The sequence below is a fragment of the Macaca nemestrina genome, chromosome 2 (genome assembly GCF_043159975.1).
Source record: "Macaca nemestrina isolate mMacNem1 chromosome 2, mMacNem.hap1, whole genome shotgun sequence".
NCBI lineage: Eukaryota > Metazoa > Chordata > Mammalia > Primates > Cercopithecidae > Macaca > Macaca nemestrina.
In genome coordinates, this window is record NC_092126.1 from 130250027 (window position 1) to 130308524 (window position 58498).

Consider the following 58498-nt stretch of genomic DNA (forward strand, 5'->3'; position numbering starts at 1 on the left):
GATGGATTCCTCACCCTCGGAAGCTGTGCAAGACAATAAGTGGCCACTGGTTTATGCTGGGGTAATTTGTTATGTAGCAATAAAAAAATAATATAGTAACTTAAGGAATGGCAGAAAGTGGGATACATGTGAGGACATCAGGCTTGGGTGGCTACATGGAGAGTTATATCAACAACTGAATCAGGCCCATGCCTTAATCTGAACTCAGGTTTTCCCCTCAGATGGACTCTTCTTCCTGACTTCCCCATCCTGTTAATGGCACCACAGTTCTTCTGCTGACCCAGACTCAAAACTACAGGGCCACCAATGCCTGTTATAGAACTGATGTCAAGGTGTGTCGATATTTTCAGATCTTTTCCCCTTCTGTCTCTCCCATTTTCTACCACTCCAACTGTACTCGTCATTATATCTCATTGCATCTTAGCTATAAAACTGCAAAAGCTTCTTTAATGAATCTTTTTGCCCTTAGTTTCTCCTTGCTTTGCACTGACAAAAGGTAATCTTCCTAAAGTACTGTCTACCACTGCCTTATCAAATAAAGTCCAACTCCCTCAAGCTTGTGTTCAAACCTCGCCATTCTTTTCCCAGTCTCTCAGCTCAGCCTAATTCCCCATTCTTCCCTGCACCTGCACCTTATGCAAACTGCAATTGACCAAACCTTTACTTATATTCTGCCTCTTTCTTTCCTTTGGCCAAATGTTTAGTTCTCTGTCATAACTCAATTTGAAATTTACCTCTTTTATGCAAACTTTTTGTATCTCAGCGACTAAATGAGACTTAACTTTCCTTTGAGCTCTCACAGGACTTTTATGCCTCTCCTGTGGCATGTGTGTTGCTTATCTAGTCCTTGCCACTTCTCTCTTACTAGGTTTCAAACTCTTCTAGGTTGGGGCTACATCTTATTCATCTTTGCCTGTCACGTAAAAGGGTGCTCAATCTGGGTACAGTGGTACACGTCTGTAGTTCCGGCTACTCTGGAGGATGAGACAGGAGAATCGTTTGAGTCCAACCTATGCACCATAGCAAGACCTTGTCTCCAAAAACAAAAACAAACAAACAAACAAACCCAAAAGACCAAAACAAAACAAGAGTGCTCAATATATCTTTGCTAAGTAAATTTTCTTTCATGGCTGAGCCCCTCTAAACTAAGTCAATTTACCATAGTTTGCTATGTTACTTCTCACCCTCTTGTCAAAATTTTATTATCTGGCTATATAAACAAACTAAGTGAATACAATAATCAAGTGAATGCAACTCACTGTATTTGCGTCAAACTCAGTGCCACGGTGATCTCTATCAAATAGAAACATAATACTCGGGAGGCAGAGGCAGGAGAATTGCTTGAACCCGGGAGGTGGAGCTTGCAGTGAGCCGAGATCGCATCACTGCACTCCAGCCTGGGCAACAGAGCGAGACTCCTCTCAAAAAACAAACAAACAAACAAATAAAGCATAAAATCAGTTTAACACTTACTGGTCTAGAAAAATCAGATCTGTTCATATATATGGGCAAAATGGTTTTTAGCTATCCAAAGCTACCATTTATATTCCTGGCATGTGTGGGTGCTGCACAATTCACATAAATCCTATATTTGATTCTCACAAGAAACATAAGACACAAGGACTGCTATCATTTCCACTTTATGCATGGTGACATTGAAACAGAGACGTTTAGTAACTTGCCTAAAGTTGCACAGCTAGGAAAAGATGTAGCTGGAATTTGAACTAAGGATTTATGTTGTTAAATTTACCCTCTCTACTTTTCTTACCATAGAGCTGTATTTAGCTTCATAAGTGTTTGTTTTGGGGGAAGGTTGCATGCTTCTGATTTATCTTTCAAGAATATTTGCCCAAATCAGTGACTGAACCCACAAAAAGAGCTGGGTTTATGTCTTTGTGAGCTCACTGGATACATAAGAATGCTCTTGATCAACAGCAGGCACATTGCAATCTCTATTTGACCACCTTAATGTGATTCTCCCTAGACAAACTCTTTCCTCTTTCTTTTTGTTTCTGTCTCCCACACACATTTTCTCAGGGAACAACCACAAGCCTGAATGTTGGTGCAAGAGCATATCGAGAGAGACCCATATTTGAGAGACTTCATTCTACTTTCCCATCTGTATGTAAGATACCAGGATGTCAATGTCATGGTGGAGACGGATGTGAATAGGGGGGTGGTCCCTGTCTGCACCTCCAGTAAGTTATATAATCAATCACGACCCCCAAGATTTGTGACCTTCTTAAGGAAATGATGATGCCCTTCTCATCATTGTACCTTCTAGCACGGTGCCTAGTAGAGAACCCTCAAAAACTATTGGACGGAAACTTAGGCCAGTGTTGGTCACTAGAACTTCTGCAGTGATGGAAACATTTATTATTTGCGTTGTCCAATATGGTAACCTCTAGTCGCAGGTGACTACTGAGTGCTTGAATGAACTACTGCTAAGGAACTTATTTTAAATTTTTATTTTAATTTAATCAATTTAAATTTGAATAAACCCAAGTGACTAGTGGCTAGTGTATTGGACAGCCCAGTCCTAGGCTATAAAATTAGGAAAATAATTCCCCATCTGTTTATCTTACAGTTTGTGGTGAGGAATAAATGAAATAATGAATAAATTAAAGATAGGATCATATGAGAAAATCAGATGATTTGGTTTAAATCCCAGCTCCATTACCTTCTATCTCTGTGACCCTTGGCAACTTTATTTAACTTCCCTGAGCCTCAGTTTTCCTATGTGAAAAATGGATTTAATGATAACTACCTTTTACAGGTAGTCAAGCGGATTAAATAATAGGTATGAACAGCCTAACACATCACTTGACACATAGAAAGTGCTCAACAAATAACTATTTAAAAAAATGAGGGTATTTTGGAATGCACAGAGCTCTGTATAGGGGCAATATAGGATTATTAGCAGAAAATGACATGACCCATGTTTGCTCCCCTAAATTGTGTCTTCTTCTCTGGAGATGACATGGCTGTGTTGGCTTCTCCCTTTTCATAGCCACTTTTTGGTCATATACTAGATAGCTCACAAATATCTGATGCTTCAGATGCATCCCTGAAAGAATCCTCTGCTGCTGGAACTAGCTTGGCTTTCCTGGAGTGACACGCATGCTGTCCCTTTGCTACCGAGGAGGTTGGGATGAGGTCTGCTCCTAAGTCTCCTCTGCCTGCCTCCTGACACTGAAACTTTGCAGAGGAGAACAACTTCGTCTAGACAAGCAGTGGCTCGTCTGGCTGCTGCAGCAGCTAGCATCCTCATTGTTTCTCTCTGTGTTGGCTGCAAATTCCTTTTTCTGTTTATCCCCTCAGGAGCCTAGGTCTGGGAGTGTAGCATGGGGGCTGGAGAGAGAAAAAGCAGATGTTCCCAAAACTGTCATTGCCATGGGCACCAGCCATGTTTGTGGTGCCGTTATTGATATGGCCCTGAGATGGCATGAGCATCAGGTTGTCAAGGACAGCCTACTGGTTCTAGTTACTGAAGCTGCCACCAACGTTTTACAGTGGATTCCCTGCCAGCTACCAGCCTGGGAAACTTCAAATTGTTTAAAGAAGCACCTCCTATCCTCCAGCCTGGTGCTGGAGCAAGAGAGCTACTCACAGTGCCTGAAATATATCCTGGTTCTCATTGTTCCCCTGGTCTTAACTTTACCCGGAGACCATTGTGCAGATCTATTCTGCAGGTGGGAAATGGAGGCAGAGCAGGACAGACTCACAGACTTCAATCACTTCTTCAACAAATAGTTGCTGAGGGCAACAATGGCAAATGCTGACTGTTGCAGAGCGAGTCTAGAAGCCAATCCCTTGGCATCTTAATGTATATTGATTTATTAATTTACAATCTGCCGCTGCCAATGGAATGTGAGCTCCACGAGCCCAGGGATTTTGCTCACCACTGTAACCCTAAAGCATGGCACACAGATAATCCTTAATCAATATTTGTTGAATAAATGAATGAAGGACTACTCTTTCCTCATTGATGAGTCTTGTGAACAAAACATGTACTTAGAAAGCCCATGACTATAGATCTGCTTCCAAAAGTACCAGCTCTATTGATATGACAAACACATTGACTCACTGATTCAACGTTCGATAATCATTTCCCTCCTTCCTTCCATCCCTTCCTTTCTTTCCTCCCTTCTTCTCTTGCTCACTTTTTTATTTATCTAATATTTATGAAACATCTATGAGTGACAAGGCACTCTGTAGTGTACATAAATAACACAGAGCCTTCAACACATTTGTCTTTACTTATCCAGTGTGTTTGGAAAACAGAAAAAAACAGACACAGGGACCTCTCTATTGTGTGAAGGATGAAGGTTTATTGGTGCTTGGAGAATTTGTTGAAAGATGGAATTAAAACTAGAGATACAAGTTGAACTAGGCAGTTTACAGCAATATCCTGAAAATCACCTGAGGGAAAAATTGTAAGGCTAGAAGGGAAGATACAATCTTACTGTGATGTTTTCATGGTAGGAATAGTTTCTGGACTAAATCACAGGTTTAAAACACACACCACAAATCCATTCTACTGCAATGACAAACTTAAGTTCATATGATGTCAGCTGGCAGTATAAACAGCCTGGAATCTGGGGTGACAAAGTTACAGAGTACATTGATCTAAAGCAAGGGTCAGCAAACTATGACTCACGGACCAAGACTGGCCCACAACATATTTTTGTAAATAAAGTTTTATCGGAAGGCAGTCATGCTCTTTTGTTTACAAATTGTCTATGGCTGCTTTTGTGCTGCCACAGCAGACTTGAATAATTGTGACAGAGATCGTATGACCTGCAGAGCCAAAAACATTTACTCTCTGAACTTCTATAGAAGTTTACTGATTTTGGTCCAAAGGAAAGATGCTCTCATGCCAAATGAGATTCTTTAAAAGAAAACAAGTCTGGGCACGGTGGCTCATGCCTGCAATACCGGAATTTTGGGAGGCCAAGGTGGGTGGGTCACCTGAGATCAGTGAGTCTCTCACTGAGGTCAGGAGTTCGAGACCAGCCTGACCAACATGGTGAAACCCAATCTCTACTAAATACAAAAAATTAACCAGGCATGGTGGTGCATGCCTGTAATCCCAGCTACTTGGGAGGCTGAGGCAGGAGAATCGCTTGAACTTGGGAGGCAGAGGTTGAAGTGAGCCGAGATTGCGCCACTGTACTCCAGCCTGGGTGACAGAGCAAGACTGTCTCAAAAATAAATAAAATAAAATAAAATAAAATAAAATAAAATAAAATAAAACAGTCCTCACATTTAGCTTGGTACATTGATGTTTATACACCTGCTTTCCCTACCAACGAAGAGCAGCCCACAGTTCATATCATTACATCATCAACCCCAATATGTTATTGTTCTCTCTTTCTGCAATACGGCCACTAAGTTAATGATCTGAGATAATTTTCCATAAGTGAAATACCGAACGGTCAAATTATTTTTACTCTAGGCTTCCCAGACCACTGTCCTTTTGCTATCTCATGCCAGAGCTGGATAAATAATCAGATCAACTCATCTTTGCACTAAGGCTTGACTTGGCATACGGCAGTCTTATAACTGAAGATTTCTTCACCTGTGCTTGCTTTGTGGCTACAGATCTCAAAATGCCCATAAACTTGATTAAACTTGTCCCTTGTATGCCTCCTCATTTCACATGCAGATTGTTTGTGATTCCGAGTTACATAATTCTCAGTTTCTCAATAAAGCAACCAGCAGGTGGTATGCCTTTTTGTTTGAAGAGTTACCTCCCTGTGTAAAAATGTGGAGCCAGGTGTCTCTCAGTGAGTTCAACAGATCCAAGCATTCAGACCTCCTAGGCCTTTCTTAAAACCCAGCCCCGATTTTTTTTTTTTTGATGTAAAATAAATATTTTGAAAGAGGGTTCAAAGCATTCGACCATTCTCTCTTCAGTTACTGCAATGCAAAAACTGAAAAATGGGATCCTTTTCGCTGTTCTGGTGATGAAACCTTGGTAGAAAGATAATCATTTAAACAGTAGTTTCCAGATACACATTTACTATAATCCTCACAATCCAACAGAGTTATTTTTATGCTTTTACAAATGAGTAAACTGATGCTAGGAGAGTTCCAGTAATTTACCTAAGGACACACAGCGATTAAGAGAGAGAGGGTGTAAACCTATACTTTCTACTCTGCTATTCTTCCCAACAAAAGCATGGGAATAAGGACTACAGAGGTCTCTGTAATCATAACCTACAGATAATGGTGGATTTCTCTACATTTCTTGTAGTCTGATAGGTACAGTATCCTATTACTAATGAAAGTTGGTTTACATAATCTTAACTAGTGTGCAATCACAAATTATTTTTGTTATTTATTTCAGATGAAAATGAACATGGTGGGCATTTGGAAGGTGATGGTAGAATATGGAAGAAAGAATACATTAAATTTCATTTTCACTGGAAAAGCACTATAAAGGAATAAGCTAGATCTGAATGAGAAGGTGAGGCATAGTCAAAGTTACCTTTAAGAACACAAACATATTTAGGGAGGCTGAGGCAGGAGGATTGCTTCATCTCAGGAATTGGAGACTAGCCTGGGCAACATAGTGAGATCCTGTCTCTACAAAAAACTGAAAAATTAGCCAGATGTGGTGGTATGTGCCTGTAGTCCTAGCTACTCAGGAAACTTAGGTGGGAGGATTGCTTCAGCTCAGGAGTTTGAGACCAGCCTAGGCTACACAGGGAGAACCTGTTGCTAAAAATAATAATAATAACAATAAGCCATGCATGGTGGAGAGCATCTGTAGTCCCAGCTACTTGGGAGGCTGAGGCAGGAGGATCACTTGAACCCAGAAATTCAAGGCTGCAGTGAGCCATGATCATGCCCCTGCACTCTAGGCTGGGCTAAAGAGCAAGACCTTATTTCGAAACACACACACACACACACACACACACACACACACACACACACACAAACATTTTTTAAGGCAAGGAAAGTTTATTAATTGGATCTTACCTAAAGCTTGTTGATAGTGGTTCTATAAAGCCCCTCCTGTCCTGTTATCCCTGTTGCCTGTTTTCTCATTCATTCACCCATTTATTGAGTGCTGACTAAAGGCCAGGCTTTTTGTGAGATTTTGGGACTATCAGGACAATATGGCCTGTATTTACTCTCTGGAATCTTGAATTTAGGGCCTCCTTGTTGAAACCATCCTCCTCATTTCCCCACTGACGAGGACAAAGAAAGCTAGATGAAGAACTACTGAAGTACAGACACAAACAGCATGGCACATGGAGAGAAGCTTGTCCCTCACTTTTAAGTTTTTTCCCACAGGACATCTCTTTCTGTCTCATCATGGGCTCTTTCTTATCTCCTGAGCTCTTAAAACCACAACCCCAAGTTCAGCTTCTTTTGATCCATGGGGATATAGGTTAAGAAAGTGGTGGGGAGTAGCTGCTTATTTCAGCTTCCCAAGCAACTCAAAGGCAGGGAGAAGACACAGACGTAAAATATTACTACAGCGAGTTAAACCTCCCCTCTAGGAAGTCATCCTCATTTAGGGGTCCTAGGGAGATTGGGGTCAGTGAAGATGATATCCTAAACATCCAATTCCCATCAATAAGTGAGACCATTTTATTAATCCATTCTTTAAAACCTTTAAAATATATATATTCAAAAAAATAATACATTCTGATAGAATGCACAACACCAAGAGTGGACCCTGATGTAGACTATGGACTTTAAGTGATAATGATGTGTCAATGTATGTTCATTGATTGGAACAGATGTACCACTCCGATGGGAATATTTGTGGTGGGGAAGGCTGTGCATGGGGCAGTTGGGTAGAGGGTATATGGGAACTCTCTGTACCCTCTGCTTAATCTTTTTGTGAACTTAAAACGGCTCTTTAAAAAGTATATTTTTCAAAAGTCATACACATTCATAGGCTCATTATAAGAACTTTAAAAAGTTGTAGGAAAATACAAAGAGAAAGGTAAAAATCACCCAGCATTCTTCCATCCCTAATGTGAGATGAGTAGGATTAATGATTTAGTAAACATCAACCAGGCGCGGTGGCTCACGCCTGTAATCCCAGCACTTTGGGAGGCCGAGACAGGCAGATAACAAGATCAGGAGATTTTGAGACCATCCTGGCTAACACGGTGAAACCCTATCTCTACTAAAAAATACAAGAAATTAGCCAGGCATGGTGGTGGGAGCCTGTAGTCCCAGCTACTCGGGAGGCTGAGGCAGGAGAAAAGTGTGAACCTGGGAGGTGGAGCTTGCAGTGTGCCGAGATCACGCCACTGCACTCCAGCCTGGGCGACAGATCGAGACTCTGCCCCCCAAAATATAATAAAATAAAATAAAATAAAATAAAATGATTTAGTAAACATCTCCCAAGGTTTCTCTGACCTTACCCATATGTGTACAAATTTCCATAAGCAGAGATGGGTGCATGCATGTGTTATGTCTATTTGTGTTTCACTCAGCATGTTTTCCTGTCTATCAGTATTGATCCACATGATTTTTAATAAGTTCATAGTATTGCAGACACAAATGTGCCATAATGTACCAAATCATTCTCTTATTTGATAGCCACTTTGGATTTTTGCTCATACAAATAATGCGACATGAATGTTTCGGAACATAAAGCTTTTGTCTATTACAATCTTCTTTGAATCTGTGTATCTTCCCAGTCCCTAGCACGTCTTGGAGAATGTTTTGAATGATGTATTCTTAATACGAATGTGAGGTGGTTCTTTACACAAAGTACCCATCTAGGCAGAGGATCTTTATTAATTCTACTTCTGACACTCCTATTAGAGAAAAAAGAGGAAGAAGATTTGACTGTGAGATCACATCTCTAATGTCTTTAGTCAGGGCCTTGCACATAGTATGTACTCAATAAATAATAGTTGTGACTATTATCATTGTTGTTGTTATTTCTTTTGCTTGGTCCAAGTGTCCTTCCTGAAAAAGACCTGAACATGGCGCAGGGCGACCTGAACGACAGAAAATGTGAAGAAAACTACATTTCTAGTCACTAAAAGTTTCTGACTCCGGCTGTAATTGTCAGTTTTAGAAACAACGGATCATCCTGAGCATGCAGTTCACTCAAGCATCCTCTTTAGACATACAGTGCAATGACTGTGAAACAGAGACGCAGACCACATGTTCCGTGGAGGTCATGATAATGATCAGATGTGTTTACTCATTTGTGATGAAGAAAGGCAGTACAATTTTTCTGGCTTTTGACACATTATTATCTTGGTTCTTTTTCCTTTTTTTTTTTTGAGAGGGAGTCTCACTCTGTCACCCAGGCTGGAGTGCAGTGATGCGATCTCGGCTCACTGCAAGCTCTGCCTCCTGGGTTCACGCCATTCTCCTGCCTCAGCCTCCTGAGTAGCTGGGACCACAGGCACCTGCCACCACGCCCAGCTAATTTTTTGTATTTTTAGTAGAGACAGAGTTTCATCTTGTTAGCCAGGATGGTCTCGATCTCCTGACCTCGTGATCTGCCCACCTCGGCCTCCCAAAGTGCTGGGATTACAGGTGTGAGCCACCGCACCCGGCCATCTAAGTTTTAACTTTCTTATCCCAAGGAAATGGTAAGACATGTTGGACTTTTATCAGTGGCATTCTCTGTCAGATCCTGTGGGCTACCACTCCATGTTGGATCACTCCCAGAGCTTTCCACAAAAGCCTCTAAAACTGTCTACTTTAACCCCTTCAATTATAAAGTAGTTAAAAGAAAAAAAAAAAACCCTCACACATAACTGCTTCTGCCTAAATCTACCATGCTGTTTGTAAGAGTGTATGTTTATGATATGATTTTGAACAGCATCTTCAAGAAAAAATTCTTACTGGTTTATGCTCAGATTTATGGGTCTATTATTTGCTCCAAGGTGAGATGAAAGCAAAATCAATAAGGTTAGTTTTGGGTTGCTCGCAGTAAGTAACACAAGCCAATTTTCAGTAACCTCAGATCACTAAAGCAGGAGAAAAGTTAGATGAAGAGAGAGAAATCAAGAGGGCACGCTTGTGTCTCTGGACACATCATTTGTGTCGATGACAGAATTCATTTAAAAATTATAAGCAATCATGTTTTAATAGCATTAGAGAAAACAGCATAGGTTGTATTAAATTTGATACTAGAAGTATTAGAAATAACAACAAAAACATTTTGCCCTGGCACCGCCCTGGCCCCCAGTCAGTAACCAGCCTCATTAGTCATGGCATCTCTCACATGAAGCCCCTATCATCATTTTCATAAATACAGTAAGATTCTCCAAATCAAAATCCTGTGGTCATCTCAAAAAATTATAATTATGATTATCATTTATTGAGCACCTATTGAGTACCTGGCACCGTACTAGGTCCTTTGCACATATGAGTCAATAAAAATTTACTGAGAGCCTACTATGTGCCAGGCATTATTCTCCGTGCTAAAGATACAGCAGTGAACAAGATACACAGAGTTCCTGCTTTCTGAAGGCTTCCAGTCTGAGACAATCAATGAGTTTATGAACAAAGATAGTAAGTGCTATGCAGAGAATTAAAATGGGGCAACATGACAGAAAGCGATTGGGTGGTCTCTGAAGGGAGTACATTTAAGCTGAAATCTTAATAAAAAGAGGAGCTACCCCACTGAGGATAAGTGGGGAGAATTTAATCCTCTCTTGACAACCCTATCAGTCCTATTCCACAGAGGAGGAAAATGAAACTCAGAGGGGCTAGATAACTTCTCCATGGCAGGCCTGCGATTCAGACTGCTCCCGGTTTACAAACGCCTCTCTAAAGAACTCAGACTGAGTGTGGGCTGCCACAAGGCGGGAGGGAAATAGAAAGGACAGGTGATTTGGGACATGTAACCTCAGAGTTTATTATTTCAGGTGCAATAAGCCTGAGTGAAATAAATTTGGAGAGGGAGAGGGAGCTGACTTTTTGGTGAGCATCCAAAGAGCTGGTCCCGTTGGAGAACAGGGAATGCCCAGTGTCCACGTGAGCAGGGCCAGGCCAGTGTTTGCTCCTGGCTCTCCTGGGGCTGCTACCTTTCATTTCCATCACTGGAGGTAACTGCTGAACATCACATTTAAAATCAATCTAAAGAGAAGCAAACTCTGAAAAGCTTTTTTGGGGTGCCATGACCTGCTTACTTTAGCTCATTAGCTTATCGTTGCAAAGAGCAAAATACGAAAAAAAAATTTCATTGGACTCCAACTCTCACATATTCTGGACTTGTTGGCCATCCCTGCCTTCTTTCTGTGGTGTCTCTGTTTTCTTCAAGCTTCTGCTCAGGGATTTGTGATGACTTAGATGACCTGTTCAGAGCAGGAACTTGTGTTTTTAAAATAATCTTTGTATCATCCATGTCTGCTTGAGGACTGGGTATAGAATGGTTTCTTCCTACATGCTGAATACATGGATGAGTGAATCCAGGTTCCAGCAGGAATGAGAGTCACATACCCCTTCAGTCTCCACATGCATGTCTCATGACTGGCCACACCACAATTCCCAAGGTGATGATTTAGTTCCTTTTGAGGGTGACTGCTTCCTATTAAGACACAAGGAATGGCCTCCATTTGTTGTCTGTATATTAAAAATAAATACATAGGTAGGAAAATTATCCTTTATAGACCACAGTTACACATTCTTACCTAATCCTCATTTCTTGATTTGGGGAATCATCTTACTTTAAGGATCTGGGACTCCCCCATAATGGACTCTAGGCTTCTTCATCGCCTTCTCCTGGAGTCAATCTGCTTTCATAAGGAGAGGTCATTCCTATTTTCATTATAGGTAATACCCAAGTACTGTAACCTAGTAGTCCTCAAAATGGCTCTGTAGCTGATGTATGTACATGCGTATGTCTATGGGGATGTCTGTGAGTATACGTGACAGTGTATGGTTATAAGCTTGTTAAAAATGAAGATATCTGGATGCCATCTCAGTACCACTTAACCTCAGTTCCCAGCAGGGATTGGGGGACAGATATCTATATTTTAATAAGCACTGCATGTAATTCTTAAACACATTCCAGTTTGAGAATCTGATCTAGGATAGCGGTTTTCAATGCCGGAAACGTACTAGAGTCTCCCAGCGAGATTTAGGAAATCTTGTTGCCCACACCATACCCCGGTTGAATCAAATCAGATTTTCTGGGAGGTAGAGTTCAGGCATCCATAATTTTCAAAGTTCCTTGAGTGATTCTAATATGTAGTCAGGATGGAGAACCTCCTTTCAGCATAGCTTGACATAAAAAAAATTCAATAAAGGGAAGTCAGGCCTGAATCAAATCTACAGGAGTACCTTACTTCACGTTCCCAAGAGCCTCCCTTAAAGCATTAGTGATACTCTGTTCTTTGATCAGAAAGACAACTTTACCAAACAGGTAAAACTCATATGTCTGCAGCCAGTTTTACTGCTATGCTCACTTGAGAAACTTGCTAAAAGCCAGACTTCTGGGACCTACTTATAGATATGGATTGATTCATCAGGGGCGGGGGGCAGGGGAAGCCAAGGACTGGGACCTACGCATAGATATGGGTTGATTCATCGGGGTGGGAGGGAAGCCTAGGAAATGGTGTTTTTAACAAGCCCCTAGGTGATTCTGATGCAATTCACCCTTGGTCTAACTCTCAGAAACAATACCTTAGACTAGCCCTTCTCAATAAGGGGTGACTATTCCCATTTGGGGGACATTTGGCAATGTCTGCAGACACTTTTGATTGTCGTCACAACGAGAGTCTGTGTGCTACAGGAATCTGATGAGTCGAGGCCAGGGATGTTGTTCAATGTCTTCCAACCCAAAGGACAGCACCCCCAAACAAATAATAATTATCCAGTCCAAAATATCAAGAGTGCCAAGGTTGAGAAACTCTAATCTCTCTTCTCAATCAACTTCCTTTCTGCTATCCTCAAAGAAAGGCATCACCCTCTTTAGAACTTCCACAGCTCTTTCTGGTGTTGAAAATCACCCGTGTGTGATTCACCTCCCTGACAGAAGAAAACCTTCCTTAGGCCAGGATCCCTGCTTCATTCATTTCTGAGTGTGGCCTCATTCCTCCTCCAGCACACAGTCCTTACTCCACAAATATTCCAGCCATTTCAAAATGAAAATACCCTTCAGGACCAATCACGAGGTGGCTTTGTGATTGGTAACCATGCATACCCAGTATCTACAAGGAGAAGGAGAGCCCACGGCCGGAGCTCATTTTCAGTCTAAAAGTTGAATACAAATCTACCAGCCTTCACCTAAGAAAATGGCTCTCCATATATATTTTTTTCAACATTCGCCAAAAATTTCAGAGGCTTCTGGAGCTGCCTGGGGTCTCTACGGGGCAAGTCAGTTGTGTGAACACGAGGACCACCCACGGAGCTCAGCCATCATGCAAAGAACCTCGCTGGTTGTGTCTGCTATAGTGTCTGGCCACCAGTTGGCAACTATAAGTGGCTCACTTTGTCCCTGAGCCAACCCTGAATTCCAGAAAGTCAAATCCAGCAAATAACTTTACACAGATCTGTGAGGGAAATGCACAAGGGAACAGTGCTCCCCATGGCTCTAAAAATAACCAGGTAATTACCTCTGAAGATCTCTCAAGAAGATGCACTTAACTGCACAGAGTGAAGCAGCAAAGGCCTCATTTGTTTGTTGATAGGAGCTGTCTCTAAGTAGTCAGCCGACTTCAGAGGTTGGAAACCCAATCAATATTTGGGTACTATGGAGTTACTATGCTACTGGGCTGACCATAGTTAAAAACAAGAAACTGCCCTTAGTGAGGCTGACCTGACCACATTTTTTACTAAATTGATCATGCTAGTTTTCTTGACTTTGATTTTTGTTCCGATTTTAATGCTTGGCATGAATGTTGCGGTGAAAGGTATCCACTAATTTTTACTTTATGTGTTGGAGCAATCTATCAGCACCATCAATTCTTTAAATGCTACTTTAAAGATATTCCACCTCCAGCAAGATTGTTGAATGAAGAAATGAAATATATCACAGATTGGTGGTGAGGTTCCACCAATTTAGCAGTTTTCCTCCCGTGGTTAATCACCCACACAATACACTGCTCTTTTTCTTCTTCGTGTTTTAATTTGTAGTCTTGGCAATATATGCTAAAATGACTTGGAGTTATGAAAAGTATGAAAATGTGTTTGTTTCAAATAGTTGGCTAGGTGCTTCATCAGCCGGAGGCCTAACACAGGTGTGAATATTTGTTTGTAATCCAAACACAGCAAAGTAAACAGTCCAATTTTGCACCCCCTTTTTTCCATGCAATGCTTTAAATATTTTCTTTGTGATGGTCAGTGACTTTGTTTAACTTTTAAAAAGGCTGAATGGAAAGAAAGGGCCTGGAGACTGGAAACTGTTTGTACAAGGGTCTGCAGTGAGTGATGCTAAGCTGAGCTGGGCATGGAGCCCTGACATTTTGTCAGCTCCCTCAGGAGGCAGATGTGATGTCCACGACTCACCTGTCAAGTGCTGATAGAAAAACAACTCTGTCCTAGGTAGCCGTTAAGGCTACACACACGACCTCTAACCCCAGAATCCCTTCCGGAGTTTTCCACTGGGTGTCAAAATCCTTTCAAATACTTCCAGCTGGGCATCTCCTTGAAGTATAATTGCAGCTCAGCATTTTAACACTGGGTCCTTGTGGAGGGAATTTTTCTGTCTTTTTTTCCCCCTCCCCCACGGTAAGGACCAGTTCTGACATCTCACTGGTAGCAAAAGAGAAATGTTGCCCTCATTGTTTAAAACAGCCTTTGCCTCCCAGTTGAATCCAAGTGTCCTGAAAGTAGAGTATTTTTGAGGCCACTCGAATTCCTGTTCTCATCTCAAACTTCTGAAACCCTTCATGGATCCCTCAAGACAATAAACTTTTCCATGCTCTGGGGTCCAGTGTCTTCCAAGGGCTTGTTTTCATTTCTCTTTTGCAAAACAGGCAACAACAAAGAGGAACTCAGACGCCCTGATTCCAAGGTTTGGTGTTTAAAAAGAAAACACAAAAAACCTAGTAACTGAATTTCAAGACAATGTGCAAGTCTTTTGATCTCCATTTTCTACTAACAGGATAGAAACCCCCAACATTATTTTTTTAAAAAGAAAAAAAAAATTGGGGGAAAACCAACATACAATGTAGCTCAGAGAAAATAATTCATGGCTAAAGCAATACATTTCTTACAAATGGAAAGGTGCCTCTTCAGTCAGCACAGCAAAAACAGGTCAGTAGATTAGGCCATTCAGAGTAATAAATAATGAATTTCATGGCAGAAGGCAAAATCACCTTAAAATTGTATCAGTTGAGCTCCAACAAGGTCTAAGAGTTCTTGGATTGAGCATTTCTCATGATGAACCAAAACGGCCTTGGACTGTGTCCACAAGGTACCAGATCTATAGCAGTCTTGTTGAAGCCACAATATTTCCACTGTTCCTTCAAGACATGGTTTTTTTTCCTCTCATTTCTCAGTCAGACTAAAGGACCTCAGCATTTGCTAAGCATATGGATGTTCATAACTCCCCTATAGAAATTTTGATTTAAATGAGCTAAAAATAACCAAATGAAAGGAAAATCACAAACTGTAATTTTAGAAAGTATTAACATCATTTTCTCCATTTTATGAATGAGGAAATTGAGATTCAGAGAGGTAAAGTGGCCTTTCCCCAGGTTATCCAGCTAGTAAATGACAAACTCTCAATGAGGGCTTGAATTTCCTTCTCTTCTCTTCTCTTCTCTTCTCTTCTCTTCTCTTCTCTTCTCTTCTCTTCTCTTCTCTTCTTTCTTTCTCTCCTCCTCCTCTTCTCCTTCTTCCTTCTTCTTTCTTCTTCCCTCCTCCCTCCTTCTCTTCCTCCTCCTCCTCCTCTTCTTCCTCTTCCTCTTTTTTAGAGTTGGGGTCTCAGTATGTTGCCCAGGCTGGTCTTGTACTCCTGGACTCAAGGGATCCTCCCACCTCAGCCTCCCAATGTGTTGGGATTACAAGTATGAACCACCAAGCCCAGCCTCCTCTATTTCTTTAAAGCCCGGGGCTTAAAAGTGGTTCATAGATTTCTGGGAAAAATAAACTGACAGATGATTATTGTCCCCATGATAGGCAGGTAGATAAATAGATGGGACCACTCATGATAACATATCATTAGGATGGGAATACTAACTCGGCTAGTTTAGCTGCTCAAATTAGCTGAAGTCATTGTACAACCTGATACCTGGATGTCATATTTGCCTGACTCTTCTAGAACAACTCCATACAAATTGTGCCAAGTGAGGTTAGCCCTTCTACCCTCCCTGTGGGATCCGAAGCTTAGTTTTCAGGCATTTCCTCCCATTTTCTTTAAAGAGACTCTGTGCCATCAGCCTGAGTCAGTTCAGCTTCCTCAGTCACCAGAAAGCCCCTAGACAGCCCAGCCTAGTTCTCAGCCTAGCCCAGGCACCAGCTGTCTCCTGTCAAAGCAATGGCCTCCGACCTTGTTATTCACATGCCTGGGTGTTTAGTCTGATGACCTGGGGAACTGGAAGAAGGAAAAAAGTATAAATCTCTGGAAGAAACTAGAAATGTTCTGGGTCAAACAATATTTTTGTAGATCTGTTGTTTGTGAATACTCTTTTTGAAACCATTTAGCTTATTGTGAAATGCACTGTTGAAGGATGCAAAGGATGGTGCACTATCTTCATAGGCTCTGCACCATCAGAATCAGCATCGCTTGGGAGCTTGTTAAGAATGCAGTATCTTGGGTCCCAGACCCATTGAATTAGAATATGAATTTTAATGTTAGGAATGCAGTGCCTTGGGCCTCAGACCTACTGAATTAGAATATGAATTTTAATAAGATCCCTAGGTGATTCACATGTACATTTAAGTTTGCAAAGAGCCCAGGGGCTGAAGAGAGCTACAACAGTTCCCTCTTCCACTTTGCCTCCCTTTGCTACTGGGATCCATGATCACTGGCCGGGAAGTGAGCCCTTATAACCACTTCCTTTTCTTCTCCATCTCTGCCTTACTCATCCTTTCTCTTTCATTCCTTGTCCTGCTTGTCCACTACCAACCCCCTTCTACTGAAGTCTCTAGAATTCTCTTTGCTTGACATGAAATATCACTATATAATGCAGTCTTTTCCCTAGAAAACTTCATAGCAATCTCTTTTCTATGTAGAGGCCATTCACTCTTTCTTACTTTCTATAACTCAGGACAAAAAGTAAAAGACAGATTTTCCCTAACTTATCATGGATGCTTCCAGATCACACTCATTCTAGAACTTTTCCTTTGAGGATTTCTTAAATACAGCACAGAAAACCCTGATACATTTTTCAATGTTAAAATTAAGAAAATAGGCTCAACAAAAGATAGCAAAAATTTTAAAAAAGTTAAAAATGGATTTGCCACTCAGAATTAGTGTCTAGAATATATAATGAGGCTCTATATACTAATTAAAAAATAACACCTATTTACAGAAAATGGGTAATAGATACATTGAAGCAATCCACAGAACAAGAAACATGAATACCCACAAAAATATGAAAAGATTCTCAACCACACTAGTAATTAGGGAAGTAGATGCCAAAACCATAGTAAATATCATTTCACACCCTATTAAGAAGTTGGATCATATCAAGTGGAGATGACGATATGGAGTAATGGAAACTTAGACTCCTGGAGAGAATATAAATGTCTATGACTACACGAAAGAGCAATTTGGCAGTATCTAGTCATGTTAAAGAAGCCCTCATACTATGACCAACAGTTTCACAGCTAGCTAAGTCCAGAGCAGCTCTTACCCAGACACATATGAAGATACGTACAAAGATGTTCACTGGAGCAGTGTTTGAAATGAGACACATTAGAAATGACTTCATGTTCTCCAAGAGGAAGAAGGATAAATTGCATATTCATACGATAAAAAACTATGCAGCAGTGAATGTGAACTCTCCCTCTCTGTATATGTATGCATATATACCTTACATATATTTTATATATTTTATATATGATAGATTTTATATATCACATATTTTATATATGATATATATGTATTATATATTATATACTTGATACATGTATACCATACTTTATGTATAATTAATATACATTTATACTTACATATACTTAATATATATTACATACTTAATATATGTATACTATAAAATATATATACAATAAGCATAATTTGTAATATATAAATATTATAATTAATGTATACATATATACATATATTTATATATGAAATATATACCTATAACATATAACATATTTATATACATATTATATAATACATATATAATATATACATATTCCATAATATGTATACATATTTTATACATTATATATACTCTATATATTAGGGAAAATAATATGTACATATATTCAGGAAAATAATGTATATATTTTATACATTATATGATACATATATACTATATAATGTATAAAAATACATATTATATAATATGTATATACTATACATTACATTATAAAATATATTATAAAATATATTTTTAAAAAATATATTTTAAAAATATTTTTAAAATATATAAAATATTATAAAATATATATTATAAAATATAATATATCTATTATATAATATGTATTTTTATATCTAGTATATATTTATATAGTATATAGTATACCATATAGTATATGGTATACTGTATATATTTTGTTATATATATACAGGTATACTGTATATAGTATACTATGTGTATACTATATATACTATATATACTATATAGTATGTAGTATATACATGTTATAGTAAATATTTTATACATTATAGAATATATATTATACATATTTATAATATATAATATATATTGCATTTTATGTTCATTATATATAATGTATATTACATTGTATATTATATATATTCAACTTGGATGAATCTCACAATTTACTGTTTAATGATAAAAGCATATTGTGGGCCAGGTGCAGTGACTCAGGCCTGTAATCCCAGCACTTTGGGAAGCCAAGGTGGGCGGATCACCTGAGGCTGGGAGTTCAAGACTAGCCTGACCAACATGGAGAAACTCTGTCTACTAAATATACAAAATTAGCTGGGCATGGTGGCGTATGCCTATAATCCCAGCTACTCGGGAGGCTGAGGCAGGAGAATTGCTTGAACCCAGGAGGCAGAGGTTGTGGTGAGGCGAGATCACACCATTGCACTCCAGCCTGGGCAATAAGAATGAAATTCCAACTAAAAAAACAGCATATTGTGAACAAATACATAGTATATCATGGAAAACAAAGCTTTATTTAAGGAAACTTTATATGTAGTAAAAAAGTAAAGCAATGCTTGGAAATAAGCATCATATTGGAACAGTGGTTATATTGGTGAGAGTAGAAAGGAGAACAAATGCATGAGGATTTACACAGGGGGCTGCAACAGTGTTGGTATAAAGCTTTCTTAAGCTGAGTGACAGTTACAAAGGATAATAAATACCTTTTTAAATACACTTTTGGGTGTCTGAAATACTGATTAAATTAAAACAAATAAGCTTTACTCTTTAAGACTCCATAACTCAGCTCTTTCACCCTCTTCCCACTGTTGTCACCGTGATACATTGATGAATTCTCATCCATACCCACCCTACAGTTCTGTCCATCCTTCCTACCGTCTCCTGCGTGACATCAGCACTCCTACTGCTCAGTCAGCCAATGACTTCACATTTCCTGGGTCTCTTACATTCCACCAACCTTTAACTGCACTTGTCTTAGTAATGCACAAGCTACGATTTGTTTTTTCTTTTTCTTTCTTTTTTTTGAGATTCTCGCTCTTTTGCCCAGGCTGGAGTGCAGTGGCGTGATCTTGGCTCACTACAGCTTCTGTGATTCAAGTGATTCTCATACCTCAGACTCTCAAGTAGCTGGGACTACAGGCACACGCCACCATGCCCATCTAATTTTTGTATTTTCGGTAGAGATGGCATTTCACCATGTTGGCCAGGCTGGTCTCGAACTCCTGGCTTCAAATGATCCACCCACCTTGGCCTCCCAAAGTGCTGGAATTATAGGCATGAGCCACTGTGCCCAGCCTGTTTTTTTTTCTTCTCTCTCTTGTTTAGTTATTTATTTTTAAAATTATTATTTTTTGAGACCAGGTCTTGTTCTGTTGCCCAGGCTGGAGTGGAGTGGTACTCCATAGCTCACTGCAGCCTCGATCTCCTGGGCTCAAGTCATCCTCTTGCCTTAGCATCCTGAGTAGCTGGGATTACAGGCATGTATCACCACATCCAGCTATTTAAAAAAATTTTTTTTATAGAGATGGGGTCTTGCTATGTTACCCAAGCTGGTCTGAAACTCTTGGCCTCAAGTGATCCTCCTGCCTTCGGCTCCCAAAGCTCTGCAATGACAGGTGTGAGCCACCACTCCCAGTCACAAGCTGCATTTTGGATCTTGTCACCCAAAACATCTCTACCCAATACCCCTGGCACTCTCTTCTTCTGCTTTTTCCTTGTACTTGCCCAACTAATCTTCCCTTTGATCTCCTAGGGCCTCTATTTCCTTGACTTCCTTTCTCCCTCCAATCCTCCCCTGAGTTATTTTCTTCTTTCCTAGCAAACTAGGACCTATAACCAACATCTTAGAGCTCTGTTGCAACTGTCTTACCCAACTCCAGCCGTCCACTTCCTCAAATCCTGGCTTGGGATGCTGAACAATGCTAACAGAAATCATGTGACTGCCCTGATCATCATCATTTCAAATCTGTTTTCTGCAGAGCAGGGTGACTCTAGGTCCCGATGCCAGTCTTTTCACTCACCCCTAGTTGAAATCATTATCTGCCTTACATATCAGCTCTGGCTCCCCTTTGCCTAGAATGGTGAGCTAACTGTGGCCTGCAGAGCTAAGGGCTCAGGGAGGTGCCTCAAGAGTGAGCCTGGGAGGAGAACACCTCTTTGGCAGGCTCTGCGTCACCATCCTTGCTTCAATCTGAGTTAGTCTGCTTTAATCATTTAAAATATTGGTCTTACAAGTAAGATTTCATGTAATAAAAAAGGGAGGAGTCCTGCTCTGCAAAATCTTTGAGTGGCTTTCTATTATACACACAAACCCGTTACTTACATGGAGTTTGTGGGATGTGGCTCTGTCCTCTTCTCCAACCTCATCTAGTGCTACTTATCCCCGGCTTCCCACACTGCAGGTTCAACTCTGCTCTCACCTCTAGGCTCATGTGCCTTCTACATGCTCACAGACCTGTTCCTCTGTTCTTTGTATGCCTGATGCTTCATTTTCAAAATTCTCCTTATATGTCACCTGCCCTGGTCTTCCTCATTATTCTCTATCACACTACCTTATTCATCTCCTTAATAACACTTCTCACCATCTTTATTCAATTTTTTGTTTGCTTCCTCATTCATTGTCTGTTTCTTCCCTCACTAGACTATAAGCCCTGTGATGGGAGGCATCATGTGTGTTTTGTTTAACTATCAGTAGCAGAGCCAAGGAGTAGCTTCAGACCCTCTTCTAAGGCTCATAGTAGGAAAATGGAGTTGAAATGATGCTGGTCAGGACCTTCACCCCAAATTGCCTCAAATAAGTAACTAAAGGAGAAACAGCACCTTTTGGTGCACACCCTTGCTGTACACATGAGGCTTTGTGGAAGGTGCCACGGCTCTCTCAGTTCCAGTCAGATGCTGCCCATGGACCTTCGTACAGAGAAATCCTGGAGGTGCGCTGGGATCAGTATATCCCCAGCGTATCCTATTCACATGCATAGGAGGCTCACAGGAACATTTTTTGGAATGAATCTTTGAAAGTTTGAAAAATGCCAGCTTAGGAAGTAAAGTTCACCTCTCCTAAATCACTAGGAGGAAGAAAACTAATTGGAAGTCAGTTTTCTCTCTTCTTCTGATAATCCATTACTTACCCATTGTCCTATTCCAGGAGAAAAGACAACATGCTGCACAAAGAAAAAATTCTCCTTTCCAACACATGTGCTACATTGAATCTCCAGATATGATGAATTGAGACACTTACAGAGTTAAGTGTGGAAGGGCGAACTGATTTCACAATAAATTGGTTAACTATTTAAGTGTTTCGAGATTCAGCTTAAGTGTCCTCAGTCCATCTTGATATAAGTGGCAAACTTGCAAAAGGTTGGAATGCCTGTCATTGTGGCAATATGCAAGTGCACTGCAGGACACAGAGTGGTAGTTAGCTAATTACTTCAACTATATGAGACAGATTAGATGTGATCAGTAGTTACGCAAGCCAAATCCTAAACAGAAAAATCTCAGTGGTATCCACGTGTGTACACAGGTTGTCACGGCCACACCTTGGCTTGGCAAGTGCATCGAGGAATATTTTCTCCCAGGCTGCCTTTTCCCTCGCCTGTTGTGATTGTCTATAAGGCTTATAATAAAACATGGTGAGATAGCAAACGTGGCTTATGTGTGTATATTTGTCCTTCTCTGCAAACAAGATTGAGTCTTTTAGAAGCAATACACAAGCAGAAAAATGGCTTCAGACAAAAAACAAACAAACAAACAAACAAACAAAAAAAACAGGGTAGTACCTATGGGTAATAGAAGGCACTGTGAAGGTGAATGGATGTAGGGTGTTCGGGTATGTGAACTGGGCATCTGGGTCAGTACAGGGATTGGAACTGAAATGGAGGTGATGGTGGAGGTTATACAGTAGGGAGAGTGAGTCTGATTATGATGATAGCTACAACTTTTTTTTAAAAAAACTCTGACAACCCAGGTACTGGGGCCTTTACTTAGGTTTGGTTTTTTAACTCTTTCAGAAATACTATGAGATAAGGGCTTTTATTATTCTCATTGTATATGGGAAGACACCGAGGCTCAAAGAGATGAAGTAATTTGCCTAAGGTCACGCAGTTAATTCCAGAGCCAGGATTTTATCTAGGATTGTGTACTCCCAAACTTTGTGCTTATAAACACTGTTCCATTAGTATCCTCTGTTCCACTGTGTATGTTCCATACCGTTTCACTGTATCTCTGTTGGCAGGACAGTCTAGAGATCAGGAGAAAGGTTAAGCTTAGAGCTGTAATTACAGGGGGAATTTCTGAGAACATAACAAAGTCAAAGAGAGAGTCAATCTCTGGCAGCTTCCCCGAGGTGTGGCATACAGGTGAGACCTGGGGAGCACTGAGAATTTGTATTGGAGAAAGTATGTTCTGTTGTTCCTTAATTTGAGGATCCAAAAAAAAAAAAAAAAAAAAAAAAAAAAAGAAGTAAATCTGTGGCTGAGGTGAAGGACAGAAGAGTAAAAGATATAGGAAAATAGATGTAAAACAATAACCACTAAAGTGTACTGGCCAGTTTACTGAATGCTTAGAATTGCTGATATTGGTTTTAGATTGAGTTGCTTTTTCCTCAGGTAACTCCACGTAGCAGGGTCTAGGGTGAGATGCCTAAAGGATATATTTAATGATGGTTAATGATATTCCTGAGTAGAAGGGGAGAGGTCAATTGGTTCTCCATAAGAGAAGTCAAAAAGGTGGCAACAAACTATGTAATTCCTGCCTCACTATCAGAAGAATGGAAACTGGTATGGTTTGGCTGTGTCCCCACCCAAATCTCATCTTGAACGTAGCTCCCATAATTCCCATGTGTCATGGGAGGAACCTGGTGGGAGATAATTGAATCACGGGGACAGGTCTTTCCCGTGCTGTTCTCATGATAATGAATAAGTCTCATGAGATCTGATGGTTTTATAAAGGGGAGTTCCCCTGCCCATGCTCTCTTGCCTGTCACCATGTAAGACTTGACTTTGCTCCTCCTTTGCCTCCTGCCATGATTGTGAGGCCTCCCCAGCCATGTGGAACTCTGAGTCCATTAAACCTCTTTCCTTTAAAAATCACCCAGTCTTGGGTATGTGTTTATTAGCAGCATGAGAACATACTAATACACACTTGTCTGATTCATTATGACTATGCCATTTCTTTCTCTAGAGCTTTGCTACTCAAAATGTGGTCCATGGAACATCAGCACCATCTGGGAGCTTTACCCCAGACTGATTGAAATAAAGCTTGCATTTTAACAGGTTCCCCAGGCAATTCCTATATGCAGTAACGTCTGAGAAATACTTCCCTAAAATATGTACTGTGCCAGCTCGGCAACTTGGTGAACTCTTGTTCAGCCTTCAAAGCCTAGCTCAGATATCACCTGTTCTTTAAAGCTTTCCCTAGCAATGTCTTAAAGAGTTAATCCCTCCTTCCTTTCTGCTGTTTCTCCTCCTACTCATCTCCATTCTGTGCTCATGACACTGTGTTCTTGAGGAGAGGGTACCTGTGTTGCTCCTCTTTGTATTCTAGTGTGTCAGCTCTGTGACTTCAACAAGATAGGTTCTAAAAAGCATCCAGTTATTCAATTTAGTTATTCAATTTAAGTCCCTCTTGGACAATGATTTTTAAATTTTTCTATGCACAAAAATGACCTTGTTAAATTGGAGGCCTGTAGACCTCACCCCTATGAATGCTGATTCTGCATGTTTAATTGGGCCCCAGGAATTTACATTTTAACTAGCAGCTCTAAAGATTTCTGGTGCAGATGACTGAGAGAGATCTCTGGTTTAGAAACAATTCCTGGTGTCTGTAATGTGGAGCTTCTTTCTGGCCTAGTGGATTGCCGCTATCCTGCATATTGTGCTGGTCTTTATGTCCTCTAGGTATCAAGAATGCCTTAATCAATTAGTAAAGGGGATCCCAAATAGGTATGGACTATATATCAGTAAGGATGCCTTTATAGAGAAATGAAAATATGCTGCATTGCAGGCCCTAACAGTCTCAGTTACTCAGTATGGTAGAGACTGTTGTAAAGATCTCTTTCCCTAAGGTGGAGGTTGCAGTGAGCTGATAATCGCGCCACTGCACACCATCCTGGGTGACAGAGTGAGACTCTGTCTCAAAAAGGGGAAAAAAAAGAAAAATCTCTCTCCCTAAATGGACTCAGTGATTCTTAGGACCCATTCCAGTGTGTGGGAAACACGTGAATATTTTCCACAGCTCTGATTGTGTGAGTGCTGCTATGTGCCAGGCAACATATGATAGGTAAGTACATTGATGATTTCATTGAATTCACACCATGATGCTGGACACGATGCAAGGGACACTGTCACCCTTTGAATGATAAGAAAATGAAGTCAGGGGTTCTTGCTTCTTTCCTGTTTGCCAAACTATCTCTCTGTTTCTTCAGCTATACTTTTTACTCATTATCCATGCAAAATTCCACCGGGATCAGCAGAGGGGGTGGTTGTCAGCCTTCCCTAAAGTTCCTTCACTGCACTCCACTTCTAAGCCTTAATCATAACCATTTTTCTCCAGTTGTAGAATATATCTGTACTAGGGGATGTCTGGAAAACACAAAGAAGTGATTTATTTCTTTTCTTAAGAGAATTTTTAACCAGTTTGATTCTTTCCTTAGCTGGTGCTGCCTCTAAATCCACACATATCTTCATGGCTGGAGTAACAGATACACGGATACATATTTTTGAGTTGTTATAGCAACAGAATCAAATCACAAAAGAGTGGAGACAATCAATTTTTGCAGTTGATTGGAAAGACAATTAGAAAATTAGATTGTCAGGGGCATAGCTAATTTAGTTAATGCTGCAGAGTTCACTGAGAATAAAGCAAAGTTGTTTTTTCTCGGGAGGGTTTGTTATTTGGAGGGTTAGGATAAAAGAATGGATTAAATAAATTATGGTACATCTATAAATTGAGACACAGTGGTGCTGATTTCTTTCAATGTCTACTATATGTAGGGCACAAAGACGAATACAGCAGGCCCAGTTCTTGCCCTCGTGGAATTTATTGTCTATTGAATGAAGTAGAACTATGTAGATCTATATATACTATCATCGAAAGCCATCCAAGATATGTTGTAAATAATGCATAATGTAAAAACAGTATACGTTTGTGTACAAATGAATTTGCCAGATGGTTACAACCAATGTTATTAATGGCAGTTATCTCTGAGGACTAGTAAGGGGTTTGGGTTGGGGATTGCAGGAATGGGAGGGAATGATGAACTGTGCAACTTTTTGTGGCAGGGCCTGTGAACTACCTGCCCTCGAATCCCTTCTTCAGTCAAAAAACAACAAAATCAAACCAAAACAGAACAACAACAACAATAACAACAAAAACACATAGAAAACAAACCCCAAATATTTTCCAGACTTCTTATGGCTTGATGTAGTCATAAGACTAAGTTCTAGGCAAGTAGAAGTGTTGTATATGACAGCTAAAAAGGCCTTCTAGAAAGGGAAGGGACTTGCCCTTTTGCCTATGTTACTTTCTGCTGCTTAGAATGTGGATTCGTGGTATGGTCCTGGCAGCCATCTTGGACCATGAGGAGATCTGGAGGGCAGAAGCCATGGACGGGAGAACACTAGGATGAAGGACCATGAGTCTCCTTCATACCAACCTGCTACCACTTTTGCCATTTTCTCTGATGGTAGCAGTAGCCACATATGAATATTTTAAATTAATTAAAATAACATAAAATAAAAAGTTTAATTCTTCAACCCTACTAAGCCACATTTAAAGTACTCAATGGCTACCTGTGACTAGTGGCTACTAAACTGGACAAGACAAATAATAGAACATTTCCATCATCACAGAAAGTTCTATTAGATAGTGCTGCTCTGCCGCCTGGTTCCTGGTTCCAGGCTTTACAAGAGCCGATAAATCCCCATATTTATGTCTTTGTTACTTGTGGTTGAATTAAACATACACTATACAAATTCTATTTTATAATGACCATATATCAATTTTATGATATAAAACCCATATAGTTTTAAATACACAATTAAACATCAAACACAGATTAAAACAGATCAAGATATATTATAAATAACTTGGTTTGATTATTTAAAAAACAGGAATATTGTGTCAAAAATAAAATTTTTAAAACCCTGGGTATAGAAGAGATCTAGAAAATTATAAACATTTAGATGTGTTTCCAAAAGCAAAAGGCTGGGCATCTGAAGTTTATAAAAGCTTCACTTGGAATCGACATAGACCGCACACCAAGTAGGTGTATACATTTCTATAGAGTTGCTGTCTGCACATTCAGCTATGGAGCATATTAAGAATGTTCTGACAGATACAGTGAGCATTCATAGGAGACACTTTTATAAGGATAAGATATGGTCTGGTGCTCTCTAGCTATTTATCAAACTCTCTGCTGTTTGCATTTTGAAAATATACAATGACATTACATTTTAAATACACTAAGTTATATTGTGCTGCCTTTGAACCTGCAGCAAAATTATGATACCATTGTGTATTTTTAAACATTAAATATTTCTCATATTTTTGCACTACAGCAAGCAAACCAAAGGCTTTTAGCATTCCAGGTCATGTAGACTCTTTCAATAAGGTTGTTTATTCTTCGTTCAACGTGTGCGGGATTCAGGAGAATCATTTCCATTCTTATAGGAAGGTGCCACCCAGGTAATTTTTGGCACATAAACATCAATGCATATTCTGATCTGTTTGGAAAATGCAGTACATAAAACCCATTCACCAGGCTGAGGTCACCAAGGGCAGATAAACCAACACTCTGCAGTGGCTACTTGTAACAAAGTAGAAAAACCTTACACTTTCAACAGGGCACCAAATTTAGTAAGTCCCTAAACACCCCCACCTGGTACTCTGCCAGCACAAATGGAGGACATGTGTTGGTTTTTTTCCCCCTTCCTCATGTGTGTGTGTGTGTGTGTGTGTGTGAGAGAGAGAGAGACAGAGAGAGAGAGAATATTTTATTCTTCCAAGTTGCGATGATTTGACATGTGCTGTTTTTACATATTTCCATTTTCTAGTTTCACTGAAAGTCTCAGAGGCTTATGGAGATGAGAATCAAAAATTGGTAAGCGTGTTCCTGGTAGGCAAATGGTGCTGTTATGAAATCCTTTCTAAAAATCACATTGGAAAAAAAGTGGTTTCAATTGTGGACTTTATATGACCACCATGTCATTTTTATATTTGCCTGAGAAACAAAGGGATGAGAGCAAGGAGTGAAGATGGTTGGGAGATACAATTTGGAGAGAGGATCTGTTTCTAATACTCCTAATACTAACTTGGCATTTCAGAGTGTTGTTTATCTCCTTCCAGTTCCATCAGCAGTGGTAATTTTTAGTGCCATCATTAGGAACTTGGTCTACTGTCCCATTCAATACATTACAATTCAGCATGAAGTCTGACATTCAGAAAATATCGAAGAACAATTTAAATTTTTACTGAAGTCTCGAGAAACAATGAGCAAAGGGGATTACATTTTTAACTCACAGAAATGTTATAACGTTCCCTTTTCTGCCTTTTATCCCATTGTCTCTGGAGTGCAGCCAACTCTTGTTAAATCTCCCTAAAATCTCCACGCTTTCCAGACTCCCTCTAGCATGGTTCTTTTTTGACTTCTGACCTTTGACATTTTGGATCTGGTGTTTTCTTTCATGAGGGTCGTAGTCTTTTCTAATGTAAGATTTCAAGATTTTTCTGGATATTTTTTGACATTTTGGATCTGGTATTTTCTTTCATGAGAGTCTTGGTCTTTTATAATGTAAAGATTTCAAGCTTTTCTGGATTTTTAAAATTATCTTTCTGCTGTTCCCAGCATTAACACCACCAAAGGCCCTAGATGGCGAGCAGGCAAACCCAGAAGCCACTCAGCTCAGTAAGCAGTGGGAAGAGAAAAGCCTGAGAAACTTGCATGCTACATTTTTACTTTTGTGTGCTTCAGCTACAAAACCTTTTACCATCCTTCTAGTTCATCTTCCTTTCTTCCAGCCTCCAGGCCCCCTTAACCTTAGCTGCTCTGCAACATTAGCTAGTTTTTATCCAACTACTCCTCCCTACCCCAACGCTGGCCACCTGTTCCTTCTGTCCCCTCTTCCCTCCCTACTGCCTCTGCTATGTGACCTTAAGCTAGTTGCCTCGGTTCCCTCACGTGTAGATCACACACCTGTTCTAGAAGGTCACTGTGGGGCCCTCCTCTTCTGAGATTGTAAGATTCAGGTCATGCCTACTCAAGAACGAACACCTGACTTGGTTAAAAGTGAACACCTGAGCACGGGTTGCTCCTTCTCCTTTGAAGTATTTTTTGATGGCACAAGTAACAGGTATATAAGTATATACTCCTATACAAAACAAAAACCATTAAGAATGAGACTGAAATCATTCCTTCCTCTAACCCCAACCCACACCCCTTCAATTTTTTAAGAGATTAAAGAAACACAAAAAGCCCCACATTTCATCCACTTTTCTTCTTCTTTTTTTTTTTTTTTTTTGAGATGGAGTCTTGCTTTGTCGCCCAGGCTGGAGTGCAGTGGTGCCATCTCAGCTCACTGTAACCTCCGTCTCCTGGGTTCAAGCAATTCTCCTGCCTCAGCCTCCCATGTAGCTGGGACTATGGGTGCACGCCACCATGCCCAGCTAAGTTTTATATTTTTAGTAGAGACAGGGTTTCACCATGTTGGTCAGGCTGGTCTCAGACTCCTGACCTCAAGCGATCCGCCTGCCTCGGCCTCCCAAAGTGCTGGGATTACAGGCGTGAGCCACCGTGCCTGATCTCACTTTACTTCTTTAGGAGTTTGATCTGTATTTTTGCTGAGAGTTTTTTACGTTTTTATACACATATGTATATCCCAAGACTGTACAATTTTGTTTTGTGAAGAATTTTTTAAACATATAAATGCTATTCCCGTACATTTTTAATTTTCAAGTTCCTCTTGAATGTCTGAGAGGCTGGTAAAAATGAGATAAGCTGGGCAAGTGTGTTCTTGGCAGGCAATTGGTGCTGTTTTGAATAAAAATAAAAATGGTATACTGTGCTTACTGTTTTCATTTGCATTCTTTTGCCCTTAATATCATTGTTACTATAGAAGAACATAGATCTTTAAAAAAAAAAAAAAAACAAACAGCTGCACAGTATTCCATGTAGTAGCAAAAAGTAGAATAATCATACTGGTAGCTAAAATTTATAGACTGCTGTTTGCCAAGAACTGTTCTTATTTAATCTTCAAGGAACTCCATGAAATAAGCAGCCAATATTAGTACCATTTTACAAACAAGATATCTCAGGACCAACACAAAATTACCATGCCTTATTTCATCTGTTGCCAGACATTCCAGTTGTTTCAATTGCTTGTGGTGACAAACATGAGACCAAATCCCCTTGTCAAGGTGCAGGTAGGATGATGCCGAGATGGAAACAGATGAGGTGTGGGGCATCTGCATTTTTAGATTCAAGGGATACTTCCAGACTTCCCTCATGATTGTATTAAGAGAGACTGTAAATATTGAGAAGGGTGGGAGTGGAATATAGAATGAGGAGTGAGTTGGTAGGATGGCCAGAAAGGGGATGGGTGGAGGGATGTATGGCAGATACACCTGACGGCAATAACTTGCTTAAGCTTACCCTGAAAATGACCCTGTATGGCACCTGAATGTGTGTCTGGAGTTCCCAGCTAAGGAATCCAGGAGTGGCCAACTGGGAGATTTGTTCCTTGTCTGTGAGGCACATTTGAAGCCCTTGGATCCATCCTGTGGAATGTAAGCTGTACAGGAGATCCGGGCCCTTTGTTTTGGGTTAATTGAAGGTTGTCAGGTGGAAACTGTTAGGCAGACGGTGCTAACTGAAAATGCTATATAAACTGCATGCTTTTTGCAAGTGGTTGTGGTTCTTCTGCCCAGTCTGCCGCCGCTGGACCGTCCCTGCGTGTAAGTTTCCCACTAATAAAACTCTGTGTTTCATCTGCTGGCTCCATGTCTCTTTGGCTTCTTGAACATGATGCCATCATTGTTGAGGTTAACAGGGGTCCAGCACAACAAGGGACAGCTCAAACTCCAACTTCATCCACTTTCCAATTGTGCATAAGGACAATTCTGGGTAAAAGCAGCCTTTTCCCACTGTTTCTTCCAATGTCCCTAAACTCCAAGGCATCGACTCACTTCTGCCTTGTCTCCCCCACCCAAGACCTTCCACCCACCCTGCGGTGCATCTGGGCCCCAGCTGTGCCAACTTTGTTAGGCTTAGGAAAGATGTCAAGCCTTTCAATATTTACTTTATCCCAAGAACATAAGGCAGGCAGACAGGCCTCCATCCCTACGTACCATTTACACAGATGTCAGGCCGTGGATGTGGGTTCATTTTTCATTCTTTAATCCACAGGTAAGAATTAAACCATAACCTGCCTCACCAACACCACAGCATCAATATTTTCTCAGACTGGAACATGGTTTCCCCGTTCTTATCCACCATTTAAAAATAAACTTAACATATGGCATTTGTCTTATGTCAAAGGAATGCAATGTGCTTTTCTTGACATATGACTCAATTCAAACACTGGGAAAAACTTTGATATTTCAGAGGAGTGTGCAGTGGGAGGGAACAGGATTGCTACCTTCCCCCATTACACTGGTTAATCCCTTGAGGCAAATTTCCAGAACCTGAGATGTCCTGAGTTTCTCAGATAATTGAGTTGCTTAAATCAAAATATGTGTCATACAGACCCAAGGGTAATGCTGGATACTCAGTAAGACTTCTTAAAATCACAGTCAAACCAATAGGTAAAATGCATGGAAGTTGGGAGCACCCAAGATTATATTTATGGCGTTTTCTCAAAGGCCCTGCAATGCCGGACCAATCATTCAAACGCACCCCAATGACACCTCATCAATGGAGGTAAAGGAAAGAGGACATGGACACAGAGCAAAAGCTTGCAAGTGGGGAAAACGTTCATATACAAGCAGAGCAACAATGAAAATAACCACCACTTGCTGGATGTTTATAAACCAGGCACAAACGTAGCACTTTGCCTATGTGATGATGCTCAATACTCGCAACCATCTTCCGAGGCTGGTATCGTTATGAGCCCCATTTTACATATGGGGAAATTGAGATTTAGAAAGCACAACATTTTGGACAAAGTTATACAGCTATTGAAGGAATAGGAATCCAAGTCCACTTCTGTTTGATTCTAGAGCTTGGCCTGACTCTGTTCATAACAAAGGCTTATTATTATATGTCATCAGGGAGAGCAGGTTGTAAATCCCATCTCTCAAGACATAACTATGATTCTGTGAATTTTTGCCCCCAAACAACTTCTCAACTTTTTTTTTTTCTTTGAGACGGAGTCTCGCTCTGTCACCCAGGCTAGAGTGCAGTGGCGCGATCTCAGCTCACTGCAAGCTCTGCCTCCCGGGTTCACGCCATTCTCCTGCCTCAGCCTCCTGAGTAGCTGGGACTACAGGTACCCGCCACTACATCCGGCTAATTTTTTTTGTACTTTTAGTAGAGACGACGGGGTTTCTCCGTGTTAGCCAGGATGGTCTCCATCTCCTGACCTCGTGATCCACCTGCCTTGGCCTCCAAAAGTGCTGGGATTACAGGCATGAGCCACTGCACCCGGCCAACAACTTCTCAACTTTCTAACCTGCCTGTTCAGGCACTGAAGTAGCCTGCTAACTGCGTACCCGATATTCTAATCCCTTCACCTAGGTAGAATGATCTTCCAGGGTACTAGAATATCATCATGAGCTCACTTGCTCAGAAATCATCAGTGATTCTTATATATAGCTCTCTGGCTAAGACGGTGCCCTACAGACAGCGAGCGCATGAATATTTACTGAATGACTAAACATGCTCCAGTGACCTTCTTCCTTTCCCTGGCACAGTTTCTGAAATTAGGTGTCCTAGGTCACACCTATAGATCAGGCGATGTTAAACACTGGAAAAACACTCTTCCGAGTCTGAAAGACTTGAGCCCTGTCTTGCTTGGCTCCATGCCCTGAGGCAAATCCCTTCAAGGCTCTGATTCTTTTTCCTTCCGTGTCCCCATTACCTGGTCAGTGTAAACTTAGCAGTGGTATATGCCTAAAGTACACAGGATTCTCACAATATCATCATTAATAAATACTGTTGAAACATTTTATCGGTCATTCACACCTTAGTAAATCAACAGATCTGAGCCAATTTCCCTGTGACTGTGAGGTGGGAGCAGGGTATTTAAGGCAGAAAAGTTTTTGTGGGCCAGAAGAGGAGGCCCTCTTGGAACATGGTGTCCTGCCTCGTAGAAGGTTGGTGGTCACCAGCTACCCCCTTGGTGGCCCTGGAATTTTAGAAGTTGCTGTGGGGACGACAGAAGCTCCTGGGAGGGAAAGGAAGAATGCTTAACAAGAACCAAAAATGGGCCAAAGACATTTTACTAACCTCAGAGTTTTGACTACCTGAGACCCAGATTGAGCTGTGGGCCTAGGAGAAAGAGAAACGGTGAGGAGGACACAGCTGCCTTCTCCACCTGTGTGAGCTATTTTTTGCACAATTTGTTCCTGGGGACATTGGGAGAACTTTTTAGGTACCAATTGCTGAGAAACCAACCACTCCCAAACAGCAATGATTTATTATTGTCTCCTCATTTGCTGGGTTGGCAATCTGGCTGGTTCTTCTGCTGGTCTTGCCTGGGGTCATTCGTGTAGCCACAGTCATTTGACAGTTTGACTGAGGCTGGAGAGCCCAGTGGCTTCATTTATGCGTCTGGTAATTGATGCCTCAGCTTTCCACCACACGCCTTCTCTTCCTCCCATAGGCAACACTGGGCTTCTTGACAGCAGGGACGTCTCAGGGTTCTAGGAGGGTGACAGCAGAAGCTGCAAGGTCTCTTAAGGCCCAGGGTTCAGGAGTTGTACAACATCACTTCTGCCACATCCTATTGGTCAAAACAAGTGGCAAGGGCAGCCCAGATTCAAGAGGGTGGAACAATGGAGCCGCCTATTGTTGAAAAGAGTGATGATGTCATGTTGCAGAAATGCCTGGACATGGGGTGGCATGAGTAGTTGGGTGCCATTATGGTAAAAATCTGTGATGGGATATCCTTTCCCACAGTCAATATTTCCAGAATGTTCTGCCCCTACCAGCCTAAGAATTTTACCTACAGTTTATGTGGTTATTTGGTTTCCTAGGGTCACCATGAAAATTAATGGCTCTTGGTCAATGTGGTTGGTTGGTGACCAAAACCAATCCAGCAACCTGCTTCTAGAGCCTTTCTGGATCTTTGACTCTGCTTCTCCCACCTCCCTTTTCCTTCTTCTCACTGAAAAGCATGGTGTTGACCTAAGGCCTAAATAGTATAAAAAAAAGGAAAATTGTTTTGACGCTTTAAGATGTTTTTCATCATCTTCAGGAAAGGGATCCAATTCTAGGGACTGTTCTGTAACTGTAATATCAGCCAGCATTCCATGGGCCCAGTCCCAGAGCAATATCACATTCAAAGATACTAAAGCATAAGTAATTCCCATCTAAACTTGTGTTTCTTGAGGAATATTAAAGAGGATCCAACTCCTAACCTAAAGCACCATTTCCTCAGTTTCAGACTCCCTCACACCTCGAGGCTGCCCCACCATCTCTGTCTTCCTAATCTCCACTCTTCGTTTCCTCTTCAGAACCTCTTTGACGCTCCCAAATGTTAGGCCCTACTCTTCTCTTCCCTCATTCATTCCCACATGAGTTTTTTTCCCCTCTATAAGTCTCTTTCAGCTCCCTCCAAAACAAATCTCCCAATCTGAGCCCTTCTTCCACTTGCCACTAATGACATTTTGGGCCATATAATTCTTTGTTGTGGGATTGTCCTGTGCATTGTAGATGTGTAGCAGTATCCCTGGCCTCTACTCACTAGATGGCAGTAACACTGCCTCCCAGTCGTGTAACCCCAAAATGTTTCTGGATGTTGCCAAATGTTCTGGGTGGCAAAAACACCCCCAGTTAAGAACCACTGTCTTAGCCAAAGCTGTATATTAAAGGCTCTTGGGAAATGAGGAGGGATGGCAAAATGCATTTCTGTACTGAGAGAGAAGGGAAATAAACCAAAAATATATTTATTATACATTTAATAACTTGTGTCTCTAGTATAGTACCATGATCTAGTAGTGTGGTCAGGAGAGAAGAATGACCCAAAGACAAGTTAAATTATGCATTGTGCACTTCAGCCTGACAAGAGCATGGGATGCCAACACGAGCCGCCGCCTGGTGCTATGGAACGCCAGGGCAGTTGGGTTCAGGTCTGAAATCTGCCACTCGTTTTCAGATTCAGCAGAGCTGTGCTGGGGGTTGAGTGTGAGTCATTGAAAAGGCTCTTCAGATGTTTCTAATGTGAACTTCTGGTTAAGAAATTCATCCTGGCTGGGTGCGGCGGCTCACACCTGTAATCCCAGCACTTTGGGAGGCCAAGGCGGGCGGATCACGAGGTCAGGAGATCGAGACCATCCTGGCTAACACGATGAAACCCTGACTCTACTAAAAATACAAAAAATTAGCCGGGCGTGGTGGCGGGCACCTGTAGTCCCAGCTACTTGGAAGGCTGAGGCAGGAGAATCACTTGAACCCGGGATGCGGAGCTTGCAGTAAGCCGAGATAGTGCCATTGCACTCCAGCCTGGGCGACAGGGCAAGACTCTGTCCTAAAAAAAAAAAAAAAAAAAAAAAAGAAAGAAAAGAAAAAAGAAATTCATCCTAAAGGCTCAATAAACACAAGCAGCTGTGGTGGAGAGCCTGCTGGGATGGGAGATGAGAGATCTGAGGTCTCTATGAGGTGGTTCACTAACTAGCTGTGTGACCTTGAGAAAGGTATTTTACCCTCTGGGACTTATTTTTATCATTTTTCAAACAAGGGAGTTGAACCACATCCATATTTCTTGCCAAGACCACCTTGGATGTTTGTCAAAATGCCTATCTGTGCCCTGATCAACATTTAATAAATTGGAATCTATCAGGGTGGAGGCCCGAAGATCTACATTTTTAAAGTACATTCTAAGTTTTTGCTACAATAAGGCCAGCAAAGATGTAGAAATTATTTCTAGGTACCAAACTGTATGATAAGCTTTCTTTGTTTTCATACCTATAATGTGTTATTATACCCATTTGACAGATGAAGAAACTGAGGCTCACACTGATCGAACAACTTCCTCAAGGTCTTGGGCATAGTAAGTTTGGGAAGCCAGGTTCTATCCCTGGGCTACAGAGCCACAGTGCCACAGCCCCTAACCATGACTCATGGTATAGTCTGCCTCCCTTCTGAATACTAACTTTTGAGTGTATCTGAACTTGAATGGTTTCTAAGCCTCCTGACACCTTGAACATTTTGACTAATTAAAAATTTTCCAAACTATTTGCCTTTACCTGTAATCAGTGATGGCTTTGTGAAGAGGCAGTGTTTTTTGGTGGGGTGGGAATAGGAGGATTCACTGAAATAAATATGTGAAGAACACGCCTTCCAAAGATGAGCCGCTTTCCTCGTTAAGCCTATTTTTCCAGGTTATCATGGCTAATTCATTGCCATATTTCATTATAGAAACTAACTGAAAGTTCATAAGTAAGTACTTTTCCGTCAGAGGTTGCAGTTAATTTCAACTTCAATAATCATTAATGTTTCTGTTTTTATGCTGACTGATCCTGAAATTCTAAGAAGTCACATGGAAGCTGGTTTGCAGTTTTTATCCTCTTTTCTTCTCTCCTAGATAGTCTATTTCCGACAGCCATATTGGAGAGCCTGCTAGAGGCATTTGTTTTGATTTTCTTCATTAATGTTTGATCTGTTCAGGATAAATCACAGAGAATGCGTACCAGGCTGAACATTTGCAAGGAAAATCCGCAAAATAAAGTCAAATTCAGAAATAATTTGGTTACACCAATTCATCATGTCTAGCATTACTGACAATATTTAGACAATGTAATTCCGATTACACCTGCTTTTAGGGAAAAAATCAGTTACCCTAAATTAAATTAACATTTTAGTGTATATAATTTGTAGTTCAGAATGAGCTATAATTATCATTTAGGAGAAACCATGTGGAATGCATTACCAGCCTTCTAGGTCTTGGGTTTTAACCATGATCCATGACTCAAAATGCTTTATCCAAACAGGTTGTAAATTCTGAGACAAGCAAGATGCATTTCAGTCATTTCTACTTTAATTCCAAATGAAGAATTCATTGTCTTTTCAAATTATAATAAATTGAAGAGCAATTTCCCACTAAACAAATCAAGGAAATTGAAAAATTACTTCTCTGGGAGCTATTTTCTGCATCCTTTTTTAAAAAAAAAAAAAACAAAAAAACCCATGGTTTTATTATTCTTAATGTGTATACTAATAGACATCTGCATTGCCAAAACAATTTTCTTCCTCTTCTTTAAAGTAGAAGGTGAACTCTGAAAAATGTTAAATGTTCAATGTAATTTCATTCCAGGGGGAGTCTGGAGCCTGCAATGAGAGCTCACATTTAAGAACCTCAATTAATATTTAGAACATTAGCTCCCAAAGCCTTTCTCTCTCAGTGATGCACTTCCTGGGGAACCACAGAACTATGAGTCATGAATCTAAGGATGCATGTAAGCCATAGCTGTGGGCACTCAAATGTCCTCAAAATTCTTGGAATTGTTAATCTAAGATTTAGATGTACATAACAATCTGGCAGAAAAGAGAGGAAATGGTAATGCATGAAAGACCAAAATGGGGAGCTGAAACCAAAGCCAGGGAATGATTTTTTAAAGTCATGTGTGCTCTGTCTTTTGAATATCTATTTCTCCTGCCCTTGTTTTTCTCCTTTAGGTAGAGACATGGGGAAGAGTCTTTGATGAACAGAGAATAGGGGTATATCTGTATACTGCCATTTCTTTTTCAACCACGCCAGCAAAACACTTTGACTTACTCTAAAGAGTGACTTGGTCTCTGAATAGGTAATCTGGACCCAGGATTCTCTGTGCAAGGCTTATTTTTGTGGCTATTGACACTATTGAGATTTCTGACTTCATTTCACAGTGCTGAGCTCTGGGAAATGAGTTAGGAGCTTTCCATCCTGAGGGCTGCAGCTTCTCCGAAGAGACTGGTTGGCAGGCACTAAGACCAAAGCACCCTCAGTTTGAAGAAGAGTTTGCTCATCTGGGAGGAGCCTGTTGAATATGAAAGGGCTTTTCTGAGGGTACCATGGAGTTTCTAGGAAGGGCACCCTGTTGGCAGGATTTTGGCTGGGTTGGTCACTGAACACTGGAATATTTTAACTTCACGGTTCCCAAGTTGTGACAAATCAATGGACAGATGTAGGACATCAGTCAGTTGAGTAACTATTGTCTCTCATGGAATTGTCCTATTTCTGTAGCACGAAGTCAGTTTCATATCACTTCATTTTTGTACTCTAAAGTTGGATTAAGAAGACAGAAAACCAGAAAGAGTAGTTTTATATGGGAAATCAGTAACTGTCACCATGTGAAAAATTTTCCTCATTGTTTCATTATTCCAATCAGTATTCCTAATTTGTGTCAATACAAATACAGATTTCTTAGATTTAGTGGTGAAAGTCAACTTATATACCAAAGACAACTAACTCCAAAGCCAACTCTAGATTGTCTTGGAGATCAGCTACAGAATAATGATGGTTCCAAAGCTCTGTTTCAGATGAGAACCAAAGAGCCTGCATAAATATGGCTTGATAGTAGCAGACTCTTCCCAGAGGGACTCTAGGCAGTGTGGATAAAGATCATGAGAAAGTTGATTATAGATCTTTACTAAGGTGGAAAAGAGGACATCTTTTTTTCTAAAACTTGACTTTTCTGGGTGATATTTTAATCATAAATTCTCTTTTCCTAAATAAAAAAAATATTTCCAAGTCATAGCAATAAAAATCTATATATTTGGGGATAAATTGAGGGTTAGGCCTGGGAATAAAGATTTTTCTTTTGCCATCACCTGACATCTTTCCCTCTCCCCTTCCATGTACTAACCAGTTAAACATTGTAGAAATATATAAACACTGGGAAAATGCTGACTATTTCTCTCTTGGTGATTCTCAGAATAGTGATCCACAAGGTTGTGAAGAAAAGTCCAGAGATTCATCTCATTTCTTCTTTGTCTATTTATAAAGTGCTTAGGTCAATGCCTGCTGCATAGCAAGTATTAGAAATAAATTTGTTATTAATAATTATTCTGAGAAATAAATAAGACAATGTTTGTAAATCTTTCAGCAGAATGCTGGTCACATAATACATGCTCCGTAAGTGGTATTGAATATAGATAGAAATTACATTCTATAATAAAACATCTAATTATATATTGTTGTCATTATTGTCTTTGCTCGATAAACTCCTAGTCATCCCCTAAAATCCCAACTTGAGTTAACCTTCAGAAAGAAGCCTTCCCTGCCACTCCTAAATATAATTAATTATTCTATCTTCTGTAGCACTTTGGTACTTTGATATCATATGTACATGTTTTATTGCACTATAATGAGTTATTCACTGTTACGGCCCTTTTGATGGGTCACAAACTCTCTGAAGGCAAAGATCATATTCTCTCCAGCATCAGACTTCCTACATCCCATAGTGTAGCGTCTGGCCATGTGGTAGGTGCTCAACAGACATTTGTTAAATTGTGCAAAAATGCTAGGCGTAGAGACAAAGGGAACGCTCCCATTTTTATGCCCAAACAAAGATGGGAATGTAGAGAATGTTATTCTTTGAAAAAAGAAATCTCAGGGGCTTACTTGAAAATAGGCTTGAGTGCTTACAAAAATGAGTGCCAAAAGCAATGGATAAGCAACTCAGGCCTGATGCAGCCCCAATGCGAGAAAATATCCCAGTCTCTTTCTTTGACTCAGCAGCTGCACAACAGATGGGAACGACTGCGGCTCAGTAACGCTGCCATGGGACTAGGGAAAAAGGACCAGGCTGCAACAGGAAGAGAACATTTTCTCCCATGTGTTCATTTGAAAATACAGTGTCCTTTGAAGATCACCAGCACTATACCAACGTAACTTGATGTGAGTTTTGGTGCTCACGGGGGAAAGGGGGTCTACAGTGAAATACATGTACCCCTCATGGCCCTTAGGAGGATGAGATGTGAGCCATCTTGTCTAAAGATGTCCTTTCATCTTCCCCAAGGTCTTGCATTTTTTTCAACCCACAGAGTGACGTGATTGGGACAAATGTAGCCAGAGTGGCGAGAAGGATCTGAGCAGAGAGCTTTGCTCCAGAAAATGTCTGTTGATGGGGCTGAGTTTGCAAAAAGTGCAATACTTTGGCCCAAAGCCACTGCCACACAAGCAAAATTTCAAGCGTCTGTGTTTCCTCCACCACCCCGTCCAACCCCGCGACTGGGAGAATGGTCTCCATCTCTCCTGCCTGGCTGCAAGAGAATTCTCGCAGTTAGCTGGCTTACCCACTTCATCCTGGGTCCTATCCCTGATCCCCCAAACAATAAGCAGCTTTTCTTCTTTTTCTGATAATAAACTCATTGATGCATCCATTTAACATCAACCAGGGTGGGTACCAGGCATGGTGTGAAGTGAGGTGACAAAGTTGCAGAAGTGATTGTCCTCAAAGAGCTCCCAGTCTTGCTGGGGACAGGGACTGTAAACATGCAATTATAACACAATTTTGATAAGTCCTCAAAGAAAAGTATGTTCAAATAATTATCAACAGGGGTACCAGGAAGGTAGTTTTGTTTAACTTTTCTGGGGAAGTGGTAAGATGAGGGTCTTTTGCCTAGCAAGTTAGAAAGATAAGGAGCTAGCACCACCTATGGATTCTAGAAAAGGACCTTGGTATCAGAGTAGAGGCCATTTCTTTATAAATTGAGAGTTCAAAGAGCCCTCAGTTATATAATAGATCTTGGGGAAATAGCTTGTTTGCACTGAGCTTTCCCTTATAAAAAGGGGTGAGAGGTTTGCAGAATTTTAATGCTTTTTGTCTAGAACTATCACAGTCTTAATTGCCTCCAGGTATTAAATCCTTGCACACATGGTTCTAATCCATAAAATTTTTGCCATTATGATAACCATGTGCCTGAGCCTCCCATTCCTTGCATAGCTCAGCAGAAAGCACATCTAAGCTTGATACTACATTTCCATGCATTCTGAATGGCCACTTGTTCTAACTCTGTGAAGGTTAGAACAGGCCCTGTAAAAGATCTATATTCCTTGAGAAACAAGGGGCCAGGGCAGAGCAGATTCAAGGCAATTGATAGGAAGAATGAATTGTTTTGCCCTCCAAGCACAAACCTTGCTGGCATCACACACAGGGAAGGAGGGGAATAGAAGCTGGTCCATGAACAGAAGAGTTTGAGGACCTAGCTTAACCTCTGGGGCAGGTGCTGACTATAATAGGTTTGTGGAAATTGTAGATTCTCGGGCCCACCCAAGATATTCCAGATTCACACCGCTCTGTGTCTTTCAGAGTCTTTAGACTGAGTCTTCTAAGACAGATGTATCTGTGGCCTGTAAGAATCATCTTTTACTTAAACATGCTGATGTATTATGATGTTGCCATGTCTTTATTTTTATTTTCCGTCTTATCAAAAAACCCTTTCTCTTGGCTGGGCACGATGGCTCACACCGGTAAACCCAGCACTTTGGGAGGTTGAGGCTGGAAGATCACTTGAAGTCAGCAGTTCAAGACCAGCCTGGCCAATATGGTGAAACCCTGTCTCTGTTAAAAACACAAAAATTAGCCAAGCATGGTGGTGCGCACCTATAATCACAGCTACTGGGGAGGCTGAGGTGGAAGAATCGCTTGAACCCAGGAGGTGGCAATTGCAGTGATAGATCATGCCACTGCACTCAATCCTGGGTGACAGAGCAAGACGCTGCTTTGGAAAAAAAAAGTTTTCTCGTTACTGGGGATGTAGAGTGGTAGGTAGAAAGGGGTGGGATATTGGAAAAGAGAGAATGAAGTGGGACAAGATAGAGAGGGAGAGGGAAAGAGGGAGGGAGGGAGAGAGGAAGAGAAAGTGGTGAGAGGGGACAAAATTCCACACTGCCACAAGTGTATTACACGAGGAACTTTACCAGCAGCAGATATATCTCAGGAGGTTTTATTCTTTTTTTTTTTTTTTGAGATGGAGTTTCGCTCTTGTTGCCCAGACTGGAGTGCAGTGGCACGATCTCGGCTCACTGCAACCTCTGCCTTCCGGGTTCAAGTGATTCCCCTGCCTTGGCCTCCCGAGTAGCTGGCACTATAGGCTCCTGCCAGCATGCCTGGCTAATTTTTGTATTTTTAGTAGAGACGGGGTTTCACCATGTTGGCCAGACTGGTCTCAAACTCCTGACCTCAGGTGATCTGTCTGCCTTACTCTTTAAGAGTAAAAACTAAAAATGAAGATGACAAAATTCCGACAACTAAACATTAATACAAATTATAGGTAAAATAAAATTTCACAGGATTGTCAAGCGTTCTCTGTACAAGACCAGATATCCACAGACAATACATAAATGAATGAGCATGGATGGATTTGGCCCTCTTGGCAGTAGTTTGCAAACCCATGCTAAAAGATAGGCCAACAACTGCAATCTCACTAGTGCAATGCATCTTTTGATCCAAAGGAGGAAGTAGTCTAGGGATACATTTCCCATCACCTTTCTGCTCTTCGTAGGCCACAATTTTGTGTTACGTCAGAAAATACCATCTTTTCTCTTTGTGATAGACAACTCTGGGGCATGGTTCTTTCACCCAACTTCCCACTGGTTCCATAAATTTGGATCTCTTTTGTCCTTAAAAAAGAAGTGAGTAGTATCCCCAAGGTGTATGTATACCACATAATGGACTTTGGGGAGTCGGGGGGAAGGATGGGAAGAGGGGTGAGGGATAAAAGCCTATACATTGGGTACAGTGTACACTCCTCAGGTGACGGGTGCACCAAAATCTCCGAAATTACCACCTAAAGAACTCATCCATGTAACAAAAAACCACCTGTTTCCCTAAAACAATTAAAATTAACAAAAAGAGACAGCTTTATGCCTCAAGGAAAAAAAAGACCAGATTTTATGCCATCTCCTGGAAGCCCAGAGCAAGACACTGTGGCCACGTTGATGGTTGTTTTCCAGAAACACAGCTAAGAACCTGGGGGACATTAGATATAATGGGTTCAGAACATGTACGGTCTAGTTTCTGTCTCTGCAAGAATAACTTATACTGTGGCTTTTCATCAACTAATCAAAACCGTTAACCTTCCAAGTACATTGGTTCATACATTTCTGTTTATGTACATCTTGGAGCTCATTGAAATCCTGGGTCAGGCACCAAGTTACAGAACCGAGTTTGCAAATGAATAAAATAAAGGGTGGAAAAGTTGAGAGAATTTCCCTTTAGGGAATTCCAGAAAAATAATGTCCCAAGTATATTCCAAACCATTCAGCACCATGTCTTTGGTCTTTGCTTTTCCCTTAGCAGAGATGTTAAAATAGAATGACTTAGATATCAGATAGGTTAAGTTACAATCACCACTTTGCAAAGATAATCCCCAAAGAGCTAAAATGTTTCAAAGTTCCAGCCACTGGTCTATTTATTTAAAAAGATATTAGATAAAGCAAAATTCCTGTACAAGGAAAGAACCCAATGAGGCCCTCAGAGGTCATTTCAATAGGATTTTTGGGCCCTGACAAATTTAAAGGGTCCCAGTGTATCTAGAGAGACATTTCAAAGAAGGATGTGTGTGTGTGTGTGTGTGTGTGTGTGTGTGTGTGTGTGTGTGCAGTCACAGCAATGATTCACTGTGAGAACAGTGGGACAGTAGCAGCCCAAGAACCTGACAGTTACCATAGCAAGGAAGGGGACTTTGACAAACGGAACCCTTTCATGATAATCTCAACAATGTAATCTGTAAATGTGTTTGAAACTCCACCTTAGGGGCTGGCTGCCAAGTTTAGGGGCTGGCCAGAGGACACGCGGGTCCAGAACTTTGTAGATCACATATTTTTATTTTTCCATGACTTTTCTCTCTAAAGATGAGCTGAGAAATTTCTTGTCCAAGCTACATTTTGTAAAATCTTACATAAACTTCAGAAACAGCAACAAGTGTTGAGACATAAACCTGTATTATTGGAAAATGTTGGAATAGTGTACAAATTCTTTTACTAGCACAAACCCTTTGCCCCATCAGCTGTTGAAATTTCTTTTCCCTGTTCTTAGAGCGCTGTTCTTTTTCTTCCAAATAAACTTTATACACACAAAGTGCACAGAATGTAAGTATTTTGTTCAATAAGATTTTAACTAAGTGAAAACACAAAATTAGCTAGCACCAAGATAAAAATGTATTATTAGTAGTCCAGAAATTCCCCTTGAGCCCGCTCCCTGGCACTATCCACTCTTCTGACACCATAGGTTACTTTGTACCGGGGTACTTAACCCAGGGTCATCTCACCCTGCCCCTGGGCATTTGGCAATCTCTGGAGACATTGTTGGCTGTCACTACTGTAGAGTGGGTGCTACTAGCCTCTAGTGAGGCCAGGGGTACCAGTAAACATCCTATGATGCACAGCACAGCCCTTTACAACAAAGAATCACCTGGTCCCAAATACCACTAATGCCAACCTCAAGAAACCGTGCTTTACATAAATGTAGCCACGCGGTATGTTTTCTTTCTTTCTTTTTTTTTTTTTTTGAGATAGAGTCTCGCTCTGTTGCCCAGGCTGGAGTGCAGTGGCGCCATCTCGGCTCACTGCAAGCTCCGCCTCCTGGGTTCACAACATTCTTCTGCCTCAGCCTCCCGAGTAGCTAGGACTACAGGTGCCCACCACCACACCTGGCTAATTTTTTGTATTTTTAGTAGAGACGGGGTTTCACTGTGTCAGCTGGGATGGTCTCAATCTCCTGACCTTGTGATCCGTCCACCTCAGCCTCCCAAAGTGCTGGGATCCATGCAATATGTTTTCTTTTGTGTCTGTCTTCGTTTGCTCACCATGACATCTGTGAAATTCATCCACATTGTTGTATGAATCAGTACATTTATTCTCATTGCTGCAGGGTATTTCCCCAATAAAAGCTGGGTTTTTTCAGAATTTTCCTTGAAGATATTTATCAAATCATACTTAGTCTTTTTCAAAATTTTAAATCTTAATTCTTTTTTTTTTCAGAACAAGTATATAGTATTTTATTAATTTTCCAGACCCTCTTACACAAATATTTAACTATACTTTTGTAGCACAATCGTTGGTCATTTCTTATTTCAATAATCTCAAAATTGTTTTTCTTTTTTTTTATTTATTTATTATTATTATACTTTAAGTTGTAGGGTACATGTGCATAACGTGCAGGTTTGTTACATATGTATACTTGTGCCATATTGGTGTGCTGCACCCATCAACTCATCATTTACATCAGGTATAACTCCCAATGCAATCCCTCCCCCCGCCCCCCTCCCCATGATAGGCCCCGGTGTGTGATGTTCCCCTTCCTGAGTCCAAGTGATCTCATTGTTCAGTTCCCACCTATGAGTGAGAACATGCGGTGTTTGGTTTTCTGTTCTTGTGATAGTTTGCTAAGAATGATGGTTTCCAGCTGCATCCATGTTCCTACAAAGGACACAAACTCATCCTTTTTGATGGCTGCATAGTATTCCATGGTGTATATGTGCCACATTTTCTTAATCCAATCTGTCACTGATGGACATTTGGGTTGATTCCAAGTCTTTGCTATTGTGAATAGTGCTGCAATAAACATACGTGTGCATGTGTCTTTGTAGCAGCATAATTTATAATCCTTTGGGTATATACCCAGTAATGGGATGGCTGGGTCATATGGTACATCTAGTTCTAGATCCTTGAGGAATCGCCATACTGTTTTCCATAATGGTTGAACTAGTTTACAATCCCACCAACAGTGTAAAAGTGTTCCTATTTCTCCACATCCTCTCCAGCACCTGTTGTTTCCTGACTTTTTAATGATTGCCATTCTAACTGGTGTGAGATGGTATCTCATTGTGGTTTTGATTTGCATTTCTCTGATGGCCAGTGATGATGAGCATTTTTTCATGTGTCTGTTGGCTGTATGAATGTCTTCTTTTGAGAAATGTCTGTTCATATCCTTTGCCCACTTTTTGATGGGGTTGTTTTTTTCTTGTAAATTTGTTTGAGTTCTTTGTAGGTTCTGGATATTAGCCCTTTGTCAGATGAGTAGATTGCAAAAATTTTCTCCCATTCTGTAGGTTGCCTGTTCACTCTGATGGTAGTTTCTTTTGCTGTGCAGAAGCTCTTTAGTTTAATGAGATCCCATTTGTCAATTTTGGCTTTTGCTGCCGTTGCTTTTGGTGTTTTAGACATGAAGTCTTTGCCCATGCCTATGTCCTGAATGGTACTACCTAGGTTTTCCTCTAGGATTTTTATGGTATTAGGTCTAACATTTAAGTCTCTAATCCATCTTGAATTAATTTTCGTATAAGGAGTAAGGAAAGGATCCAGTTTCAGCTTTCTACTTATGGCTAGCCAATTTTCCCAGCACCATTTATTAAATAGGGAATCCTTTCCCCATTTCTTGTTTCTCTCAGGTTTGTCAAAGATCAGATGGCTGTAGATGTGTGGTATTATTTCTGAGGACTCTGTTCTGTTCCATTGGTCTATATCTCTGTTTTGGTACCAGTACCATGCTGTTTTGGTTACTGTAGCCTTGTAGTATAGTTTGAAGTCAGGTAGCGTGATGCCTCCAGCTTTGTTCTTTTGACTTAGGATTGTCTTGGAGATGCGGGCTCTTTTTTGGTTCCATATGAACTTTAAAGCAGTTTTTTCCAATTCTGTGAAGAAAGTCATTGGTAGCTTGATGGGGATGGCATTGAATCTATAAATTACCTTGGGCAGTATGGCCATTTTCACGATATTGATTCTTCCTATCCATGAGCATGGTATGTTCTTCCATTTGTTTGTGTCCTCTTTGATTTCACTGAGCAGTGGTTTGTAGTTCTCCTTGAAGAGGTCCTTTACATCCCTTGTAAGTTGGATTCCTAGGTATTTTATTCTCTTTGAAGCAATTGTGAATGGAAGTTCATTCCTGATTTGGCTCTCTGTTTGTCTGTTACTGGTATATAAGAATGCTTGTGATTTTTGCACATTAATTTTGTATCCTGAGACTTTGCTGAAGTTGCTTATCAGCTTAAGGAGATTTTGGGCTGAGACAATGGGGTTTTCTAAATATACAATCATGTCATCTGCAAACAGGGACAATTTGACTTCTTCTTTTCCTAATTGAATACCCTTGATTTCTTTCTCCTGCCTGATTGCCCTAGCCAGAACTTCCAACACTATGTTGAATAGGAGTGGTGAGAGAGGGCATCCCTGTCTTGTGCCAGTTTTCAAAGGGAATTTTTCCAGTTTTTGCCCATTCAGTATGATATTGGCTGTGGGTTTGTCATAAATAGCTCTTATTATTTTGAGGTACGTTCCATCAATACCGAATTTGTTGAGCATTTTTAGCATGAAGGGCTGTTGAATTTTGTCAAAAGCCTTTTCTGCATCTATTGAGATAATCATGTGGTTCTTGTCTTTGGTTCTGTTTATATGCTGGATTATGTTTATTGATTTGCGAATGTTGAACCAGCCTTGCATCCCAGGGATGAAGCCCACTTGATCATGGTGGATAAGCTTTTTGATGTGTTGCTGAATCCGGTTTGCCAGTATTTTATTGAGGATTTTTGCATCGATGTTCATCAGGGATATTGGTCTAAAATTCTCTTTTTTTGTTGTGTCTCTGCCAGGCTTTGGTATCAGGATGATGTTGGCCTCATAAAATGAGTTAGGGAGGATTCCCTCTTTTTCTATTGATTGGAATAGTTTCAGAAGGAATGGTACCAACTCCTCCTTATACCTCTGGTAGAATTCAGCTGTGAATCCATCTGGTCCTGGACTTTTTTTGGTTGGTAGGCTATTAATTATTGCCTCAATTTCAGAGCCTGCTATTGGTCTATTCAGGGATTCAACTTCTTCCTGGTTTAGTCTTGGAAGAGTGTAAGTGTCCAGGAAACTATCCATTTCTTCTAGATTTTTCAGTTTATTTGCATAGAGGTGTTTATAGTATTCTCTGATGGTACTTTGTATTTCTGTGGGGTCGGTGGTGATATCCCCTTTATCATTTTTAATTGCGTCGATTTGATTCTTCTCTCTTTTCTTCTTTATTAGTCTTGCTAGTGGTCTGTCAATTTTGTTGATCTTTTCAAAAAACCAACTCCTGGATTCATTGATTTTTTGGAGAGTTTTTTGTGTCTCTATCTCCTTCAGTTCTGCTCTGATCTTAGTTATTTCTTGCCTTCTGCTAGCTTTCGAATGTGTTTGCTCTTGCTTCTCTAGTTCTTTTAATTGCGATGTTAGAGTGTCAATTTTAGATCTTTCCTGCTTTCTCTTGTGGGCATTTAGTGCTATAAATTTCCCTCTACACACTGCTTTAAATGTGTCCCAGAGATTCTGGTATGTTGTATCTTTGTTCTCATTGGTTTCAAAGAACATCTTTATTTCTGCCTTCATTTCGTTATGTACCCAGTAGTCATTCAGGAGCAGGTTGTTCAGTTTCCATGTAGTTGAGCGGTTTTGATTGAGTTTCTTAGTCCTGAGTTCTAGTTTGATTGCACTGTGGTCTGAGAGACAGTTTGTTATAATTTCTGTTCTTGTACATTTGCTGAGGAGTGCTTTACTTCCAATTACGTGGTCGACTTTGGAGTAAGTACGATGTGGTGCTGAGAAGAATGTATATTCTGTTGATTTGGGGTGGAGAGTTCTATAGATGTCTATTAGGTCTGCTTGCTGCAGAGATGAGTTCAATTCCTGGATATCCTTGTTAACTTTCTGTCTCGTTGATCTGTCTAATGTTGACAGTGGAGTGTTGAAGTCTCCCATTATTATTGTATGGGAGTCTAAGTCTCTTTGTAAGTCTCTAAGGACTTGCTTTATGAATCTGGGTGCTCCTGTATTGGGTGCATATATATTTAGGATAGTTAGCTCTTCCTGTTGAATTGATCCCTTTACCATTATGTAATGGCCTTCTTTGTCTCTTTTGATCTTTGATGGTTTAAAGTCTGTTTTATCAGAGACTAGTATTGCAACCCCCGCTTTTTTTTGTTCTCCATTTGCTTGGTAAATCTTCCTCCATCCCTTTATTTTGAGCCTATGTATGTCTCTGCGTGTGAGATGGGTCTTGACTCTTTATCCAGTTTGCCAGTCTGTGTCTCTTAATTGGAGCATTTAGTCCATTTACATTTAAGGTTAAGATTGTTATGTGTGAACTTGATCCTGCCATTATGATATTAACTGGTTATTTTGCTCGTTAGTTGATGCAGTTTCTTCCTAGTCTCGATGGTCTTTACATTTTGGCATGTTTTTGCAATGGCTGGTACCGGTTGTTCCTTTCCATGTTTAGTGCTTCCTTCAGGGTCTCTTGTAAGGCAGGCCTGGTGATGACAAAATCTCTAAGCATTTGCTTATCTGTAAAGGATTTTATTTCTCCTTCACTTATGAAACTTAGTTTGGCTGGATATGAAATTCTGGGTTTAAAATTCTTTTCTTTAAGAATGTTGAATATTGGCCCCCACTCTCTTCTGGCTTGGAGAGTTTCTGCCGAGAGATCTGCTGTTAGTCTGATGGGCTTCCCTTTGTGTGTAACCCGACCTTTCTCTCTGGCTGCCCTTAAGATTTTTTCCTTCATTTCAACTTTGGTGAATCTGGCAATTATGTGTCTTGGAGTTGCTCTTCTCGAGGAGTATCTTTGTGGCGTTCTCTGTATTTCCTGGATTTGAATGTTGGCCTGCCCTACTAGGTTGGGGAAGTTCTCCTGGATGATATCCTGAAGAGTGTTTTCCAACTTGGTTCCATTTTCCCCCTCACTTTCAGGCACCCCAATCAGACGTAGATTTGGTCTTTTTACATAATCCCATACTTCTTGCAGGCTTTGTTCATTTCTTTTTCTTCTTTTTTCTTTTGGTTTCTCTTCTCGCTTCATTTCATTCATTTGATCCTCAATCGCAGATACTCTTTCTTCCAGTTGATCGAGTCGGTTACTGAAGCTTGTGCATTTGTCATGTATTTCTCGTGTCATGGTTTTCATCTCTTTCATTTCGTTTATGACCTTCTCTGCATTAATTACTCTAGCCATCAATTCTTCCACTTTTTTTTCAAGATTTTTAGTTTCTTTGTGCTGGGTACGTAATTCCTCCTTTAGCTCTGAGAAATTTGATGGACTGAAGCCTTCTTCTCTCATCTCGTCAAAGTCATTCTCCGTCCAGCTTTGATCCGTTGCTGGCGATGAGCTGCGCTCCTTTGCCGGGGGAGATGCGCTCTTATTTTTTGAATTTCCAGCTTTTCTGCCCTGCTTTTTCCCCATCTTTGTGGTTTTATCTGCCTCTGGTCTTTGATGATGGTGATGTACTGATGGGGTTTTGGTGTAGGTGTCCTTCCTGTTTGATAGTTTTCCTTCTAACAGTCAGGACCCTCAGCTGTAGGTCTGTTGGAGATTGCTTGAGGTCCACTCCGGACCCTGTTTGCCTGGGTATCAGCAGCAGAGGCTGCAGAAGATAGAATATTTCTGAACAGCGAGTGTACCTGTCTGATTCTTGCTTGGGAAGCTTCCTCTCAGGGGTGTACTCCACCCTGTGAGGTGTGGGGTGTCAGACTGCCCCTAGTGGGGGATGTCTCCCAGTTAGGCTACTCAGGGGTCAGGGACCCACTTGAGCAGGGAGTCTGTCCCTTCTCAGATCTCAACCTCCGTGTTGGGAGATCCACTGCTCTCTTCAAAGCTGTCAGACAGAGTCGTTTGCGTCTGCAGAGGTTTCGGCTGTGTTTGCTATTGCCCTGTCCCCAGAGGTGGAGTCTACAGAGACAGGCAGGTTTCCTTGAGCTGCTGTGAGCTCCACCCAGTTCGAGCTTCCCAGCAGCTTTGTTTACCTACTTAAGCCTCAGCAATGGCGGGCGCCCCTCCCCCAGCCTCGCTGCTGCCTTGCCGGTAGATCACAGACTGCTGTGCTAGCAATGAGGGAGGCTCCGTGGGTGTGGGACCCTCCCGGCCAGGTGTGGGATATGATCTCCTGGTGTGCCTGTTTGCTTAAAGCGCAGTATTGGGGTGGGAGTTACCCGATTTTCCAGGTGTTGTGTGTCTCAGTTCCCCTGGCTAGGAAAAGGGATTCCCTTCCCCCTTGCGCTTCCCAGGTGAGGCAATGCCTCGCCCTGCTTCAGCTCTCGCTGGTCGGGCTGCAGCAGCTGACCAGCACCGATCGTCCGGCACTCCCCAGTGAGATGAACCCAGTACCTCAGTTGAAAATGCAGAAATCGCCGGTCTTCTGTGTTGCTCGCGCTGGGAGTTGGAGACTGGAGCTGTTCCTATTCGGCCATCTTGCTCCGCCCCCAACCAAGACCTTTAAATCTTAATTCTATGCTTTTGCTTTAGGTATCCCTTAAAAAATTGAAGTGCTGGTTTGTTATGACAAAAATTATTACATTACTTGCTTGCTCATTTGGCTGAGTGACTGGTTAACCTATTCCTTTGCTTTTTCATTCATTCAATAGCCAATAACCATCCAGTTTCCTGCCAGGATCTTGGAGGTGCTGGAGGATTCTGGCATTTTCTCTGGGTGCTTACAGAAGTACGCTTGGCCTCTAGCATGCAGTAGGGTGGTCACTCCTGGGAGCAGAATCAAGCTGGGTTGGGGGGCAGCAAGTTCATGAAAAGGGTGCCACCTTTGGTTATCATCTTCACCTGTTGCCTGGATTTGTTTTCATACTGTTTTCCCCAAATTTCATCATTATCTAACAAACCACCTTAAAATTGTTGAAAAGAAAGCACTTTTGGAGTATGTGCTTAATTGGAAGCAGCTACCTCCCACAATACAACTCCCACCCCTTCCCCTATGCTTCTAAGTCCACATAAAGGATTTTGCCTGATAGACAAAGTCCATTTGGTCCTTCAATCACTAAATGGCTAGAGGGGATTCCAAGTTAGCCTGTCCTCACTCAATTTTATGTCAGTTCTTAAGCAAATTGCATCACCATGATGTCCTAGACCAGGGTTTTTCAACATCAGCACTGTTGACATTTTGGGCCACTGAATTCTCTGTTGTGGGGGGCTGTTCTGTGCATTGTAAGATGATTTGTGGCATTCCTGCCCTCTACCTACTAGGTGCTGGTGGTACCACCCCCTCTCCCGAGTTGGGACAACCAAAAATCTTTCACACTGCCAAATTTCCCCTGCAGGGGGAGGGGTTTTGTGTGCAAACATCATCTTCTGTTGAGAACTACTAGTGCGTAGGACACATTTCTTTACCAGGAAAATATTTCGAGTATAATATTTAATAAATAGCCCAGTTTAATTAAATTACTGGGCCTTGAATGCAAGCAGAGAGAGTATCTTTGGTATTCATTCTATTTAAGACACAAAGCAGATTTAAGAACTGGAATAAACATACTGATCAATGAAATGACCATTGGAAGGTCAGATTCAAAACAACTATGGCCTGGCTCCTTGGTTCTGTTTTCACACAGGCCTTCAGAATGTTTAAAGGTTTGCTTTCAAAGATAAACCTTTCAATTCACAGCCTCTGTTTTGGCTTGGACACAGGTTGAGTCTGGGATGGCTGGAAGACTGATATCTGAGGGCATTTCCCTTTTGCTTAACATTTGGCAGATAATGTTTTATTACGCTTGAATATTCCATCCCAGGATCATGGTTCTCAAGGTTGAGGTTATGGAGCCTCATAACACTGGAGGACATTCTGCTCTTGAGATAGGGAAGGAAACGGTTAGGATTTGCTGAACGCTTACTATCTTACTGGCACTGTGCTAATCACTTTACACGCTTATCTTATTTAATCCTTACAACAATCTAATGGGGGTAAATATTATTACTTGCATCTTGCTAATGAGAGAACTGAGATTAAACAATTTGTCTGAGACAAAATACCTAATATGTAGCGGAGCTGGGGTTTGAACCCAAGAGTGGTGGGACAGAGGGCTATAGATTCTTTGCCTCCCTTTGAGAGCTGGGACAGGTTTCCCCTGACCTTGAATCTTGGCTGGCTCTGTGACTAGTTTTGATCAAGAGAATGAGGCAGGTCTTAAGAGATCTGCAGTCCCCACTTTCGATTCTCTAGGAGTGTTCCCTCACACTCGTGGCAGCTTAATGCCATGTGAGATGCTGGATTATCCTGAAGCTTCTATACTGGGAGTGGTAATAGGAGTTAAGAAGAAATTACTTAGGCAGATAGTGAGGGTATTGGAGTCCTCCATAATAAAAAGCAGCCTGTGAAATCAAGCTGCAAATGTAGATGCTGGCAGTTATGCCAATCATGTTCATCGTCCCTTCTCTCTCTGCCAGTCACATGTACAGCAAAGAGCAGACAAGATGGCCCTGGTCGAAGTGGAAAGTCAAGTTCTGTGGTGAGGTTAGATTACGATGCGTTCACAGCTCTAAGAGTCTATTGTTCTAAATGTGTGCACATCTAGATCTACAGACTACCAAGCATTGTCAGTGTGTTGGGTCAATTTTTCTGTTCCACCAAACTCTAGTTCGGGGAGCCTAGCAAAGTCTGCACTTTTGACTGCTTTCTTTAAAGCTTATCTGTCTGGTGGATATCTTCAGAATCCAGAGATTCCACTAATAATTGAACACTGTGGAATCTCTAGACAATTAAACCAATATTTCCCAAACTAGGAAAAATATGTTATTTAATACACTTAAATAATAGTTATTATTTTACAGTTACCTTCTACTTATAGCAAGTGATGGGGGCTTTTCATTTATGTCACTGATAGAAGTTTTAAGGCAACTTTAAGTTAAAACAGTGAATTGACTTAAAAATAGTAAATAATAGTAGCAGTGGCACGAAAACATGGCTAAAATAGTGAAGGTAATAGATAAATGACTGAAGTTTGGGAAATACTGGAGACAAAGAAAGATAAAATGCCACTGTAGAGCATCTTTCTGTTTCTCCCTTTTTGGCCAGGTCATTCACACCTGGGGCTGGCGTATTTTGCTGATCACACAAAAGGAAGGCTCTGGCTGCACAAATCAGTACTCGCCATGGCAGAAACACATGCATCACTAAATTTAGCTCAGTAAAATTCAGAGGAAGAAGAAGTAGCATACAAAGACCAGAGAGAGAGAGAAAGAGAGAGAGATTATGGAATATTAGAAGTTCAACTTGGAAAGTGGTATGTTTTGGTAGTAGTGTTATGTTTCACTTGGAAGCCTTGAATAATAATGAATATGACAGGTCTTGGCTACAGGGGCAGAAGGAGACATGGAGAAGCACTGAACCAGAAGTCAGGTAGCAATCAGGCTCCGATGACATGTGGGCATGAACAGGCTGCTATCTAGGACTGGTTTGTAAACACCGTTGCAAAACCTTGCTTTGTTACCACTCTTGGGTAATCTCAACTTGGATACTACAGCTGCTAACCTGCAGTTGCATGGTGATTCATGCTCTTCAAATTTATGGTAATATAAGCATAGAAATGAATTTCCATATATAGGCATCGAACTCACAGTAGTTACCCTAGGGATGGGAACAGGTAGGATGTTCACTTCTAATGTTTGACTTCTTTAGAGTGAGAATGCATTGTATGTCTAAAGAGAAAAATTTTAAAAGATAAGTAATAAAGAAAAAAATTAGGAAGCTAAAAAGTCAAAAAGGTTAAGAGTTGAGTTTTAAGATCAGGATTCAATCCAGGATTGAATTCCAGCTCTGCTACTTACTAACTGGGTGACTTTGGGCCACTTAATTAACCTCTCTAATGTTCAGTTTTCTTGTCTCTGACATAGGGATAGTAACAGTCCCCACCTGATACAGGTATTATAAGGATTGAATGAACCATTTCACAGTAGTCATTCAGCACAGTAGTAAGGTAGGAAGGACCCAATAAATGGTGATTGCTATTAAATTAGTAAATTATTATTTAATACTTAAATTATAATTATACAAATAATGGCTATTAATCATAGGATAGTAATAAGAATTGATATGTTTCAGCAATGTTCGACTTTTTGCTATAAGTGTGCATTACTTTTGTAAGATAGAAAATGCTAATGATCAATTTAAAAAAGTAGTTTGTGCAGTTAGTTATAGTTGACCCTTGAACAATATGGGGGTTGGGGCCCCAGCCCACCCTGTAGTCAAAAATCCAAGTACAACTTTTGACTACCCTAAAAACTTAACTAGCTTTCTGTTGACTGGAAGCTTTACTGATATCAAAAACAATTAACATATATTTCGCATGTTATATGTATTATGTAGTGTATTCTTACAATAAATAAGCTAGCGAAAAGAAAATGCTATTAAGAAAATCCTAAGGAAGAGAAAATACATTTACTCTTCATTAAGTGGAAGTGAATCATCAAAAAACTCTTTATCTTCCTTGCTTTCATGTTGAGGAGGAAGAAGAAGAGTTGGTCTTGCTGTCTTAGGGGTAGCAGAGGTGGAAGAAAATCCACATGTAAGTGGACCCACACAGCTCAAACCTGTTTTGTTCAAAGGTCAACTATATTTTCACAACTGTGATGGTTAATCTTATGTGTCAACTTGACCAGGCTATGGTGCCCAGGTGTTTGGTCAAACATCAGTCTAGATGTTGCTGTGAAGGTATATATCAGATGTGATGAGCATTTAAATCAGTAGATTTAAATCTACTTTGAGTAAAGCAAACTACAATCCATAATGTAAGTGGGTCTCCATCAGTCAATCATTTGAAAGTCTTAGGAGAAAAGACTGAGATTCTCCGAGGAAGATGGAATTTTGCTTCTAGACTGCTTTCAAATGCAGGACTGCCATGACAACTCTTGCTGGAATTTTGAGCCCGTTCCACAGATTTCAGCATTGCCAGCTGTTACATGAGCTAATTCCTTAAATTTTTTTCTCTTTCTCTCTTTACACACACATACACACACACACACGCACGCAACCCCCCTCCCCACACACAACCACACCCTACTGGTTCTGTTTCTCTGGGGATCTCTAATAGAACAACCAATTAGAAGTGCTAAAAAAAAAAATGCTAAGTTCTTCACGGAATTTGCCCTTCACTCCAAGTTAGACAGGATCAATAATATTATTCCCCTTTTTTGGGTGAGAAACTTGAGGCCTACAAAAGCCAAGTGCCTTACCCATAGCCAAAAAAAATTGTTCATAGCACAGTTGAGGTGCGAACCCTCACGACAGCTGATTCTAGTTCCTGTAGAACTGGTAACGTGGTACCACAGACAATCACCTTCCCAATCATTAGCATCTAGCTCCAGGTACCTCTGGGGGCATCAATGGCCAAGTGTTACAAGATGGGCTTCCTAAGGAAGGCTCCTGTACATCTTCGGAGAGCATCCCACTCATACACAGGTGTAACCTATATATCCCCTCTCCTTCCTCATGAAACCTGGCCCCTGGAGGCTCTTCATCTACTCTCCATCATTATTCTGGACTCTCTAAGAAGTGGATTGGTGATGTGCTTAGGCCTCCAGCAAAACTGGCTACTTAAGAGGGAGAATGAGAATACAGGCAAATTTTACATTTATACATGCACATACACACATACACATAACTTTTCTCTCAGTTTGTCTATAAGGTCAAGGAATAGGGAAACCATAGTCTTGTAGTGTGAAAGGTTCTGAATTCCTACCTGCTACTGTGCCATCTTGTTTAGGAACACATTATTTTCCTCTAGGTTATTATAGAACAGTCTATGTTGTGAAAGAAATCACAAACAGGCCCTGTGTCACTATTCAGTCATGACACAGCCCTCTGGTTTTCTGGAGCTGTTAGATCCAGCTCCATTTCCTTCCTCTATCTTTACCTTAACTCAAGGCAAAACAGAGTCTGGGTTAGAGTGTTTGGTGACAGAGCAAGAAAGAACCTTGTTTTAGGTGGACTCAGGTTTTACTCTCAAGTTCAGCATCCACTCCAAGGCATTTGTCCTCCATTATCTTTCAGATCTGAAGGTCATTTCACAGGTTCTGAACATCTTCACACAAATGTGTTTGAAATTCACAAGATAGTAAAGTTAAGGTAAAGATGGTTTTCTCCAATATGTATTATTGTCTTCAATGTGTATTATTCCAAGCTTATTTCTCCAATATGCTAAGATTCAAAGAGATAAAGGGGTTTTGACAAGTGGCACAGCTAGGGAGTGGCAGTCAATGTGCAAGGACTCTAAATCCAAGGCTTTCCCTTCAACACCACATTGTGTCTTTCATTCAATCAACAAATGCTTTTTCTAAAAAACGTCTAACATGTGCTTGATACGGTGACGAACAAAACTGACAGTTCCTGCTCTCCTGGGGCTTATGTTCTACCGGGGTCACTTTCTGAATAAGTTACATCAGTATTTTTTTGCTTTATTTTGTTTTGTTTTGACAAGATCTGGCTCTGTCGTCCAGGCTGGAGTGCAGTGGTGTAATCTTGGTTCACTGCAATCTCTGCTTACTGGGCTCAAGCCATCCTCTCACCTCAGCCTCCTGAGTAACTGGGACTACAGGTGCACATCACCATGCCCAACTAATATTTTGGTATGTTTTGTAGAAATGGGGTCTCACTATGTTGCCCAGGCTGGTCTCAAACTCGTGAGCTCAAGTGATCTGCTGGCCTGGGCCTCCGAAAGTGCTGGGATTTCAGGAATGAGCCACCACACTCAGCCAGCGGTTCTTAACTAGGGGTGATTTTGCACCCTAGAAGACACATGGAATGTCTGGAGGCATTTTTGGTGTCACACTGGGAGGGGAGGTGCTACTGGCATCCAATGGGTGGAGGGCAAGAACGCCACTGAAAATCTTATAATCCACAGGACAGTCCCATTCAACAAATAATTATCCAACCCCAAATGTCAACAGTGCTGAGGCTGAGGAACCCTGAAGTGAATCAACGATTCTCTTCAATCTATGTATAAAGAACAGAATCTAAAATTCAGTTTAAAGTAAGAAACACCAAATATACATGATGTTGATTCTATCACATAGAAACTATTTGGTGAATTGAAATAGGAAGTTGAAGAGATTTCTCCAAAGGAAAAGTTTTAAAAACACTAATTCAGACCATGTGAAGGAAGATTTGTCCAGTTACATGCAAGGCTGATAAATTGCTGTAATAACAACAACACGCTACATGTAAATAGTGTTTTCATGTTATTGTGGCCTCTGAATTTCCCAGTAGTCCAGTCAAGGAAAATGAGAACCACATACTCAGATAACTAAAGACCTGCTCTTTGCATGAAATTAGAACACCACGATTGCATATTCCGGAAACTGACTTTTTTTTTTTTTTTTTTTTTTTTTTGAGACAGGGTCTCACTTTGTGGCCCAGGCTGGAGTGCAGTGGTATGATCTCGGGTCACTGCAACCCCCAACTCCTGGACTCAAGAGATTCTCCCACCTCAGCCTCGTGAGCAGCTGGGATTACAGGTGAACCACTGCACCTGACTAATTTTTTTTGTATTTTTCGTAGAGAGAGGGTTTCACCATTGGGGACTGGTTTTTTTTTTTTTTTTTTTTTTTTTTTTTTTTGAGACGGAGTCTCGCTCTGTCGCCCAGGCTGGAGTGCAGTGGCGCGATCTCGGCTCACTGCAAGCTCCGCCTCCCGGGTTCACGCCATTCTCCTGCCTCAGCCTCCCAAGTAGCTGGGACTACAGGCGCCCACAACCGCGCCCGGCTAATTTTTTGTATTTTTAGTAGAGACGGGGTTTCACCGTGGTCTCGATCTCCTGACCTTGTGATCCGCCCGCCTCGGCCTCCCAAAGTGCTGGGATTACAGGCTTGAGCCACCGCGCCCGGCCGGGGACTGGTTTTTTAACTTAAATGTCTAACTTCTGCAAAAGCAA

General features: G+C 40.9%; 1 long non-coding RNA gene across 1 annotated transcript; it reads right to left on the reverse strand.

Annotated features, from left to right (window-relative positions):
- Positions 1-22708: 22708 nt before the first annotated feature.
- LOC112426868 (uncharacterized) lies at positions 22709-30596 on the reverse strand. The gene is made up of 3 exons (XR_003018240.2): positions 30367-30596; positions 25126-25276; positions 22709-22935 (listed from the first exon to the last, which is right to left on the reverse strand). It is a non-coding gene; the product is annotated as an uncharacterized lncRNA (long non-coding RNA).
- Positions 30597-58498: the final 27902 nt, after the last annotated feature.